Below are 72,089 nucleotides of genomic sequence, written 5' to 3'. Positions count from 1 at the left end.
AGTAATACTGCTCAGTACGAGAGGAACCACAGGTTCAGACATTTGGTGTGTGTGTTTGGCTGAGGGGCCAATAGTGCGAGGCTACCATCTGTGGGATTATGACTGAAAGTCTCTAAGTCAGAATCCCGTCTCGTCGTGATGATACTTCGGTTGGTCTCAGATAGCCGTCCTCGCCAGGTGCGGCTGGAAGTCGGTCGCCCCACTCCCAACTTGGAACTCACTTTCATGGAGGACCTGGTGCTAAATCACTTGCAGACTACCTGATTCTTGGTCAGGGTTTTGTTGGTAGCGGAGCAGCTTCACACTGCGATCTATAGAAAGTATTCCCTCGATCCAAGATTTTGTTTTGTTTTTTGTTTTTTTTTGGGATGCTAAAGTTGTTCAAGATTTTACAAATCCTAAACATAACTACTTCATCATCTGTTTAACTTACTTGGTTCTGCTCACCCAGGGTTCCTCCTTGCAACTGAGGCTGGGCCTCCTTCATACCTGTAACCAACCAAACAAATCCAACCAAATCCATTTGACAATCAATTAACTCAATAACAAATAAATTCCCATAAATAACATAGAAAACAACAACACATGAATTACCCAACCATTCATAATAAACTAATATAAATCAATTCACCTCCAATGTTTTAAAAATCCATAACAAAGAAAAGTTACACAAACACACCTGGAGTGTATTCCAGAAAGGAGGGTTAACAAACTCTGAGTCTATCTATAAACTCTGGGTCAACAAACCCTGTGATGGGAAACTCTGGGTATCTGATTCTATTACAGCTGGAATGAAGTGGGTTAATCAACCCAGAGTATGTAAACCTTGGGTTACTTACGTACACACACACTGTAAAAAGTCATCATCAATGGAACAAAGATTAAACGAGCTGCCATGGCACCCACCCAGAAGAAAGCGATTTATTTCAACCCGATGGGTGAAATAAGGTGGTGTTTGTGGAGTATGAGCCTGTTCTAAAGGTGCGTTTACTTTTAAATCACCTGTGATTAGTCACGCTTTTTGGTCGCTTCATCACTTCATTGCTTCAGTGACGTGACGACCGGGGAATAATATGAATAAAATGTGTCTGTGGAGCAGGGCAGCCGCAGAGGGCTGCTGCAGAGAGATGGCTCATCACTGTAGGTTTACAGCTCTTTTTATAGACAGCTCCACTTGTACTTATGGTTTAAATGCTCAACTTATGGAGTTTCTAAAGGATGAGTTCACTCGAAATATAAATAAAATGTAAAAGGTGTATTCAAAAAGTATTCCACTTTCTTTGGCCCCAGTTAGTTGGGAAAGTGTACAGCCCTCCCGCTACAGTGGCTATAAAGACAGCGACGGTCGCTTGTTTTTTATTAATTTTTAATGTAATGTAGTCGCCAGAGTCATCTCGACGTCCAAAAAAAAAGTCATAAAAAAAGATCAATGAGGCTGGATTCAAACCCCCGACCTAATGATTCCAAGAGTGCCAGATGAACACGCTGTGCCACAGTAGATTTCAGGAAATGATGTCCATACATTGAGCTGTATTACAGTATGAAACAACGTAAAGTCAATGTTGGGCCTTAAATGTGTATTAATTTAGGTATTAAATGTAAAGGGGGAGTCATCTCCCCCTTTACATTTAATACTTAAATTGTACCCAGGGAACTTTACTACAGACGTCAGTAGATGTTTTAATGCAGATCAACCTCTGTGTCTTTCCCTAAATGCTCTGCATCCACAATGTTATAAAGAAAACTACCGTTTGCAAAAAAATAAAAAAAATAAATAAATGTAAAGCAACACATTAGTGATGATGTGAGCACGTCTGTGGTATGTGATGTTACTAATGTGTTTCAGAGAAGAGTGTCAAGGTAACTTAAAGTGTTCCTTGAGGTGGGCGGAGCCAGGTAGAAACCCAGGGTTTCTTAATAAAACCTGCCAGCGAGCAGGTTTAGTTCATCGACAATGTTACCATGGTGACATACTCAGAGAAGAACATACCTCGCCTTCTGGAATGGGATACTCAGAGTTTGAACATAACTTGCTTTATGGAATACCCCTCTGTCCCAACAACAGCAAACACCCCTATTTACATAACTTGGTTCAGTCCCTCTGGTTTCCTGAAACCTGGAAGTGCTGCTGGCAATATGGTGGTGAGTTAGTTGGCTAACAAACAAACAAACACAAATGCTGGTAAGCCTTTCTCTGCTTAGTGGAAGTTGTTTGACCTGTAACATGGTTATTGAAGAGGCTGAAGAAGAATGATGATAACAGAAAGATAAAAGATCAATGGAATGATGGCAGTAGCAACAAGTCAACACAGATGTTATCCTGCCGGCAAAAGCTGACTGTGGTCATTGCCTGTAGTGTGAGCTTCACGGCTCACTCTGTGACAATACCCATATTGTGAATAATGAAATGAAAATCCTCATACTTCATTGACCCACAAATACATCTTTGTATGTTTGTATAAAAACTGACGAATTACAAAACATGACACAAGGCTGGTCAACATCCCTGTGACATATTTTGTAATTTGTCAGTTGTGTTAATCGTTCCATTTCATTACACAATGCACCAACACTGACTCATTGTTCAGACACTCCTTAAATTGTGGAGGGCGGCAACCAGGAGATGAGACACAACCTAGTGATAAAAAGAGGAAGCCTAATCACTCTTTCAGCACATAGTGACAACTAGGGATGTCTCAATACAACTTTTTTACTTCCGATATGATACCGATATTGCAGACTTCCGTATCGGCCGATACCAATATTGACCCGATACAACATCAGCACAAATCAGACATACTTGTATTACATTTTTTGTAGTGTGGAATGTTAGCAAAGGCTTGATCAATTGATGTTATGCAAACAGGGAACAATAGTCAGCAACAGTAGGTTACTTTGTTGGAGTGTGAACCACAGTCACCTATAGATTGAAGTGCTGGAGCGGAACATTTTATCACAGATGATTTTAGATGCAGTCCGATAATATTCTATATTTGTTTTCTAGCTGATATTGGACCAATATCTACTATCAATATCGGATCTTTCTATTGACTTATTGTTGAGAGAACATAGGCCAGTCAGTGTGGATGTATCAAGCCCAAACCCTTTTGACACAGTTGCTTAATATTGTTTAAGTTGTTAATAAAGCAACCTCGACAATAAACTTATCAAAATATGGTCACACATAAATTCTCCCTTTTTTAGTTTCAAACGTGTGTTTTCTTTTTTCTTGGCGACAAACCATTTGTTCACATTTCCAAAAGGGACTAATGTATCAAAAGTAAACGTGCCTTTACCTTTAAGGAATAGAGAATTATCCTTGCAGTGCAGAGAGCCACCCATAGGAAGCGCATTTATTGGACTTGCATTGCTTTTGTAAATTAAAATGTACCATTAATCTCCCTTCAAATTCTGTTGTTGTCCTCATCTTTCATGCTCATGCAAAAGCGATGCATCTAAATGATTTATTGTTGACTGCCTAGAAACAAGATGTTTGCAAGATTATAAATGAAAGAAGAATCTCTTTTCTGCGATACTATATGCTCGGGAAAATTCTTCTTTTTCTCTGCTAATGTGATCCAACATTTTGTTCACGTCCTTGCAATCCCCTTATTCCACTTTTTTGACTTGTCTGATAACATCAAAAAGTGTCATATCTATGATGCAACGTCAAGCAAATCTGCTCATTTGTCTATCGCACAAAATCTCCATAGTACAACTTTTGACATGACTGCCATTAATATTTCATAAAGTAAACCCTTTGGAATTCTCATCTGAACATCTACACTGAGCTCTGGTAAAGCCTGTTAAGGTCAATCATTAACTGGTATCACTGACCTTGTTCCGAAATGAACAAATGCCTCATGCCAGGAAAATGATAATTGTCATTCTTATTGTTTGTCTCACTGTGGGAAAATGGTAGCTGTGACCAGCGTTTCATTTGTTGCACTGACACGACAAGACCTTAACACTGCAATGACTGTTTTTTTTACAGTTAATTTATGCAATGCAGCTGCATGCGGTAGTAGTGCACAGCTTTGTGGTTCTTTACCTGCATGATTAACAATTAAACTGACCACACACACTGAAAAAGTAAAACATTGTTAGAACTTTAAAAATGTAGGTAATCACCAGTGTTTTTACATTGACTCAATATAAAATAACATTTTCATTTAAATCCAATTTTTTTTTAAATCACTCCGAACTGTTTTCTGTCAGTGAGGCAAAGTAAATATTTTGAATAAAAAAAAAAAAAAAACAATGTCTTCACTGGCTCAATGTTATTAATCATTTAAATTTAAGCCAAAATGATTGGTTGCATTTAATGCAAATTAAGGTTAAAGAAAACTAAATAAATTTCCTGAAATTTGTAATACAAATATATAGAAACGGACCTTTAAAAACGCTTCACATATATTTTCAAATAAATATAATAAACATGAAAATAATTTTAGCAAACAAGTTTTATTCCATTTCAACATTTATAAACTGTGAAAGATGCATACACTGGCACATGGGCCAAGTATTTTTCAAATACTGCAATACATAGTGATTTTTTTTTTTTTTATGTATTCCTGACATGTGTTCTTAGCCTCACTTTGATATATTGACCTTGTGCAGCTGCAGTCTCTCTGAATCTCATCATTGAAGTAGACAGTGTGGAACCAATTCTGACAAACCGTTAAGTTGTGAAGTTTGAGGGCAACAGCAGTTTGTTCGCAGATTTCAACTAAGTACTAGAGGGTTCCTTTGCCTGCTTCTCTGGTCTTCCCTTTTATACCTTAAACCAGCCCTCACCTTCCACAACCTAACGGTTTCTAGGAAGTGTATGTACACTGTATTTCAACAATGAGATTGAGAGACAGCAACTGCACAAGGTCAAGATAGTCTAGAGAGGCTAAGAGCACATCAGAAATACCTTGCAGCTTTTCTATTCTATACATTTGTGAATGCTTAACATGGACTAAAAAAAACCCAGGGAACCAAGGATGGTTTCATTAATAATATAACAATCAGTGTTGATAAAAAATAAAATTGATGTTGCAATCTAAAAACCAAATAGTATGTTTCCTTACCTGTTCTCTGCCCCTCGTCCACGAGCTGTAGCTGAAAGACTGCAGCCAGATTATAGTTTCCGAAATGTGTATACGCAGAAGATGTCGAACCTGATATATTCACATTGATCGAATGAAGAGTTTTGTCTTGATGTCTAATTGCCAATTTGCTTTGAAAAGAACTAAAACAAATTAATCTCATCATAAACAGAAACCAAATAGTATAGCTTGATTGGTAAAATTATTAATTTTGATCCCATAGAATGAGATTTAATACATTGAGTGAACACCAGCAATATTTTACGATTTTTACGGTGCAGAATAAAATACAACAAATGCAAATTTGACTTATAACTTACTTGGCTAGTTGTGGCTAAACTAATAATTAAAATTAAAAAAAATAGTCATGATTACACATTATGATGATATTGATCTACCTTTGCTTTGCATCATACTGAATACTTACCTGAGACATCAGGCATGCGATAGCACCCTGTGTTGCTGTACTTTACCAAGAAGGATTGTGTTAATTTGAGTACTTAGTCATTTCTCTCCACATCAGTAGACATTAACCATGCTAATGAGATCTAAATATTCACCCAATGACCTTATGATGCTGCCGCTATGCTGGATTAAGCCTTCTATAATGCCTAATTCATGCTTCGGTGGAAGCTGTCATAGCAATGATCATTAACATTCACATTGGTATATATTATTCATATACTGTACAGCTAGTCAATGTACTCTGTTCAGTCTTTTGTACTCCAGGTAACCCCTTTATCACATACTAAATTGTAGTCTGCTTTAAGATTTGCATACTTGGCTCTCCTCGAGTCAAATGTCATTGCTTATTCTAAATAAAACATAGAATCATGTATGTAATCATTGATTGGTATGTCAGGTGTTATTATGATCTTATCGAGAAGTTTTATTTAAGTCATTGGAGTAAATGCTTTTGTGCCTCGTCATCCGTCTAATATCAAGATTAATTGTCCTTAAACTCATCAGCTGATATAGTTAGTGATTCCAATTCCACTCACAAAAGACACAAAACTGAACAGGCTTGTTTCTGTCACTTGTACAATAGGTAAAATAAATTAAAAATAATCTGTAACAGGAGGACACAGTCACTTCTACAAACTGTTTATCATGTCTTTATTGAAGGCCTTAGCAGGAGTAATAGATGGTGGTCAAAAACGTTCAATGATCAGAAGCCAGATCTTTGTAGGCCAGATAGTAGAATTTCCATGTAGCCAAACAAAGAATGTTGATGTTCAAAGGCAGTGAGCAGTTAACTTTACTGTAGCAGAGACAAGGAGATGTGGCCAGAGGCAGAAAATAATACAGTTTCCAAGGCCAGGATGAGACATGGTCTGAGGCAGTCAGGCAGTTCTGTTTACCTAGACAGAGATGGCAACAAGGTCAGGCAAGAAGTATGGTGGCGAGAGGAAGTGCTTGAGCATCAAGCAGGGTAATACATGCGTGCAGTTGTGAATCACCCTGACAAGGTTATTTCAAAAGCAAAACCCAATCCTACAAATCTGTCAATACCACTGATTTATTTTAGGAAGGTTTAGTAAAAAAAAAAAAAAAACTTTCTACATGTACAGTATGTGTATGGAGTCATTGTGTTGCAATAATGTTCTGATGTTTTCTTTTAAGCCATTTATTTTGTTCTTAATAATCTTTGTTCAGGTCCGTTGACATTTTATATTCCTTTGTTGAAGTGAATTGGATTGACATCCGTGAAATTTGATCAACCTTGGCCAATTATTTGTAATAAGTGAACCCTGGAGTTTAATTCTATAATAATGGCTGTGACCATGTGGAGATGTGAAAGTGGGCCTTTAAGTTTTGTTTATGTTTGTGGAAATAAAAAAAAAAAGAGTGCTTGTTCAAAGTATGTGTTCAGGGCTGGAAGTTTTTTTTTCTGTTAACTAAGCATCTTCAAACTTAACCAGTATCTGTATCTATGACACTTTCTCACCATCTATACATTGCTAGTCTGAGAAATCTCATTTTTCTACAGCATTTGACCATTTGAGGTGAAAGGGATTCAACATTTGAACCAATGGAGAGGAGCTCTACTCAGTATTCTCCCTCAATATATGGATGTATGACGCTCAATATACAAATAACTAAAAATCCTCTCCAGTTGACTGCTTAAGCCACAGCCACTACAATATGGTGCAGCAGCAAACCTTCAATACATTCTTTCTCATTGAGTGCAGCCCTGCAGGAAGCATGCATGTGTAAAGAATGTAAGGAAAACAATTTGAGAGCATTCATGCAGACAAAACGTCCTCCAGGCTCTGTACCCACAATCAGTCAAAAGTTTGGGGCTTCACTGTAGATCTCTAAGGTTGGGTAAGTGCTAAAGTCAAGACCTGCCAGTCAGAATGAAGAGGGGGGCTTTTTACACTGTCTGTGAGGAAAGGACTATCAAAGCAGCAAATGCCAAAGCTCTTGAACAGCGATTCTATCAGAGACACAGGAAAAATTTTATTCTTATAGATGGGTTTGGTAACATTTTATTAAAGGCTCTGATTGTTTCCATACATTTAACACAAATGTCTAAATAAATTAAAACTGTTTTGATTGTTGGAGCAATACAATTTGTACAATTTTTTACAATTAATGTAGTCTTGTTGTGTGTAGTTCTTATATAAAACTGCCTTTGTTTACAAAGAGTTTAAAGCAGAAAAAATGTTGTTCACAAAGACTTAGATTTAAACTGCTTACCGATATGACAAACCCTCTCTACCTTGGTTACTATAGCAACCTTCTCGTTCAGGTCTTCTTTGAATGTGCGCCTCCATGTTTTCTTTGGTCTCCCTCTTTTTCTCTTGACGTCCTTGGGCAGCCAGTCCATTTCCACGCTTGCTGGTCCTTCCAACAGCAGTCACATTATGTGTCCTGCCTTCACCGGAAAACAGTAGCACCCCTGCCCATTGTATTATCATCTTATTTGTGATGTGTCATGAAATAACCATGATTGGTCTGTAGAGCTTGGTAGCTTGATGTCCTAGGCTTTAGACAACCACACGTAGCAGACCTGTTGCGGCATTCCTGTTAGCTTTGAAGAAACTATTCATTTACACTACTAAGGAATTCACAATATACTTGTTAAAAGTCTAATATTTAGTCTAGTTGTCATGTTATTATATTTGCAGGTGTCCCACCAAAATTAGTTCAGAATTTCAGTGGATCTAGTTTTTGAAAATGTAGTTATGAATAAAAGTTATTTCAGTATTGTTTACATTCACAACAAATCTAGGGATTTTGAAACAAAGACAACTTTTTTTCCCTTATCAGAAACACCTTTCGGCCAATCACAGTAAACCATAGACAACAAAGCAGCATGTTGGAACAGGTTTTTTTTCCATCTCTTCTTTTTAAAGTTTGAACTTCGTTTTCACTGGTGCTTAACTTTCTCAGTCTTAATCTCTTACAGTATTTATCTAGATCTACTCTGATAGGAGATAAATAGCATTCATCTTCTCTATTTTCCCTGAATAACCCTTAGGGCCACCATAGGTTTAATATTCTCCTTATTGCATCTGAGTGAGAGTACAATATTTGACAAACGTATCTTCTCTGTAATATTTTTTAACACATTTATAATGTTACCACCTCTTGGAAAATGAACTTTTATTCATACCAGCAATTATGATTGGGAGCGTTTTGTCATGGCCACTGGGGAATGAAACAACCTGAGGAATCACTCTACTAATGACGATCTGTCAAAGATGCAGCTGTCTGGAATAAATCGCCAAGTTCTTCCCTTGTCTCCGCTCCCCCATGCCATCCCTCCCCACCACCCCAAAACAGCTATTCCCTCAACACGGAGATACATGCTGGCAAACACACATTGTCAAAGTTTTTTGTCTTGGCAGCTTTGTACACAACTTCCTTTTCAAGAATTGGACCGAGCTTTGCTTGGCTAATGTATTCTCGCTTGAAGACTTGGCATCATTTCAAGTCGTATTTTTTAACAAATTTGGCCCGCGGCTTGGGTTGACCTACTTACAATAGTAATGTGATTTGTTTTAATCTACAAAACACTTTCCATCTTATCTCAAATCTGAAAAATGATAAAATCACAATGAGTCAGTAACCAGTGCTGTGGGAACCTTGTTAATACGTCTTAATTATAGATACCAAGCAGCCTCTACACTATTATTAACATGGTCATATTGTGTTTTCAAACTGAACATGGTTTCATTTGTTTTATGATTTTATGATCACATACTTTTCCTGCCTGAAGAAACTCTGATGTACGTATGCAAATAAAAACGATAGCCCTTCAATTTAATTTGTAAAGTAACTTTTATTTTTTAATATTAAACATATTAGAAAACTTAAGTTGTACACTCATAGTGTACAACTAAAGGCATTCATGCATATGTGATGTGTCAAAAAAGTAGAGGCAAATCGGCCTCACACAAGCAGAGAAAACAAATAATACAAATGAAGTGAATAACAAAAGCCAGCAGCGCCTCATCTGAAAGCTGGTTAAATTCCAGGTTGACAGGTCCTTGTTAATCATGTTTTATCGTTTTTTATTGAGCTCACCTTTTTTTTATCTCTTGGTTTCAATCTTTAAACATTAAACACAAAAATGTCCTTTCGAGGGTAGTTAGAGTCTGCAGAAAAATAATCAGTATGACTCAGGAACCTAATCAGGATCTGTATAATTAAAGAGTGTGTAACATGGCTAAGTCTGCCGTCTAATTCTAAACTCCAGTAGAATAAGCTACATCTCAGTTTTCTCACTCTGTGACGAGTAGGGATGTAACGATTAATCGTAAGGCAGTTAAAAATCGATTCATAGGTATCACGGTTGATATCGGTTTTCTGAAATATGAATCGCAGTACTTTTTTTAACCAGCAGAGGGCGCTATCCACAAGTGTAGGCGACGGGCGGAGTCTGCTAATACTTTCTTTCTGGCCGCCTTCTACTCTTAAATATGTTAATAAATGATTCATTGCCCCTTTAGCACCGAAAGAATATCTGTAATATTACTTGAATATCTGTAAAAGTCACGTTTTTCTATTAGCTCTGTCTGCTAGCATAGCTTCTCTTCTTCACTGCAAGAATTTCTGCATGCCAACCGACCACTGTGTTACCAGCGCCCTCTGCTGGTCCAAACAAATATGACGTAAATCAGTGTAATCACGTTTTTTTTTTTTTTAAGTCCAATTATTAAGGCACAAAATACATTTTCAGTTGCACTTTTAAAAAGAAAAAGAACTATTATGCAGTTTTGCATTGTTTATTATAGAACCAGATTTTAAATTAATAAGCTTCATTTTCCTTTGTATTATTCCTTTATTTATTTCATTCAAGATTTATTTTTAGTTAAATTGCATTGTTTTGAATAGTTTATCAAGGGATTCTTTTGACAATGAAATATAAAAGGCAAATAATACAGTATTTTCTAGTTTTTTTCCCAAAAAAAAAAATTTGTCTACAGTCCCATTTTGTAAAATAAATCGTGAGAGAATCGTATCGTGAACCCAGTATCGTGAATCGTTACATCCCTAGTGATGAGTGTTATGAATTAATAGATCAGGTTCTTTGCTGGGTTTTTTTTTGTCTCGTTGTTTTGTTACTTTGTGTTTTGAATGCGTCAAATTGCACGGCTACATGTTTTTATGTTGGCATATGTCTGCCGGACTCCACACGAGCTTCAGGCATCCAGCTGTACTCTCCCTCACACACACTTTACTCACACTTTATTTTCAGTGTACGTTAATATTGACTATTGTTTTATTTGAAATGCTTTCTTATACTAGAAAGGTTTTTCCATCTCCACTGTGTTTTGTGTAAACATTTACTGCAGCGGATCTCTGTGTGTGTTTGCACCTGCTTGTCAGTAGTATTATTTTTCTGTGCTAAAACAATCAACGCAAACAGTTCCAGATTTAATGAATTGCATTACGCTCACTGCATTCATTTATTTATATGTCCTCCTCCCATTTTTTTGCTCGCCTTGTGAGCTCCGCCTACTATATATATTCATCAGAGGGAAATACGCTAAATGGATTGCAGCAGCCGCACACCCCTGATTCCTTAGGGTTTGTACGGCGTATTAACTCATGGAGTGATGTTTGCCCACATTTTAATACCCTTAAACCTTTAGTGAATTTGCCGTTAAATCGTCCGTTGGGGACAAATACAGTTTTTGATTGATTGAAAACACACACAAAATGTTATTTTCTGAGAAAATTTTGAATTTTTTTAAATGTCATGCTTTAAACCAGGGGATCTCAACTGGTCTCACCCTGGGACCCATATTTTTCCACAGCCATTAAATCGCGACCCACATTTTTAAAACTAGCTGTTGAAAACACACATTCTTTTTTTTTTAAACATAAATCTTTATATTTTCTGCAACATGCACTTCACAGCATGTCTGTCAAAAGAAGAGTTTCTTTCAAAATAAAAGTCCAACATGAGAGACTTTGTATTTATTTATTTTTGATCAGCTGTTCGCGACCCACTCAATAGAGGTTCGTGACCCACTTTTGGGTCCCAACCCACCAGTTGAGAATGACTGCTTCAAACAACATTATCAGATGTTTGGAAATGGCTTTTTTTTAGTGTTGGGCAGCTTCCCTGTTTCAGAGGTGGGAAGTCTGCTTTTTTTTTTTTGGATATTGTTGGAGGATGAGTTATTATTAATGGGTTATATAACTAAGAATATTAATTATGATTATTAATATTACTTCAAATTTTGCGGGGTGCCACTCCTTTTAACAGGAGAAATATGTCTAAGTTTTTAGACTAGACTCATCAATGTGAAACCAGGGGAAAGTGAATTCTACCAGCAACATCTACACCATAATCACAGCTTTAATGAATCAGAGGAATCAAAGATTACGTTTAACCTTTTATTCAAAAGTCAACAATTAACACAGTCAAAATATCAATTGAAATGGGATAATTAAATCATGATAAAATGCATTTCTAGGCTAATAAAAGTGAAGATTATATGTAATAAAGTGAAATCACTATTCTAGGAGAATGCTAGTCTACTAAATATTGAATAAAAATGCAGGATATATATTCGAATAATAAGATCATAAAATCAAAGAATAAAATCATAAAGAGAGCTCATAACAAAGAGAGGAAGACAGACAGGGGAGACGAACAAACATGGATGAGATGTACTGTGTGTGGAGCATGTTGTGAGTGTGTGTAAGTTTGTAGTTATGAAAGTATGGATGTGATCTATTGTGGATGAAGTTTGCTGATGAAAGTTCATTCAGGTACCTTGAAGATGATGTCAGGGTTGGACCTGGAGGTGCTGTTTGAAGAAATGCAGTAGGACGTGCCACCGTTGGGTTCTGTTGCGGTTCAACAGAGTATAGCCCCTTCAGCCGATCCAGGCGGTTCTGGCCTTCGCAGCTGGCTTAGAGAATGGCTCGTGGCTTACCCCAATGGGTCGCAGGCCGGGCTTCTTTCGGCTGTTACGCACGTCACTAGATGCTGGATTCGTCCGAACCAAGCAGCTGTTCATTCCAAAAATCTAACTGTTTTCAAGAAGGAAACTTCGTTGATTGGTTTAAAGTTGCCAGCATCTCAGCTGGCTGCCATTGGGTGTGTCTGGGGTGTGTGTTTATGTGAGACAAAGACAAACAGGAGGGATGATTCCTAGATTTACACATAAACCATAATAATGAGTTCAGCATATTCAAATAATCTTTTCAACATCATATCTTGAAATATCATGTATTACGAAAGACTTTGATACCAAACACGACTGGAAAATAGCCTAGGATCACTTTAGGAACCGGTTAATGAATTTTACTTGTAATTACTCATAAACATAAATGTCAAAAATCATGTTATGCCTCTTCTTAACTATATGGTTGCAGTAGATACCTTAAACTAACTTTTGTGATGTTTTCTGGTATTTTTAAGCACTTTTTAAATGATGAAACAATTAAAATAGCATTCTGTGGGTATTAAATTATCTGAAAAGAGGACAGACAACATTTGTAATTTCAATTTCTGTAGAAATCATTCCAATAATGTTTTAATTTGTAACTTTTCAAACATAATACAATTTCTTTGTTCTCCCTTCTTCACTGGGACACATACAATAGAATAGTCTTTTATTGTCACGGTACTTGGTGGTACAGTGAAATTTGAGAGATGCTCGCATAGAGCTACAGTACACCACAGAGCATAGAATTAAAAGACAGGAGCAAAAACAACAACAAGGCATTGAATATGTACAAAGATAATAAAAAACCAACGTACGGCATAAAAATTTTAAAACGAAACATCATCGGTGAATAATTTACAGAATAAATAACAGTTTAAAGTGCTGTAGTGTTTAATGCTAAAGTGTGTGTGTATGTGTGTGTGTGTGGGGGGGGGTTATGGGAGATTGTTCCTGAAAGAGTGTGTGTGTGTGTATCCATGGGTCTTTGTAGTCCGTATGGCCCAGGGGAAGAAGCTGTTTGTCAGTCTGCATGTGTGAGATTTTGTTGACCTGTAGCATCTTCCAGAGGGCAGCAGGTCGAACAGGGGGTGAGCAGGGTGTAAGGGGTCTCCTGTGATGGCCTTGGTTCTCCTGAGGCAGCAGGATGTGGCGATGTTTTCCAGGCTGGGCAGAGGGCAGCCGATGATTTTTTGGGCAGTGTTAATGACCCTCTGCACCGCCTTCCTGTCCTTGACTGTTGAGCCTGCGTACCACACACCCAGACAGTATGTCAGCACGCTCTCCACAGAGGAGTGATAAAAGGCCAACAGCAGCTTCGTGTCCAGATGGTTCTTCCTGAGGACACGCAGGAAGTGTAGCCGTTGCTGAGCCTTCTTGACTAGGGCCCTGATGTTGTCAGTCCAGGAGTGGTCAGCAGAGATGTGGGTGCCCAGAAACCTGAAGGTGGTGACAGTCTCCACCTGTTTTCCATTTATGAGGAGGGGGGTGTGGTCCTGTCTGATCTTCCTGAAGTCCATGATCAGTTCTTTTGTTTTCTGGATATTCAGGGTCAGGTTGTTTGCTGAGCACCAGCGTGATAGTACCTCTACCTCGGCCCTGTACGCTGTCTCATCCTCGTCTCGGATGAGTCCCACCACAGTTGTGTCGTCCGCATATTTAATAATGCGGTTGGATCTCAGAGAAGGGGCCTGGAAAGTGTCCTTCTGTGACATTTCACCACAGGGGGTCAAAGGGTCATTGGGACAGTTCTTTGATCTTACAGCATCCCAAAAGTATCTGTTTGTAAAGGAGGGAGAAGAGGGATGTTCTTCCCCCGTGGGGAGTCGTAAAAAGAGTTCGTACTGAATATTTCAAAGAGTTGGGCCAGTCTTTTCGGCTACGGTATTGGGTTCAAAGGCCACATAGTGGGGTTAGCTATGCACCTCAAAGTTGCGGGGGCAGTTATTGTGTAAACAGTTCGTGATAAAGAAACAGGCTCCTTGGTTAATTCCTGCTAGGAAGAGGGTCTTTACGCTTGATGTGGTTTGGTTTCCTACAATATCCACGTGTTTTTGTTCTTGGTTTCGGCCAGTAAACAACACATTAAATTAAAATACATAGCTACTTTATAAAAGCATCTATTTTGTTTCAGGAAGTGTATGTGTTTTTATCATAGCTGCAGCAGTGTAACTTGTAACTACAGTCAATCAATCAATCAATCAATCTTTTATTTGTATAGCGCCAAATCATAGCCAATAGTATCTCAAGACACTTTACAGTAGAGCAGTCTTAAGGACGGACTCTTCATTTTATGGATACACACATATGCATATATACGTATATACACATACATATGTATCCCACACCCAACATGAATTCATCATGGCGGCAAGGAAAACCTTCTGTTAAGCAGCAGGAACCTTGTGTGGATCCCATTCCTATGATGAACGGCCATCCACGTTATGCTGTGTTGGGTGTGTGCAGAGGAGAGGGTGGAGACAGAGTTGTTGAGACTCTGTATCTCCACACTGAGGATCCCACGGACCTGCAAGACAAAAGCCAGAAGGAGTACAGGAGCAAACACACAAGTCAGCTGTTTTAAATACTTAGGGAGTTGCTGGCTGTTGACACACCAGTCACTTTCTTCCCCTTCCCATTTTTTTCTGACCACAGAAATACTGCATTTAAGACATTCATAGACCCATTTCATGTGACGTATGCATACTAAATTAGGTGCATGCACGCGCAAGCTTGGTGCAAAACAACCAGAGAACTGCATTGTACTAGCATTGGCACGCAATTGAAACACTTTTCTTTTCAGATAAAAACAACACAATGCCATTGTGTTGCGTCGTTGATTGCACAAATAGGAGTACCAACAATCCAGGACTTAAATTTTACAACATACTGGCTGGTGGGCACCCTTTACAGAATAATAGACGAGACTCATGGCTGACATGCTGACGTACTGACACACACACACACACACACACACGGAGAGAGAGAGAGTGCTGAAACATTCCGGATAAAGTGAAAATCAAACGGTTTATGATAGAAATAAACAGCATAAATTTGACAAATAACCACTTTATGTTTTTTCAGAAGCAATCGTGTCAACGTAATCACTGCTGACGCGATGGTGCACGGGAAGCGGAGGGAGCGGTATATCAGTCGGATTCGGTAAAAAGTGACCGTAAAAAACTGTAAATGGACTGATATGCAGACGTGGAACAGTGAGGAGGAGACTTAATGTAGATGTGGAAACCCATCCGTTGAAACTGATCAAAATCCGCAGAAATACACAGAAACCTTCGGTAACAGGAGTACAGCAGTCCGCCTACCTGCCCGTTCATAACAAGTAGTTATAAACATCTAGAGGCTTGATGTTTTTAGGTTTTCTTTCATTTATACACTGGGTTTTTCTATCAGATATGTGTAAATGTCTGGTCATTCAACATTGGACCAGGAGCGTACAACGATTGACGACTCGTTTTCGGGAATGTTACAGGGGTCCCGCAATCGTTCACCTGTACTTAAAGTGAGTTTCCTTACATAAGTGACCAGTTTCCTTAAATAAGTGACAGCTTGTCATCCTCAGATGACAAGCTGTCTACAAACTTCAAACTATTCTCGAGCCTTAACAGCGATTTATTCTTTTTCAATTTTTCAAACGTCACATATGTAAACAACATGGATTCTACAGTATACGCGCACATGTCAGTCTGTCAATTATTTCCCTACCCATAAACAAGACAAGCACAGAGCTCCTCCTATAGTGAAAGTTAAAGCCCTGGTGGGTAGGGATGAGTACCGATTCCGGTACTTTGTACTACCAGGTACCAATTTCTCTAAAATTAAACGGTACCATGTTTCTGTACCTAAATGCATCCTTGTGACTGTGAGGGAGTGGAAGAGTAGTCGTTTTGTTATGCCGCAGCAACATGGGAGAAGAAAATTTTAAGGCTCTGTATGCAGAATAAATAACTAAAACCAGTGAATTGTTTTAATTATCTCACGTCTTCTTCAACATTTCTGCATTCATAAATACATTTCTTTCTCTTCATCTATTATGCTGACGGGGACATTATGTACTCAAGAGGTTAAATTGAAGCCTGATCATAGTTTGAAGAGAAACAGAGTGGCATTTAGTACTTTTATTTAAATGAAGGAAAACAATATTTGCAGATTAGTTTTTTTTTTTGCCACATTATACATAGTTTAGTGTGTTTCTCTGCTGTTTGTCATTGATAATAATTTATTCTGCAATCTACTGATGGTGGATTTTAGAAATCAGTCTGTGGCCATCTGTAACCGGGTCAGGCACCCGCATCCCAAAAACTTGGGAGAAACACTTTCTCTCAGAGTTTTTCTTATATAACAAATAATTTTTGGTAGTGACTGCTGGGAAAGAGCAGTGTACATATAAAATAAACTCATTTGTGAATAGAGCAAGTAGCTGTCCTGTCAGATGAAAACATTTTACAGTTATATGAATATAAGATGAGAAGGCAGCGGCTTGTATTTGAGAGGAGAGAAAAACATATTTGCTTTGGAAATGCAGGCAAGTGGTGCGCCTTGAAATCTCTACACCACGCCTAATTTTTAGGGACAAGCCTGCATTAGCACAGGGAGCAAAACATTTAATTTAAGCATGAACGTTCGGTAAGGAAAGCGCGATGTGTGTTTGCTGCTGGATTGACGTTTACTTTCACTCCTCCTGTTCATAGTTTTTGGCTTGTGCCCGCATTCCTAGTATCTGACTGTGCTGCCATTGTGAGTACTTCATGTATGGATTTCATGGACTCAGACAAAATTTGGAGTTTTCATTTTCAGCACCCTTCCTGGCTCCTCATCCTCTTACTCTTGGGTCCTACTCGATTTCAACACTTCTCATCGCTGCAATTTCTGAGCAAAACATCAAAAATGTTCACATAACAAACATGTTTATAACTGAAAGATGAAAACAAACTCAGGAGAGTACTCATAAAACATGCAAACTTACCTCGGTCACAAAATAATCCATTCAACTTGATGTCTGCAGTAGGCTGATAATAGAGAATGGCTCTGGGTAATTCTTGTGAACTTGGCAGTGACTGAAGGTTGGCATGAAAGGTGTGAACCAGCACCAAAAAATAAACATTTATAAATGTATTTTTACTTGTATTTAACCATATAAAGTCATTGAGAAAAAGTTATCATTTGCAATTTTCAAATTATCCATTGTATTTACTTTTATCATAGTTTGTCAAGCTGAAACTGACTGAATCGCAAACCAGGAGTGGCAAAAAAAAAAAAAACCTATGTTCTCCATGATACTGGGCGGCTCCCCTACGACCACATCTCACATACAAATATTGCGACTTGACATCACATCAGGCCGAACATGGCTGGTCCACGTGGAATGTATTTAAAAAATAATTACAGAAAAAGTATTTCAAATATATATGCATACGTTCTGTTTATTAGTAATACATTAAACACAAAGACATAACTACATTATACACAATATATTTATTTTTTATCTTCATTAATATTGTCACTGCTTGTGGTCGTATGAATTGCAAGAAAAGGAATACATTTCAAATCTACTAATAATTGGAGGTAAAAAATAAAGTTCTATCTATTATTGTATTTCATTAGGGAGAACACCTTTTTTTATAGTTTGTATTGGTTGGAACATGTGTTCTCACCATCTGCTCTTACTGGAAAGTCAAGTTAGACACGAAGCAGCTTGTGTCAACAGATTTATTTTTATTTTTTTCTATTTTGCTCTTCAGAAAAAGTTGAGGCTAAATCTTTTAAGATCCATTGCTAATAGTGTTTGTAACATTTGTTTGCTTCCTTTTGGTAGCCTAAAGCGTCATGCAAATCGATTTTGCAGGTAAACCAAACACAGCAATCAGACAGCAGGTGATTACTGTAATATCAACAATTAAAAACAGCCTGGAGATTAATCTTGGAAAAGCCGCATCCTGGGGTGACAGATAAGAGGGCAAGTTCATTAAAAAGTTTGGCTAATCCAAACAAAATCAATAAATCATCTTTTCCTCATTCAATCTTGGAAATATTGTAATAAATCTCAGAGGATGCACTTCATTTTTAGTCCTCAACAATCTCATGTCGACTCTGATGCCATTTACGCACATCAAATTTGTTTTGTGATTGCTAACCAAGACCATCAATCTCCCCTTCGTCTCAGCAGCCTTATTAGTCCTTAATTCAGAAAATTGGAAATGTTTAATATCCCAAGATGGATCATAATGTAGATTGGTCACATTCAATTTCCCTGATCATATTTACCCTTCAGCCCACAACTTATTCACAGGTTTTAGGACAGCATTATCAATTGTTCGACCTACTTTCAGAGAACGCACAATGAAGGTGCTAATCATTTTTGTCCGCTCTCGTGGATTGACCTGAATATTCTCATTTGCTTTGATTCATGGTAAGGACTGTGTCTGTTTTCCACATACTTCAAAGAACTCTTGACATTTTCTAGCACTTTTGTAATGACACCATGTACCGTAGTTGTGGAATTATGAGTGGACAATAGCAAGACCTCGGCATTCATCAGCCTTCATCATTCACTGTAATTTCTGGCCTACTTGACTTCCCTAAATTGTGCCAAAAATGCCTGCTAGAAATGTATTTTTAACTCTTGCTGATACTTTTATTCGGATCTGTTTTAAATATGGGAACAGTAAAGCCATGCATTGGTGTGTGGGACTATAATAGGACAGTATACATTATTCAAACCTTGTGTATGTTAGTGCATGTGTGTGCAAAGATGTTATTTTATTCATAATTTAGTTACATTTTTTTAGTCTCCATTTATGTATAATTTCTAAATATTTATCTGTTACTCACCATAGCCTTGAATGACTAACCTTATTTGCTTCGTGTTTTGACCTTTGAAATGGTCTTCAGTGATATCCAACCTGACAAACAGCAATTCACACTTTGGCTGCAAAATCTACAAAACAGCAAATGGTTATCATCTTAATATGACATACAGTATGTATAATGTTGAAATGTAAAGATGCTAAGGGTAAAACATATTTCTTTAAGGGATTGCCAGTCCATCTATTATGAACATGTTTTTATTAAAACATCCATAATGCCTGTAAATGAAATTGCCACTTTTGAAGACCTGATATTTTTTGTTTGATTTTTGTTGTTTCCTGTGAACTAATAAATTTATATAAATGTGTTAACAATACAGTGTGTGGAACGCTGAAAAAGCATGGCTAGCCAATGAAACAACACAAGATTTGTAGAAAGTCATACACAAGGTTAGAGAAAGAGGTAATGGAGCATCAACAGGCAATTGATCAGAGCTGCAATGTACAACTCAAGAGCTAATAATGATCATTATAAATTAGTTCTTTGACAGTAAATACTTTGTATAGTTAATCAACTACTGACAAGACACTGATACTACTGCAGTAAAGAAAAAAAAAAACAAAGTTACTGCCTGCGACAGACTATCATTTTAGCATCAGGTTTATTCCATTAAAAACTTTGTAAATCAGATCATCATCAGCTTTAACGGTCCAGACTATGATGCCAACACCGACTGAATCACAGCCAAAGGGTGATGGGCTTCTAAAAGCTTGCTTGAAGACCTGTCAAAACATCCTTAATCTAGACTATTCATTCCTCAACTATGAATAATTTGGGCCTGTACTTTTAAAGGTACCGTAATACAAACTTGTTTCACAGCTTTTCAAACTAAAACAAAGGGAGGATTTATCAAACCAAAAAGTTGGAGCTGGAACTATTGTAAAGAGGGAAGCCTTCCATGCAGATTGAAGTGCTAAAATGGACGTGTGAGTGCATAACTGGAACAGTGGGCAGGTACAGAAGACTGTGTTTCTCTGTTATCAGTATGTATGGCTCATCCTGCTGGTTGTGCTGCAAGCTGCATCCAATTAAACATCTGTGAGGGGAGGTTCCTACTTTATAACCCCAAAGGCACCCGCTGTTCCAGCTCCTACTCCGTTATTCTCCTCCTATTCAAGCTGCATTTTGTTTATGTAAAAGTTCTGGAATTGGTTTTACACTGTTTTCACTAAATCTGATCCACCTGAGTTTTTCCGATGGCCTCAGGGTTCTGCTAACAAGAAAAATCCTGTCAAAGACATTCATGGTTTCTCTGCTGCCCTTTGCGTTCATAGCATACATACAAAAAATTGTGTCAAAAATTAGCTGTGGTGTAAAGATTTCATTGTGCAGTGCTGTTTAGAGGACATATAATGTAGCATGCGTTACCATCTATTATATTATTATTATTATTATTATTGTTCTGCCCTCGGAGTTTCCCCGTGTGTTCCTAGGCAGGCAGTTAACCAGTGTAATGACCACGCTGGCTGTTTCTTTGATGCATTTTATTCATCAGAAGAGCAGCATGACTCATGTGTGTGTGAGTGGTAAAAAGGCTGTGATGACTTAGGACACAGTGCAGCAGTCTGAACAATATTTCTCCGGACTTTTCGGCAAACCGGAAGTAGTATAGCCGCCACTTCCGGTTTTACCAAATAAAACGTAAGTGTAAACAAACTCTTAAAAATAATGTAGGAAGCCCTATAAATACATTCACAGCATAAAATAAACTCTGGATGGCTCATAAGGAGCCAGAACACTCCCCGCCTGACATCAGTAAGATGTCACACCTTAAACCCTTGAACGAAATCTTTTAGATAGCATCAGATAAAAGAACAACAACATCTGTGACTGGTCTCAGGTAAACCCTACTAGTACCGTCTTTGACCACCTTAACTTCCACCTTTCTAACAAGTCCATCATTGCTGGGATGAACCTTCATTATCACTCCCATCGGCCATTGATTTCGCTTTGCAAAGGGATCCTTCAGGACAACCACATCCCCCTGCTGTAGGTTCGGTCTTGTGGTATGCCACTTGTGGCGGTACTGCAGTGTCGACAGGTATTCCTTCCTCCAGCGATCCCAGAAGGAGTTGGCGAGGCTCTGGACTCTTCGCCACTGCAGCCGGAGGAGATCCTTCTCATTAAAGTTGCCTTGAGGTGCTGGGGATACTCCGACCTTCTGAGTTAAGAGTGTAGCTGGGGTGAGGATGAATGGTGACTCTGGATCGCTTGACACCGGAACAAGTGGCCTTGCGTTAATGATGGCAGCCACTTCTGCCATGAAGGTGGTCAGCACGTCGTGGGTGAGGTGCTGAGAACCAAGCTGGGAAAACTGAGAATCTAAGATCTTGCGAGCTACCCCTATCATCCTCTCCCAACTACCCCCCATGTGTGAGGAGTGTGGGGGATTAAAAACCCAAGTGCAACCACTGTCATTAAGGAAAGACTTGATTTTGGAGTCAGCGGGAATCTTGTCATCAAAGCTCAGCTCTCTACGAGCCCCTATGAAATTAGTCCCACAATCTGATCTTAACTGTTTTGCTGGGCCCCTAATCGAAATGAACCTGCGAAGGGCATTGATGAAGCTGGAAGTGTCCAATCCCTCTATGACCTCTAAATGAACTGCTCTAGTGCTCATACAGGTGAACATCACCGCCCAACGTTTGCTAGTTGCAAGCCCACCCCGGGTACGTCGAGAGGTAACTGACCATGGCCCAAACACATCCATGCCTACATAGGAGAATGGGGGATCAGTACTTAGACGCTCCGTTGGCAATTCTGCCATTTTCTGAGACTGTGTCACTCCCCTTAACTTTCGACAAACTACGCATGAGTAAACGAGACTGCTGACCTGGCGTTTACCTCCTAGCACCCAGTAACCTCCAGACCTCAACGCACCTTCCGTAAGGTGTCGCCCCTGGTGTCTGGTCTTTTCGTGGTAGTGGCGAATTAACAGACTGGTCGCATGGTGTTTGCGTGGCATGATCATGGGACGTTTCTCTGCATTTTCGAGGTCAGAATGAAGAAGGCGTCCGCCAACCCTAAGGAGGCCTACCTCGTCAAGGTAGGGAGCAAGCTTTAAGAGAGGGCTTGTTTTTGGAATGGTTTTGCCTGTCTTTATGAGTTTGACCTCCTCTGAGAAGCTTTCTTGTTGGACTGCTTTAATGAGCACCTGTTTTGCTTTTTCAAAGTCTGAGGTAGTGAGCTCATGACACATGTGCCACCCTTTACACTGTCCATCTGGATTCCTTTCTTTGAACATGCGGGCAATATGGACCAACCGGGCAAAGGCTTTGTTAAGTGAATGCCAGCTGGAGAAGGACTGTAAACTTGTAGTCTTTAAAGAAGATTGTGGAATTTGCGAGGTGTTGGTGAGCAAGGGACGGACCTCAATGTCTGTGTCAGGATGTTGCAACTGAAACGAATCATGTTGGCTGCATTCAATGGGCTTTAAGAGGAAGTCTGGTCCTGTCAACCATGTGCTGGATGGCAGTTTTTCAGCTGATAGAGATCTGGACCCGTGGTCAGCCGGATTGTGCTCCGATGGGACGTAGCTCCACTGAAACGGACTTGTCACTCGTCGGATGAGTTGCACACGATTGTTTACAAAGACATGAAATCTCCTTGACTCATTGTAAATATAGCCAAGAACAACTCTGCTGTCTGAGAAGAAACGCATTGCGGCAACCCGAATGTCCATTTCATCTCTGATTAGCTCAGCCACTTCTACTGCCAACACTGCGGCACATAACTCAAGTCTGGGGATGGTAAGTTCAGGTTTGGGAGCAAGTTTGGCTTTTCCGAATACAAATGCGAGCTCTGTTTTACCATCTTTGTTAGTCGCCCTCAAGTAAGCCACTGCTGCGATTGCCTTGGTTGATGCGTCACAGAAGATGCAGACTTCCTTGCATTCTGTATTCGCAAAAGCAAAGGAGCAGTAAGGTCTTGTGATGTGAGTTTTCTCAAGCTGATTGAGGGCATTTTTCCACTCTAGCCACTCTTTGAACATGGCCTCTGGAAGAGTCTCGTCCCACCCAGAAGTCTTTTTGGTCAGTTCCCGTAACAGTGCCCTCCCCTGGATGCTCACTGGCACTGCAAAACCCAGTGGGTCAAAGAGACTGTTGATTGTGGACAGAACCCCTCTTTTTGTGTAGGGCTTTTCAACTTGAGAGACCTTAAATGTGAAAGTATCTTTGTCAATGTCCCAAGATACTCCTAAACTTCTCTGCATTGGCAGAAACTCTGTATTGAAGTCTATGTCTTTGAGCCCGCTTGCTAAATCTTCACTGGGAAATGCTTTCATGACATTTGGGCTGTTCGAGGCTATTTTGTGGAGCCTTAAGTTGGAAGCAGCAAGCAGTCCCTGAGTGTCTTTGAGAAGCTTGACTGCTTCAGACTCAGTGGGAAGAGATTTTAATCCATCATCAACGTAGAAATGTCTTTGAACAAACTCTCTGGCCTCTGGGGGGTACTCTGTGTCTGGCTGTTGTGCTGCATTTCTCAGACCGAATATTGCCACTGCTGGGGATGGGCTATTGCCGAACACGTGCACCTTCATCCTGTACTCAATGATGGGCTCGGTTGGATTGTTGTTGCGATACCAGAGGAACCGGAGGAAGTTTCTGTGGTCTTCTCGCACGTAAAAACAGTGAAACATTTGTTGTATGTCCGCAGTCACCGCTACTGCTTCTTCTCTGAAGCGGACAAGCACCCCGACAAGGCTGTTATTCATGTTCGGCCCCGTAAGCAGCACATCATTTAAAGAGACCCCATGAAATTTAGCACTGGAGTCAAACACAACCCTGATATTGCCAGGTTTTTGTGGGTGATAGACACCAAAGAAAGGCAGATACCAGCATTCTTCTTCTTCCCCAAGAGCTGGAGCTGGTTCGGCATGATCTTTGTCGAACAACCCCTGCATGAAGTCCATGAAGTGTTTCTGCATTTCAGGACGCTTCTTTAATGTGCGGCAAAGTGACTCGAAGCGACTGAGAGCTAGAGTTCTGTTGTTCGGGAGGTAGGGCCTCGGTGTGCGAAAAGGCAATGGTGCCACCCAGCTGTTTGTGTTGTCTTGATAGAAGTCTTTTTCCATAATCTGGAGAAAGGCTCGGTCCTCAAGAGAAGGTGCTAGCTTTTCATCTTTCTCACTTTGTTGAAATATTTGATCCCCTATTTGGCATGAGCTTCGAGAGTCCCAGGGCTCAGTGAGTGAATGAAGTTGCTCTTTAACGTGAAACATGTTCTGGCAGGGTGGCATGAAACTTGGACGCCCGTTTTCAAGGACGCTAGTTTTGAATGAGCCCACAACAGTTGGCTTATGAGCTCCCCCCAAACATACATCCCCCACAATAACCCACCCAAGAGCAAGCCTCTGGGCAAATGGAGCGTTGATTGGGCCATTAACACGTTCATACACTTTGTGTACTTGTATTACATCTCGGCCTAACAGCAGCATTATTTGGGCTTCGTGGTCAAGGGGTTGGATTTTACTTGCCAGGTGTTTGAGGTGAGGATGAGCCATCGCAACCTCTGGTGTTGGGATTTCTGACTTGTTATCTGGTAGAAAGTCGCACTCAAGCAGGGAAGGCAGAGGAGTGGAGAACTGACCATCGACAGACTGAATGATGAGGTTTTCGGCTATGCGGCCATTTGTCATGGAAACCCCAGTACATGTCTTAAGTGTATATGGTGCTATGTTGCCCATAGAAATGCCAAAGGTGTCAAAAAGTGCTGATTTGGCTAATGACCTATTGCTCTGGTCATCTATGATTGCGTAAACCTTGACTTTCTTTTCTGAATGCCTCTCTGGGTAGACATACACCTGACATATTTTTGAGCAGGAGCGGCCCCCACTTAAGTTCCCACATATACGAGTGCATGTTGAGGTAGTTTCTAAACTGCCTGAATTACTCCTCACACCATGTTCCTCCCTTTGCTCCCCGCCGTGGTCTGGAGTGGCATTTTGAGTTTGGCTGTGTGGTGCAATCCACGGTGCTGGACCTGCATGCAGTGCAGAAAGGTGTTTGTTGCTGTTACACTCAGAGCATGTGATTTCAACTTTACAGTCTTTAGCTTGGTGAGTAGAGGAGTCACAGCAGCGAAAGCAAATATTGTGTTCCCGGAGATATGCCTTGCGCTCGTCTAGTGTCTTTTCTCTAAAGCCCCTACACTTCTTGAGTGAGTGTGGTTTCTGATGGATGGGACACTGTTTTGTGGTGAATTCTCGGACTAAGCTTGTTTTGTTGGATTTATTTACCTCTGTTTTGTGAACCGTGACAGGAGCTCTGAACTTAACAGCTCTTGCGTAGTGGTTGTCGTGTGTCGCTGAAGTGGACATGGAAGCTGGTGTGGCTGCCTTAAAACTTGGGTCGTTTCTCATTCTTGCTTCACCTTGTAAGAAACGACAGAAGAATGAAAAAGGAGGGAAGCTTACGTTGTATTTTTGCTTGTATCTTGTCCCTTCTGACATCCACTTGTCTTGGAGATTGTGTGGTAACTTTTCAACAACTGGAGCGATGCCGCGTGAGGTGTCTAAATAGACTAAGCCAGGTAAAGAGCCATCAGATTTTGCTGCGTCTACCTCAGATAGTAGGTCCCCAAGTTCTCTGAGTTTTTGTGGGTCTTTATTATTGACTCTGGGAAAATTCTCCAATCGGTCTAAGAGAGACTTTTCTATTGCCTCTGGTGTCCCATAACAGTCTTGTAGTCGTAACCAGACTTGGCGAAGGCCCTCTGCTGGATTATTGAGATGGACAGAACGTATGCGTTTGGCATGCTTGGAAGACTCCTCTCCGAGCCACCGGGAGAGTAAATCTAACTCTTCACTAGGCTTTAAGCTTAGCCCCTCTATAGTGTTATAAAAGGAAGCCCTCCATGCCCAGTAGTCTTCAGCCCTGTCTGTGAACTTTGTTAGACCATCTGTGACTAAACCTCTCTTAGCAAGAAATTTAGCAAGATTAATAGAGTCATAGTCCCCAGTGTTTTGATGATTTGGCTGGAAAGACGAACTGTTAGGGGAAAAGGAGTACATAGGTTGAGGTGTGATACTCGGATGCCTGTACTGTGCGAGAGGGGATTCTGGTGGCAGAAGATTATCAAACTCATTTTTAATGTCCTGTTTATTTGTTTTGGGGCCATATTCAAATGAGGCAGCTAGATCTGGGACTGGGCTTAAGATGCATCTCTGAACTGGTGTAAAACTTTTAGTGTCTGGTACATCTTCACGACGATGATCTGATGAGTATTTGAAGACGGTTTGTAGCTTATAGCTGTCTGAATGTATTGTGGTTGGAAGTTGGTTAAGCATTTGAGGGGTCAATTTAGCTTGAGTGTAGACTTGAGTTAATTTTGAGTCCTCATCTTGTTTTCCTGATGAATGTGCTGACTGCGTTTCAAGATTCATGGCTTCTTCAGCCACAGCTGCTTCAAACACACTGGCTTCAGCGAGTGCAGCCTCTGCTTCCTTTTCTTCTTTAAGGGCATCTAATGTGGCACTTAACTCTGCTTGTTTCATTTTAATTTCAATTTCTTTACGTGCAAACTCTGCTCTGGCGCGAGCAGCTTCAGCTTTAGCACGTGCTTCCACTGCTGCTTTAGTGAGTGAGTTGTAGGATCTAGAGCTAGATCTAGATGAGCAGGTAGACCGTACCTCAAAGTTCTCATCCTCAGATGGCTGCATGGCTGGATCTGTCTCTGAAGTCTGATAGACTGTGCACTGATCCTCCTGCTGAAGTCGTTTCCGCAGCCTTTTTACTGTTCTGCCCTCGGAGTTTCCCCGTGTGTTCCTAGGCAGGCAGTTAACCAGTGTAATGACCACGCTGGCTGTTTCTTTGATGCATTTTATTCATCAGAAGAGCAGCATGACTCATGTGTGTGTGAGTGGTAAAAAGGCTGTGATGACTTAGGACACAGTGCAGCAGTCTGAACAATATTTCTCCGGACTTTTCGGCAAACCGGAAGTAGTATAGCCGCCACTTCCGGTTTTACCAAATAAAACGTAAGTGTAAACAAACTCTTAAAAATAATGTAGGAAGCCCTATAAATACATTCACAGCATAAAATAAACTCTGGATGGCTCATAAGGAGCCAGAACAATTATTATTATTATTATTATTATTATTATTATTATTATTATTATTATTATTATTATTATTATTATTATTATTATTATTATTATTATTATTATTATTATCATACACACTGTTGTAACACACTGCTGAAGTTACAACAAATTTTTTGTTTCATTCTGAATACAGGTGCCACTAGGAAGTAGTGGTGCCTTCATCCCAGTTATGCACTCTGGGTGGAGCAGCCCTGAAATTATAGTATTCTCGCTTTTCATCCTACACGCTTCTGAGGCAGGAATAAGTCCAGCACCACGCAAAGATGAAACTTTATATTTACACCTATATTTACACCACAGGCCTACATCAAAAAGCAGGTGCTTTCAAACTAACCAAATGTATTACCACAGAACCCATAAACAAGCAAGAACAAATGTAGTATGTACAATGGAGTGAGTGAGTGTGTGTCAGGGTTATTATACTTTTGAAATGTAATTTGTTTTTATTTTATTTAATTTTTTCAGATTTTCAGATGTTTATTTACTTACTATTTTTCTAGTTAGTTTAAAAAGTAATTAAATCAAAAAAATTGGTGACAAAAGAAGTGATAATTGAACATATATAATTCAAAACCTGACAGAATATAATTTAAAGGAGCATAGGGCAGGATTTGAGAAAAAAAATTACATTAATTTTAAGTTTTTTCCTACTGCTAACGGGTGATGAAGCGTTCTAAACCAAAGAGAATCTAGTCCACACACATTTCTACCTTTTGCCTTGAAAAGATCGTGTGATAAATTTTGTACTGCTGTTCTTGGCGTAAATTTCCCGCAGCGTCAAATGACTCTAGTGCACATTCTCGACAGCTTGGAAATAAACCAGAAAAAAAGAAGAATGAGAAGAAGACGGCTTGGAGACAACAAACAAGCACGGTAGACTAAACTGCTGATGCACAGGTCTTGCAGTAAACAGTCACATGAACGGCAAGTAAATAAATAACCGCATCACAGTTGGAGGGCGGATCGGGCTGCATTTACTTGTGCGAGTCCGACTCCACAGTGAAAACCTAATTTTTTGTCCTCAAAGAAATTACATCTACATTTGTTTTAGTGGTAAGCATCGATTTTATTAACAAACAACTGTTAATATCAACATCGGATCAGTGCACGGGTAACAAGCAAAAGTGAAACACAAACAGGGGCGCAATGCACGCAAGAGACCCACTGGATCTATTTACATAATCTATTTATCAAAAATAAGGATAAGCCATGTTATTGTGCGGGAAAATGAATGTTTCAATGGTGTATTCCTTTATAATTGTCCTCTGCTCCTTTGTCCTTGCCCTGCGGATCACTGCTCTCACTGTTATACAGTCAGTGTTGGGAAGGTTACTTTCAAAATGTAACCAGTTACAGATTACATGCCCAAAAAATGTATTTGTAACGTAATCCCTTACATTCCTCAATCTAAGTACTGTAATCTCATTACTTGGATTACTTCCACATTAAATTTAATTTCTTAATTGCTGATGGTCATATTACACTTCACAGTAATAACACATACTCAAAATACTCATCTGTAGAACTGCAACTAACAATTATTTTCATAATCGATTAATAAAGGTTTGCGTAGGTCAAAGCATTGTCCTTTAAAATATTGTATGTATTTAATATTTATCTGAAAACATCCTCTGTATAACTAGTTACTAGTTTAAATACTAGTGAGATGTTCACACTGTGAGAGACGAGCAGCTGACCTCTGCTGAACATCAAAGCATCTCAGCATGAATCAAAGGAAGCAAATCAAACAGAAAACAAACCTATAAGCCCTGGAATCAATCTGTGGCATTTCAAGCGTTTATTTAGTTTAAAGCGTACAAATACAAACAGGCAGAAGAAAAAAACCAACAATGAATAAATCAGTTATCAGAATTACTGTTCAGCTCTCAATAATAACATGTTTAGGCAACACATTTTAATTGAACAGTGAAATGTAGCATTAGAGAAGTGTGTGATATTGCCATGAGAGGGCGTGCCACATTGCCACGCCCTCTCGCTCACTCAGATCATCCTCTTCCATCCACCTCAGTGTCGCCCCTGCATGCCTCATCGCCATGGGAAGCAGAGCATTCTGTCGTTTTGCTCCCCAGCTCTGAAACTCACTACCTCCTGACCTCTGAAATGCAGATTCACTCACCACTTTCAAATCCCAACTCAAAACCCATTTGTTTAAACTTGTCTTCTCCCTCTGATCGACAGTTTTCCACTGAACTTCCATTATTGTCCACCTTATTTTTTCTTTGTTTTCTACTGTTTTAACCTGTTTTCTGTACGGTAACCTTGGATTCCTTGAAAGGTGCCTTATAATTAAAATGTATCATATATATTATTATTATATGTTAATAAATACAAAATAAACCTTTAATTGCGTTATCATACAAACGGAGCAGCCATGGAAACAATAGCAGGTAAAACATCAAGTTAAAATCACCAGCAAATATATACACCTTTTCACCCGTGCACAGGGCAGACACACACAGCGTCTGCACGCACATGCACATGCACAAACAACAACAACACACACACACTGCCATCTCTTTAGTTAGCTGGGTTATCTCCACCATAGATAAATTGTTCTCTGCTCTGACATCATAACATCATTACCCAACATAATAGAGAAACTAACGTTAGCATGCCAGCTGTGATCAGCTGTTTGCTGACAGTTACCAGGTGGAAATATCAGCAAACTTTGTGAAACTTTGTCACTCTTCAGCGGAAAGTATGTACAGACTGAGGAAGATTTTATAGAGCCATCATCTCACAGCATCCATACCTGTTCTGTGCAACTTATGATTGACAAATAGGTTTTGTCATAAATACATTGGGGCTTCTGGGAGAAGCATTGCATTGCCATGTTGGGAGTTTGTGTAATTCATTGATTTTAACAATGTACCAACCATTTAAACTGTAACTGTAAAGGATGACAGTTACTATTTTGTAGTATTTTGTAATCTGATAACGTAACTTTACATGTAATCTGTTTCTCCCCAACACTGTATACAGTTTAAGCTGCACTCTGCAGCAGCTGTAGCAGGAAAAGGAGAACGCTGTGCGCAAACAAAACAATGTGACCAAACCCGACCACTGGTTCTAAATATCTGTACGAACCCGACTCGTCCGGTGCCGTCGGGGTTCGGTCGGGTATCTATCCTCTAGTATCAGCTGTAAACAGTTGATGCGTGCCCCTGCGGCTGCTTGGCTGATGGCTGCAGTTACCCTAACCACCATGGTGTCACTATAGAGTCTGATTTCTAGATCCTGCCCTACGCTCCTTTACTGTAAGACCTAGTTTAAAAAAATATGGGGGAAGCGAGAACAGCATTATCTGTATCTGTTTACCATATAAATGATCTGCATCTGTACTTCGAGTGGGCGGGGTAAAGTAAGTAAAATGTAATGAACAAGTGTTTTCATACTCAACATAACTGTCATTTTTTAACTTATTATTTTTTTAATGATCAGTGTGATTTATTTATTTTTTGTTCTTTTTTATTTTTTATTTTCACACCAGTTGTGTGGAAGTAAGAGAGAGAGAGACAGTGACAGAGTGCACGCACGTGTGTGTGTGTGTGCGTGTGGCTTAATTTTTATATCACTACACATTATTTTTTTATGAAATACAACAAGAAACAGACACTCAGTGCTTGAACTAAAAAAACTGAAGGTAAGAAAAAAACTCTGACGACCGGCAGAGAGGAGAGGGCGTGTGTGTGTGTGCGTGTGTGTGTAGCTTATTTATACCACTACTACGTTTATTTTTTTATGAAATACATCGAGAAAGTGTCAGAAAAGGTAAAAAAAGAAAAAGGAAATAAAAATATTCGACAGGCAACGCGAGTCACATTCTACCAAGCACCACGTCTGAACGAACCCATGTTTACCAGAACTCTGAAGTAAAAACAAACCTGAAGCTGAAGAAACCCTAGATGTTAACGGAAAAGATAGTGCAGCGACAGAGCTGCGTGTGTGTGTGTGTGTGTGTGTGTGTGTGTGTGTGTGTGTGTGTGTGTGTGTGTGTGTGTGTGTGTGTGTGTGTGTGTGTGTATGTGTGTGTGTGTGTGTGTGTGTGTGTGTGTGTGTGTGTGTGTGTGTGTGTGTGTGTGTGTGTGTGTGTTTGTCAGTGAGCAGCAGAGCATGTGTGTGTAGGGGAGGGGCGCTCTGATTAGAATGCAGAACGTAGACACAACCAGCGCCAATGAGGATTTTCATTTAATCCGAGCACAGATATTGACTCGTTTTATGGCACGTTCACACCAAACGTGTGAAAAGCGTCAGGTGTACATACACAATATATGGTGGACATGCTTCTAGGAGTGTCGAGAGGTTCCGCTACGCGTCCCGTGCCTCCTGTGCGGCGCGTTTTGAAGCTTTTGAAATTTCAAGCTTTTGATGTGCATCCGGCACCTCCACCGAGGCGGATGCTAGAGTTGAGATTGTTGAAATTTTGGGGCGTGTGCGGCACGTTCACCAATCAGGAGCTTTCTTCAACCGTGACAAATTCAGAATAATGAAAAAAAAAAAACACACTAACAAAGACAGATGCACAGACGCTCTTCTGCTGGAATAGAGGGCCTATAGCTGGTGTCCTGGTAGGAGATGCGAGTGCCAATGGGGGTCAGCAGGTCGGCAAACTGAGCACGGGAGAGATGGAAGTAGCGCTGAAAGAAACTCTCGTCTGAGCGCAGCTCTGGTGAATCCAGAAACAGCGCCAAGGTGCCCGTCAACGATGTTGTCTGGCTTTATTTATCAAATAAAGCCAAGCTTTCCCTAGCACCTTCTGTTGGCCGTGTCAGATGTGCGTGGACTCTATCCCAACTCAAATGTGCATGCGGTGATTTGTAGCGTTTTGTTGATGTGATTTAATTAAGGTAGAGTGATGCAGGTGTTGAAACCAAATGTTCTACAGATCAGTATCCGTGGTTGTCCTTACAAAATGGCTGAAAAGCTCTTCTCTTCGAGAGAGAAAAGTTCTTTCAGTCTTAGTGTGGACCACCACCGCCTCCCTTTCCAGCACAGGCAGATTTATCTTACCAAACCAATCCCTTAATATGGTATTTGATTCAGCTGAATGAAGTGGACACAACTGTGAACGCCTCCCTTTAGAAAGGGCACACCTTGAATAACTAATACACTCTGTGCTTTATAGAGGCTGTTAACCATAAGAATTCTAAAATGTTTTGTTAGCAGAAATGTTTTTAATCTGAGATACAGTACACTGTGTTTTCCGCCCTGTATAAAGTGCTTTTGCTAAATTACCTGATGTTTCTTTGTTCCTGAGGCACAAATAAATGTTTTTTTTTTACTAATGTATGGATAAAGACACAGAGTATTCATGGGTGTTTATCTGATTTTCCATAATTATATAACTCTTTCTTTATCTAATAACTGATATCAGAGAATGGTGTTTCCACGATCACTTGTATAATCTGATAAGTGCAGAAATCAGATAAGTATGGGAGTTTTTGTGTGCATCTAAAGAGGCTCATTGTAGTGGGATGGCTGATTAGGTACTGATTCAACCTCTTTGTTTCCAATCACTTCAGATTCACTTAATAGGCTTGAGTGATCTCTATTTTGCTGATTGTATCACTAAGAGCTTCACATGCTTGAATCTGTATTTAAAAAAGTTGTTCACTCAAAAACAGAGATGGGTAATATTATCGGCCCATCAATATTATTGACTGATTATTGCCATAAAATTCAATATATTTTAACATCTGTTGTGCTGTTGTTGTTTGAGAGAATATGTTAAAAAAAAAATAAATAAATAAAATAAACTGAACTGATATTATTGGTTAGGACAGTGATTCACATACTTTCTCTGCTGTGACTCCCTTTCAAGAATGAGAAATTATTAGGGGCCCCCATCGTGGCAAAGTATGAAAAAAAGAAAATAAGGTAAATAAGTGTAACCTTTTTTGAAAAAATAACATAAAATGGCGATCACATATCTTAGAACAGTAATAATAAAGCTTTTTATCAACAAAGTGCAGAGATTGTGTTTAACATTTTCTATTTTTCGTGCTCAAAGTTCAGTAAAGCCATTCTTTAATTGCAGGTTGTAAAATCAATAATTTAATTAGTGAACCAGGACTCCCCTGCATGCAGATATGTCAGTATTATGTAATCTGCTAATTTTTATACTCAATAATTGTTAATTGTGTTTATTGAGTTTCAAGCTCAGTAATTTGAGTCATGATTCTAAGCTTCAGTTTAAAGCTTAAGTAGAGGCTTTCAACCTGTGGTTTTGCATAAATTGCTAATGTTACCATTCCTGCAAACAACACATAAAGTGCATCGGAAGTATGAAACTATGTCACTTGCTGTGTCAAGGTACTGTAGAAAGCTGCAGTTAACAGGGTTAACAGGGTCTGAGGGGCTTGCTATAAGTAGAGTCATAGGTTAAGCCTTTGCAGGGCTTAAAGAAACCTATTTCTCTTATCTTCGCTGGTCACGAACCATGAGCAATAACATTATCAAGGGCTCTGTTGTTACAGGATTGGGTTAGAGAGGAGGAGAATTACAGCTAGTGAGGAGATTTTAAACACTACACATCTCGGAAATAGGGCTTATCGTAGCTGCAATCTGCACAATATGTTTGCCTTATCAGGCGTCAGAGCTTTGAATAGAACAAAGAATAGTATCACCCCTTCCATAAATCATAACTTCAACTGATGTCGTAGGTTATCGTCTCTGGGTATTACAATAGCCAGCACAATGTACAAGCTGTTTGTTGTTTTCATTGTATTACTTTACAGACTAATGAAACGGGTCAAACATGACCTGATTACAGCTTTGTTGGAGGTGATGGTTTGAGTTCTTAAGGAGGTGTTTTTCTGTTGATTTGCTCTTACGGTGCAGCACTGTTTGAGTAACTGTGCACTACCTTAGTCCTTATCGCTTAGTTTGAATCAATCACAACCATTAAAATGTGTTTTTTTCATCAGTTGTGTAAATGAATAGTGACTCTACTTATTCAGAGTAGAATTGCTTCATATAACAGCCTTATCCTACAATAAGGCCCCGACCACAGAGACAGGTTGTAGTCTAAACAGTCATGTTTTTAAACGTTCATGCCTTCTGTCCACTCGACAATGACGATTTGGAAGCCGAATACAATAACTTCTGAAAACAGGTCCCAGTGTGAGAAAGTCTGTCAACGCCACCCATTGGGGCACCGTGCAGACGGCGTATACGCATATTCTGCGAACGATGACGCCTTAGCCCCACCTCTCTCTTGACCCACATGTGTGACCCCCCACAACAACAACAGTAACCATGGCAACAAAGCAGAAGCTCTACCTTGTCATCGGTCCACATGCAAATTTTCTTTCATGTCTTTGTCTCCATCTCTTTCCTCTTTTCTTTTGTATGTCCTGTTTTTCTTTTCTTCTGTATTGATGGCAGAGTGGACGCCACAAGGCAGTATTACTGCCCTCCACTGATCTTTATTGTAACGACTAGATCCTCCCATACATTCCAGTGTCATGCTGAAACTGCAGCACAGCCTTAAAAATAATCTGGTGATTCTCATTGTGACCAAATAAAGAAACAAGTGAAAAAACCACCACTCCTAGTCCAGACATGCTTCAAATAGATGCTGCCTTTCTCTCGATGTCTTCTTCCCTGTTTCTGTGTATTTCTGTAGCAGCGTTACAGCGCCACAGAGGCCCCTAATGTTTACTACAGTATTTTCCGCCTTTTCGTGTGGACGCACTCATAATTAACCATCTTAGGGGAAAGTGTTTTCGTTTTTTTTTTCCGTGTGGTTAGGTAAGTCTCTCAATGTTTTTCACTTTGATAGGCATTGTGTGATTAGTTACCAGACTCACACTTCATCATGACACCCCTCCTGAAGATGGTTTTCCACAACAGCACCTTGCCCATTGATGCAGTGTTCACTTTGAGAATGAAATCATGAACCATTAAATGACAAAATGTCATCTATTTATGTTTTAAGCTTTCACCTCTATAATTATACAATAGAATGACGCCTGTATGGCTGTCAATGTATTCCTTATGTTCCTGTTTTTTCATGTTGTTTTTTTGCATATCTGAATAAAAATACCGGTAGGTTGTTGATGGGAGATTTAAATATAACTTAGTCACCTTTTGTATCTTCTACGTATAATTATAATAATCACAAAGCAAAAATGGTGTGCTGTCTGCCAGAATTGTAATTTGTAGTCGCTTTGTTTGTTGGCCATTTGTTTTTAATCTATTGTTATTGGAGTTTTTTTAACCATTTATTAGGGAACTCATGAATGTCAGAATTTTAATGTGTGAATGGATATGTGCTGTGTTTTATTGGTGCTGTGTTTTATTGTTGCTGCACTGGCGCTCTCTCTGTAAATGAAGTTCCTAACAAATTAATAAAGTGTTTTTGATTTGATTCCATAGTAGAACTTGTTATAGAGAATATTCAAATGAAACAGTATATGCTAAGCCTACATGTATGTTAAAGCCAAAATAAAGAGAAAAGTAGCAAAAAAAAATATAGCCGTTTTCCTAAGTATATAGTTTTTAGTTCATATTTGTAGTATGTATATTTGTGTATGTAGTTTGGTGTTGAATATCCCTGCTCTGAAAATAAGTGAGGTTTGAATTGTCTCTGAAGTACAAATGTCATGTCTGCCTGTATTAGATTGATAGCTAATTACTTATATATTTAATGTTGAAGACAATCAAAAATATTTTCAGTGGAATTTAAAAATGTCCCTTATGCAATCCCATCATGTTTTAAATGTCCTTTAGGATGAATCTCATATCTTATCTTAATTGCCTACTCTGATGGTGCAAGTTAGGGTAGGCATACACTGTGTGATTTTTGGCACATTTTGAGCCACTCGTGCATCTAATTTTGGGATCGGGCCGAGTCTCTGCTAAATTGTGTGTCGTGCATCATGTAGTATACATGGGATCACGAGAAGCTATTAATACCTCATGACCAGCTCCCGATCAGCAATCGTATGGTTGCAAGAAAATCAAACCTGTTTGAAATCCTGGTTGCTTTTTGTGAGGGTATCTTACTGTTGATGCAGTTCCACAGACCAGCTTACCTCAAACTCTCACGCTGCGTTTGCGCGAACACTATAGGACCGTTGTGAAATTGACGGAACGTACTGCCCACGTCTGTCCAGTCAGTTCCTTGTTCATCACATCGCCGCCTTTTCTTTTTTGAAGCTCTTTATGCTGAGATTCGCGAGTGTCTATCCACTTCCGGGTTCTTCTTCTGTTTTTATTGCGATGCTTCTGAGTTCTTCTAATTTATTGTGGCAATTCCGGAAACAAGACCCCGACGTTTTGTGTATGGACGTACAGTGTGAGCAGTCAGGTCATGTCAGAATGTCAGTCCATAGTGTGAGAACATGAATCCTGAGCTGTGAACATTCAGATTGTAATTGAGTTGCGCAATTTAAGCTGGAGCTGAGTACAACGATTGAAAAAAACGCAGTGTCTGCCCGCCTTTAGGGTAATAGTGAATTGCATAATTTTGCTTCCTAATTATTTGGGTAACTATTCTCATTATATAACTTAACTGTCCCTGTAAGTAAACAATAAACTTAACCATTATATATGTTAAAAAAAATGCGACCAAAAACAGTGTGAACTCGTGTATGCGAGGGGTCGAGTATGAGCAAGGAGACAGGGAGACGTGATTGGCTAAAAAAAAGGGTTAGGTTTTTTCATTGGTCGAAGTTACTACAGATTTACAGCTGCTACAGATGACATATTGTCTTTGTTCCTTTTTCAGAGCACATAAGATCTTCATTTCAGTCAGGACATAAAGACAATTTCAACCAAAAACTTAAAAAGTGTAGAAAATCGCCTACCCTAGCTTTATTGGGGAGATAATCGAATCGAGTCAAATTGAAGTGGAAAAATGAATCATTAGATTAATTGATGCATCAAAAAAATAATCGCTAGATTAATCGTTTAAAAAAGAATTGTTTATCCCAGCTCTATCTGCTAAGGAGGAAACAATAAACCAAGGGCTGTGTGAGAAAACAAACCAGATATATTTAGGACACTAAAGTTTCCAGATACTTCAGTAAATATTGAGAAGTTTCCTTCCAGCATGTATTAGGTGATTACAGCACTAACTCCTTTGTGAAATATCCATCAGCCCAACTTCTTGACTGGCATGTGAGCATCCAGTGAGAAATCTTGGTTTTGTGTTGCTGAGAATAGTCAAGGTGATAAAATCGCTATTCCTGTCAGGTATGCACCAGTGAATTGTTCATCAGTTCACCACCTATTTTCCTCAGAGGTTTCTTTTTTCCCCGTTTTCCTTCTTTACTCAAAGCCTGGTTTGAAAGGAGAAGCTTTGGTGTAAGCAGAGAGGCCAACAGGGAGCAAATCCCAGTGGACTCTCAGAAAAAGAACTGCTTCAAAAGGGCCTCCAATACCTTGGTGAATTATGTAAGGGGGGAAATGCAATGATTAAATGTGAAATGTTTGTTTGAAGATAATGTTATTTTGGAAAAAAAATCTCTTAAGAGGATTTCAAACAAGACAAAGGAATTGAACAAATGTGGGAGCAACATTTAAAAGCTTTTCCCACAGTAACGTGTTCAAAATAAGGTAGTTCGAGCAGTGTTGCTCCTAATCTAAATTATATCCATTATTTCAAACTCAGTTTTAAGAACAGTTAAAGAGAATGCATCACTGACTTTGATAACAATAGGTCTGAGGAGACGGCACTGAGTAAAGGCAGCTGATGTGAAAAAACAAAGTATAGACACACGACTAATCTATTCATCCTGGGGTGTCATGGCGTTTATAAATGTTTCAATGTGTTCATTAGGAAGATAAAGGCCTTTATTCTCATTGTTTAGAAATGTGACAGTAATGTCCCTGTGCATTTTAAAATTAAAAAAGAGTCTTTACTACATATGCTCATCCTTGCCCATCGGATGAGCTTCTTGAGCCCTTGGCGAATGCACCTGCTGCCTTGTTTGTCACATCCTATGAAGGCTCGGGTTGGGGGAGGGCACACAACAGACTTTGACAACAGTCCTCTGCAGTACACCTCTATTAATTTGACAATCATATTCATAGAAAGTGAGGATAGGATGACTGGAATGGTGGAGGCTGTTATAATTCCCTCCTCATGCCTCCGTCGGTCTGATGTTATTGACCCAGAGGTGAATCTCATCTTAAAAAGGGCTTTAATAACCCAGGATGAAGCTGATGATTTCACCATGGAAACAAAGTGCCACTTCCAACAGCTTGTGAAGTATGGAGCCGTAAGCATTAGCCAGATCTATTCAAATGACTCTCCCCTCTTTTGCCTCTCTTTGGAGCTCTGTAACTGCCCTAATATCTATTATGCTAGTAATACTGATTTTATTTCTAACCCCTTTTATAATAAATAGCTGTTAGACATATAAAGCCTAATGTGTGTATAATGGATGAAAGGCACCATTCAGTAACTCCTCTGTCAGAAAATCAAACCTGTACAATTTCAACTTGATCGTAACAGATAATTGTTGAACTCACTCCCACCTTACTTTAAAGCGTGTCGATTGTGCTGTATGTCATACAATGGTAAATTGATAACTAAATATCATACAAATAAATTAATTATCTTATTTTTCCAAACAGGGAATGTTTGGAAACAGCTTAAACAACACTACTCTGGTAGCCTAAAATTACCAGCCCTGAATAGAGAAAAATAGAGTAGTTCTGATAGATAAACATCAATCTACTGAACAAGAGCTGAAGGAGCATCACTAATGTGGTGGCAAACATTGAGATCACAACTTCCTGTTACTTGAAATGACACAAATCGCCAGGAAATGTTCCCTGTTCCAATTTGTCTTTGGTTTTCAGAGTGGTCCTCTTGGCTCCCCTTTGAATTCCTTTAACAGCATGACTTTGCATAAGTGACACCTAATTGAATATTAATGACTTCTGATGGTATTTGATTATCAGTTTTTTCATTCGGAAAGATTATACAAATGAGCCTCATTTGCATGTCAGCATCCAAGAAGTGAAATGAAGTGTGTCTGCTAGATTATTACTTCTTCTCCTAGCATCACTAAGCACAACGTATTTAATCTCAAGACTACAGGATTAGTTTCACATTCAGGCATGATGCTCCATTTCAGAGTGTGCAAAGAGGTCATACACAGAGAAGGGAAAGCTTTTGTTTTGCTTTGGTAAAAAAAAAAAAATGGATGCAGTAAAGTTTCAGCTTTGTTATTACTTCTTGAAGCTTGACCGAGACTGAGCTTTGGCATCCATCCTTGCGTCGTGGCAGGTAATGCCGACAACGGAGGGATGATGAAGAGTTTAGTTCCATTCAGTTGGTATGAAGTAAATGGAAGCAATGAAAAGCCCATAATAGGAGTACAGTTGAGAATCATGTCCTGTCTGGCTTCCAGGCAACAGCTTTATCTTCCCAACGATTTACAGTAATCCAAGGAGGCTGTGAGGGTCTACCTAGGGCCACTATGAGCAGCAGCAAAATGACATGCGAGTGTACTAAGTAGCAAAAAAACATCTGGAACATGGCCTAATCATCACTTTAAGTCAAATATTGTTAGTCTCTTAGACAGAGACTATCACTCAAGTGAAGGGCACTGCTCTACTACAGCCACTGTACATATGTCAAATATAATAGCCTAACTGCAACATAGAGTGGAAAGATAAAAACCAAAGGACATTTTATTTAGAAAGGAATGATTTAGGGTTGCCTGCTCCGGAGAGCATAGGCTAGTAACATTCCATCTCAGCCGGTAGGTTGTTGGAGGGAAAATGTGTCTTTGATTGTGTTGTCTAAAGTGCTGACAAAAGGCTCAAAAGCACTGTTTCCAGTCTGATTTACATTTTGGTAAGATGTGGTTTAATCCTGCTGTGTTCCTCTGACAGGTAAATAAATTAGGGGAAACATTACATTGTTTTATTTTTCAAATGTGTGCTTTAGGATCATTTGTTTCATGCAAGGCACCAATAGGAAGCAAATGATTTCACTCAGAACAGTGAAGAATGCAGTTTTCCCAGTGACGTGCCGTGACCACTAGGGTTGGGTAGGCACGTTGCAAATCGAGACCACCAATGACAATTTCATATGTTTCTGCTGGCAAGTGTTAATTCAATTCAAATCAATTTTATTTGTATGAAGCAATTTCTAACAAAGTCATCTCAATGCACTTATCAAAATATAAAATTCAGAATAAGAAAGAAAAAACCCAACAAGATCCACATGAACAAGTATTTAGCCATTTAACAAAATCAACATTGTAGAACACCATTAAAGAAACATAAACAATTATTTAATATAGCCTCGGCACGGCTGCACATTTGTTGTTTGTGTTGGAAACACAGAAACACGGAGAAAAAGTCAACAACAACAACTCGGAACAACCTCAGTGAGGCACATCCACAAAGCCAATCCTTCCTTTGTACCATTCACTGTGGAAAGTATGAAACATTTTCTGTTACCTTTGCTGAATATCTGAAAACTCAGGTGTTGGTCTCCCATCTTTTAAAAGCTGTTGTTTTTCCTCAAAAAAAAGTTACTCTATCGTCTCTGGTGCTGTCATCCTGACTGTAGTGTTATCCCGCCCACTAGCAAGAGAACATAGCAGCATGACATCAATTCACTTATACACTTGTGAACTTAGTATACCATTTAGCATAGCGCGGTTACGTCCAAAGGCAGTTCTCTATGCTGCCTTTGGACATAAATGGTAGTCATCTCGGGGACCTAAAGATGACACGCAATGGGAACGGAGGCAGAGGAGCAAAGTCCCTTTGGGAGGGGGTGTGGCCTCCCTCTGCCTTACATCGGAGTGAGACTGTGCAGCTGTTCCAGGAAATAGCGCTGTTTAGTAATTTGGGCTATGAAATGCACAAAATGGACTTTCAAACTTATAGGTGCTGTAGGCTATTGGAAATGGAAAAATAAATAATTCATAATTATATTGTATTTAAAACAAATATTTAAAATATCAATTCACCCTTGGGTAGGCACTGCCTACCTTGCCTACCCTGACTGCACGTCACTGAGTATTCCCTTGTGCAAAAAAATTAGAGATAATACATAATGGCATACCATGTACTTATTTTTGCCTTAACAGTGCTATTGTGCTGCAAACAGTTCAATCAGTTGGAAGTGAATCTACTTTTACTGCTTGAACAGTCAGAAAGTGAGAGAATATACAAGAGCAGCATTAACCTTATTCAAATCCTCATTCAAATAACTGCTCTTCCTTTAGCTGTTTTTAATGCAACTGATAAAATTTGACAGTTGACTAGCTGTCCACTTGTGGCCTGGCACACAGTGTGATAAAATAATTATTTTATAAAAGCTGTGCCTTTAAACCATCTCTCAGCAGGTCTTAAATTTGTTGTGCAGGTGTCAAACCAGCACTGTGCCAAAGAGGTCACTTTACTGTGGTATGGGCACGTGTTCATAGGAGGAGACAATCGGGATGAGGTGATTCCGGCAGGGATTCTGTGGATGATCAATCACAGGTGTAAGTCACTTCTGGGATCTGTACAATCGCGCTAAAGTTGCTTCTTGCATGGACTTTTCTTCTGAAAACAACAAACTTCCACAAGAACACATACCTCGGTGCCAGTTTATGTCCTCATAACAAGTAATCAGACACAGAAGATGGACTGGTACTGATCGTTGTCTTTAGTTTGCTCTTTCACACTGGTTCACACACGCACACAAACGCAGCTGATGACGTCACATGTAACAATGGGGACGGCGTCTCTAAAGGTTCATTTATAGAAATGTAAACAAAGGATAAACTAAAGCTTTACCGTTTACATACATAGCAATAAGTGCAGCTGTACTTTTGGTTAATATGTTCTTTTTTACAGAAAAAATCTTTGTTTTATGTCTGAATTAGTTTTGGATCAAGTTGTTCAAGTTCAAAAGGAGCACAGTAAATATTCTCAAATGCTTGCAGCCAAAATGTGTCATATATTGTAATAATAATAATAATGATAATAATTCATCAATTTTATGTAGTGCTTTTGTATATATTATTATCCAGTGAAAACAATCTATAGCTGGTGGATTAAAAGAGAGCTGATATATCTGCCGGAAATCAAAGAGACAAAGATAGTATAATCAAGAGTTAAAGCAAACAAATATATTTGTAATATTTAATTCCCTCACCCAATGAGAACCGGTAAGGAATCGAATCAAGAAGCAGTATAATCACTCTTTTACATTTACTCAGAGTAAAAATCTGTTTACATATGTATATATACTTTATTTTATTCATCATCATCATTTTATTTTTTCTCATACATAAGCATTGAACCCTTTTGTTATTCAGTTTACCTCTCATGCTTTTCTTTCTGCTTGGGTGTGTGTTATTATTATTATTATTATTATTATTATTATTATTATTATTATTATTATTATTATTATTATTATTATTATTATTATTATTATTATTACCAGTGTTGTTTTCTTTTCTATTATTAAGCCACTCGTTGCCTTTCTAATTGCTCTACGGGGATGATTAAAGCTCTTTTCTGATTTTTATAAAGTTTAGCTTGGTTTTTGCAACAAAGTGTTTACACTGTGGAAAAGCTGACAGCAAACTATAACCCCTCACTGAGCCTTACAATTGGTCGACAACCTTTCCCATGTGCTTTAAGCATTGAGCTGGGTTGTCATGAAAACCGGGAACCGAAGATGAATAGATTTTTGAAGAATCTGAAAGTGCAACTCAGGACTAAGACAACTGCTGAGACTGAATCTCTGTCACAAGAATTTTAAGTATGGACTGATGGATTGCATAATGTTATCTGAGTATTGACCTTCATCCTTGACAAGGACCCAATGTGTCAATGTGACTGTTCATCTCTCATGCCAGTAAATCAATTCAAAGTGAGGCAGCGCTGAAGTAGCTCTTGGTTTCATTGAATTTAGAGTAATAATACTTCCTTTTGATCAATTTCCCAATTGTTGTATTAGATGGATGATTGAGCTAAAAAAAAAAAAAAAAAAAAAAAAAATGAGCAACGTTGGCAGTTAGGAGTTTTACCATCACATGTCACTGTGAATGTCCATTAAAGTTTATTGGTGCATTATAGGGGAGAACGCATAAAGACACGTTCCCACTGATCGGAGCACATTTGGCAGGGTTTTGACAGAATGGCAAACCTACACACTACATAATTTGAAAGACTAACTTAACCTGGGAACGTAGATGAACTTGAAACTAATCACTGTTTGTCCCAAATTATTTAATGAAATCCTTTTTGTTCTTCCTTGTCCCTCTTCTTCCTTTCTCCCACTCAGCAAGCACTCAGAGGATCTATTTCTTATTAGAATTCAACCCAGAAATCATGTTGAGCCAGCATGGTCCTGCTGCCCCAGACACTATTAAATGCCTCATTCTATTTCATACCATAGTTTTATTTGACCATGAGGACTAGAAAGCTGAGGAATTATTAGGAAATAAAAAGAAAAAGAAAAAAATACTCATAAGTTATATATTTTCGGTAAAAACGTCTTTCTCCAGACTGCCTTCCTAAGTGTCACCCTGAAAATCCATCCACATTTGGTCATAAACAGATTGATTTAAAACTTACAAAAATCAATCTTGAGAAATATATTATTAATGTATATAACTGGTCTAAACAGCCATAATCGGGTTTGAAGCGTATGCAGTAAATTGGTCACTGTGGTCACATGTGCCACAAAATCGAAACTGCTATTTCTGCTCATTTGTATTTAAACAAGTGTTTGTATTTTTTCCCTTATTGTTTCTTTAGAATGTGATAAGCACCAGCTTTGGGGGCTTTTTTTTTGTCAGTTTCAGGGTTCTCCATATTCTCTTTATTATCATGTTTTTTTTTATAATTGCAAACATTGTGGTTGACTTAAACGATTTACAAAAATGCATTGTAGTCAGAATATTCTTGTTTCTTTTAATGGCCTTTGGTTACAAAGAGTAATAGGCTTTATTTAGTTTGTGTTCAGGTGCAAATTTGAACCCGTATCTGGAGCTTAGCCTATCTTTCCCTGAAGAAAAGGGTGGCTTAACAAACACAGTGTGTTCTGCAAACAGCAAACCTAAAGGCATTGGAAGGCCATATTTCTCTTCCACCACCAAACATAGCATGACTTCCACAAGGTGATAAATCTTGCCTATGAACCTTTACAGGAGATGAAAATGTTGCATAATCTATTGTACTTTCTCTCCTAAATTTCTACTAGTACTTCAGGACACTTAAAGATGGGTAGTTTTTAAAAAAAAAAAAAAGGAGAAGAAGGAGCAACTCACTGTACTAGTTATTCTTGAAAATATCCCTCCAGTCATTGCGATGTGGGCAGGGGCCCAGTTTGCAATGTATGCGGGGATGCAACAAACACCTAAATGGTAAATGGTAAATGGACTTGATTGTATATAGCGCTTTATCACCACACTGAAGCAGTCCCGAAGCGCTTTACATATCAGCTCATTCACCCAATCACTCTCACATTCACACACCAATGGGACAGGACTGCCATGCAAGGTGCTAGTCAACTACTGGGAGCAACTTAGGGTTTAGTGTCTTGCCCAAGGACACTTTGACACATAGTCAGGTACTGGGATCGAACCCCCAACCTCTCGATCAGAAGATGACCCACTACCACCTTTGCCATGGTCTCCCTAGTATAATACTTCTTCATTTTGTCAACCCACTTTATTCCGGACTGTAAGCACGCTCCTATTTTTCCATGAGCAACTAAAGCATGATACACACATGTATTTTCTGAATCTGAAGAGATGTTTTATCTGTTACAGACCCCACACATTAAAGGTATTGTGGATGATGTTATTTTGGCTTCCAACATCTACTGGTCCTGCTAATTGTCAATCATTCTGATGTAAGGCCGTTGTACATCCTCGACCCCAGCAAGTTTTTGCTTGCTGAGCATGCGCACTAAAGGTGTGTTCATACCAAAAGCGACTGGAGTGACTGAAGCGACGAGATTACATTCAAATCAACATAAATGACACAACCTCAAGTTATCTCCCCGCAAGCAACGTGACTTGTGTGATTGGAGCGATTACTGAAAAGCGACCTAGTCTCTCAAAGTTGAAAAATTTGAACTTTTTAAGCGACTTCAAGCAACAACGTCACTGTCTGCAGAGCCGAGGCAGCAGCCCCTCCCTCCCACTGCAGAGGAGGTCTGCAGCCTGGACCTCTTGAATTTACCGTGGGGCAAAATTAAAGCGGTTAACTTCTTGAATAAGCATACATTCTGTGTGAACTCATCCTTTAGAAAGTTGATCATTTAAACTGTAAAAGCAGCGCTGTCTATGATACGGCCGGAGAAGAAGTGATCAACCTTCTCTCTCCCCTGTTAGTGGCAGACACACACACACACACACTGTTCATCACGTCACTGGAGCGATGAAGTGGTGGAGTGACCAAATAGCGCCACTATGTTCAAGCGACTCATCACGAGCAATTGAACTGTTTATGTGTCTCGTGAGCTACGGTTTCAGCCATTTATTGAAGCTCGCCGTTGTGCATGAGGAAAACTGGGCTTGTGCATGCTCCCTCTCACTCGTTTAATAGGCGTTCCCTCTTGGGAGCAGGTAGAGTGTAGCGCATGTGCATTTTTTCAAAAAGTGGAGTGGGCGTTTCTTTTCTAAACTTTGGGAAAATCCTCCGCTATACCTTTAAGATAAAAACATCAGGCATAGAACTGTTTTGATCGTACTGCGTATGATGTGGTCCGATTATGTAAACACAGCACACCACACATGATTTTGTCCCACCACCACCAATCCTTCCTCCAAGCCAGAAATCTCGAGTGATCAAACAAGGTCTAACCTCATCTAATGCTGCATTCCAAGCAACTCGGTTGAACTTGGAGATCAGCATTTTCAACTCTGAAATGCAAAGTTCTGAGGGGTCTGGAATTCAGCGTTACGTGTTTCTCAGTCAGCTTGCTTCTTGATTGGCTACAATCCATCCCACATCACAAATCACGAGGTTGTGAGCCCGGACTCCTAGGCTTTCCCCACACAGGAGTTTCAGTCTTAAATATTGAACAGGTTTCATATTTACGACCCATCTCAGAGCCAATCATCAAATTTTCTTTAAAAAAAACCTCAGACCACAGGATAATCTTTTAGGACATTCTTATAAGAAATACAATAATACTGTATGTATTTTGATATTCTTGGTTTAGAGGGTAAAGATCAGGGCAAATACAGCCTGATTATCTTTAAGTGTGTACCCCGCTTTAGAAAACGGGCAAGAAGGAGGGGAATGGTGATAGACCCCTTGGATCCCAGGCCACACAACACAAATTAATTCCAAATATAATGCACTTCCCCACCCAGCATTGCCTACCTTGCGTCTTTGTCATATTAGTGACTTTTAAAACATTCATAATGAGTTTATTTTCAAAAAGCTAAAATTTGCTAAACCAATTAGTTCTTCAGGTGTCCAGGTTCTCACCGTACAACCCGTGTCCAGTCCTGTGCACCTTAACCAACCATCATATAAAGGCTACCTCTGTCTTTTCAAAGCCTCTTTTTTTCATTGCCTCCCAGTATATACATGTATGAGGTCCTTCCACAATGTCAAAGGAGGTATATTTGTGCAATTTATGTTACTGTATTCCATATATTCATTATTTTATATATTTTACTCCTTCAGCACTTCTCTCTACCCAGGACAGCCTCTGCCTCCACTCAATATTTCATTGTAAATTTTCAGTTTATACTAAATGCTGAACACCATAAAAATGATTTTGATTCATACTACATTCATCTCCATGCTTACTTGTCTACTAGGCCACTTGCAGAATCCTTCTTCACAGCATGATATCTAAAACTGCTGTGTTTGACCGTAGGCTTGGTAATAATGAGTTTAGGCTGTGAGGCTGGTGTCTTGTACACAAGCTGATGGGAATTGAAGCCAAATAGTTCAATCATGGTGTCATCAGATCTGAAGATTACACTTTTAATGGTAGGAGAGTCATTCAGCTGGCCATTGGCAAAGTCCCTAAGGTGTGCCTTTAAGAAGTGATGTGCTTTTTAGTGAGAAATGGTTTCTCTGTGACCACTCAACCATATCGCTTCTATGTTTGAGTGCTGCACTGATGGTTGTTAGTCCTCAAGAGTCACAATGAATCATATTTACAATGACTTTTGGATTGTTATTTGCCTGTTCTTCTCATTTTCTAATTGGATAAGTTTAACTTTTAGAGCACCCAAACTCATTTTGTATGAACCCTGCCTAAGGCCACTTTTGATGATAACAAAATCACTGTTCTCTCTTTATACAGATTTGTGGCTGTAAGTACTCTTTATACATTCAACTATTTCTTTCTCTCCTGTTCATCAGGAAATCATTTGGTTTGTACTTTGATTAGTCGGACTTCAGTCAAGATATGGATACAGTCAGTTGAAAACCTGAGTGATGAAGTGTAAAAACTTTATATTTTTGATATAACTGATTACAAACCCGTATTGATATGTAGGTCTCTACCAGGGCTGGAAAGTATCAAATTACATTTACTCTCGTTACTTTAATTGAGTAGCTTTTTTGTGTAATTCTACTTTTTTGAGTACTTTCTAAAATCTGTTATTTTACTTTTACTTAAGTCAATTTTGTTTCAAGTAACAGTACTTTGCTACTTTAAAAGTAAATTTTGTTGCAGCGTAAAATAAATCCTGCACGCTCGTCCCACGCCTGTTTCCGTTACATAAATTGCAATATTTAATTTCAAGTAAAACCATATTTTGTATCAGTGTTTACTGGTGAGTGCAGGCCAGGGGCTGAGGTATTACGTCTATCTCCCCTCAAGCAACGTGACTTGTGTGATTCGAGCAATTACTGAAACGCGACCTAGTCTCTCAAAGTTGAAAAATGTGAACTTTTTAAGAGACTTCAAGCAACAATTCCCCCGGCCGTCACTGTCTGCAGAGCCGAGGCAGCAGCTCCTCCCTCAATAGACGTATTACGTCTATTGAGAAAAACACACAACAAACCTTTTACTTTCAGCTACAACGTAGAACACCACATAAGAAGTGTTTTCGCTTTTATTTTGATAATAGGTTTGAAGCAGTGGCTCAACAATAACATACTGTTTCATTTTGGTCAGCTGAGCAGGAGAAGATACATAGGAGCTAATTACCAGTAAATAAAGCCCAGTAAAACTCCCGGAAAAACAATAACAGGAATAAATATTTGCTCCCTTGTAGAGATAGTTATATTAGCTCTAACAACCGGTACAATGATAAACCTGGTGATATTACAGCCTGTGCATTCAGTACAGGGCCACATTTACTCCGTCTCCGGGTTTTAGTATCACCCGTTCGATGAAGCCTGTTTCGTTTGATGATGTCCGTGTGTGTCTAATAAGTCAATGTGAATGTCGGCACGTTTATACTTCCATCCATCCACTCTTTCCATTTTATACATGGCTTCTAAGGCTCAAGTCGTCATCATGTGTCATCGCGACTGGCCGAGCATGCGCAGAACGACCAGAATTACCTTAAAGCGGAATTAAGCTTTTACAAGATCCAGGAATTATTTAATGTGGAAATAAAATCTAAATAAACCAGCCACCTAATAAGGATTTAAGTTTCATTCAGAATTGCATTTGCATTTGGAATTATGTTTACAAAAATGTTTACAAAGTCAATTTAAAGAGGATTTACCTTTTTTTCTGAATTAAAGGGGACATTAAGACTCTCATGTAAAATTGGCCATTGTCTCTGATTCCATGAGAATTAGGAAGAAATGACACCAGTTACCTACGTCTGCTTTGAGGTCATGTAACGTTTAGATACAAATATACCATGGAGTGAGATTTTAAATATATTTATATAAAAGAACAACTATTCTTTTGTTGCTGCCAAAGTATTGTTTCTAACATGAATTGAGAACGAGAGAAACAAAACAGGAAATTCTGGATTTTTGGTGAGGATCAAAAAAAGACCTTCCAGTTGCCCTGCAGAAGTCAGCCAACCATCCTAAATGTTTAAATCAGCTTATTTCTTTATACTGTACCTATCATTGTATAACTGTTACACCAGAAAGCTCTGCTGCCAGCCCACTTACTCAAACTTGAGGTCAAGGATTTCAACAACGCAAATAGGTGAGCATATACACCAGAGCTGACTTTAAAAAAAAAAATCAATGGTGTAATACACATCAAAAAAATTCCAAGTCTCTAGAAATGCTGTCTAGACTTAGCAGTTAAACTTCACAAACACAATTTCATACAAACCCTGTTGAATTCATATTATGGGAATTGTGAGGACCAGTTGGTGTGAAACCACTTATTTGATGAAGTCTTTAATTATTAAAGTGATTAAAAATATAATTGTGCAATCTGGATATTTGAGTGCATTGTTTGGTCTGGATGTTGCTGCAATATGTTTCTTAGAATTTGGGATTTATTATGTGTATGTGCGGTATACAGGGTAAATTCTGCATGGCAAATTGCAGCTGTTCTCTTAGTATAATAATCCACTTCTAGGAGGTGACTGCTAACATTTTAGGCATATTTGTAATGTACACTTCATCTCACAAGTTATTACAACATTATGAACAAACCTTGTAACGGTACAGCGTTTCCATAAGACTTTGTTAATCATACACTAAGCACTTTTATGCACTGATGATGTTTTGACAGTCATGAAGTAAACAGTACATTGTTTACTTCATGAAATTGTTAAAGATTGTTATTTGCAGAGAAAATACTTTCAACTTTATTTATTTACACTTTTATACTGAAAGTACAGCAGAGAACCTCTGAAAACACCCACTGGAAGTAAACATCAGTGAGCACAACTCTAATGTGTATTAACACTGACAAGAAGTAACGCTAGAGGAGCCCCTCTGAACTCAGCCCCCCTGCCACATTATAATTAAAACAAATCCAAACAGCCAGCTACAGAGGATCATTGTAGAGATTTAACAGGCACACTTTCCTCGTCTGTTCTTCCACCACAGAGCATTTACTGCACAAAAGGAACAACAAGGTGGCATGCAGTATGGTGTCCCTTGTTGTCGCCTCTGCAAAGCCTGCAGACAGCTTGAAGCTTTTCTTCATCTTCTTTCTGTAATCTCTGTCAGTGGGGACTCTCATCTGGTGCAGTGCGCTGAGCAAGAGGGTGCAACTCAAACAGGCACTGGAAATGACATTTCTCTATTCATCTTTTGCTAGCGAAGACAAAATGCTTCACCGTAGCAGCAGATAAGCAACTTGAATGATGCCAGCCCATGATATTAGTCATTTATAGATTGCAAGTTTTAATTACAAGGAAGAAAGTGAACGTAAAACAACACAGAAAATGCTAGCCTCAGGCCTTGTACACACGTAGCTGGGTATTTTTATAAGTATATTGATCCACCCTCCTCTGTTTAAAAAAAGAAAGTTACGTCCATACATTATCGTTTTTAAAAAAAAATCCATCCACACAAAACCGCATTATTGTGCTGATGTCACTTTCTGTTGTTGGCAGCTTTATGTATTGGTGTCCCACGTGCACCGTTATAGCTTTGCACACCTGCCTAACAATGTTTGAGACCCGGTTCATGTAGAAGGCCTGTCTGGTGTGAGCCCGACCCGTCCATACAGTGGGCCACCAAAAAGGGTAGATGGCGCAGACGGCATGTGCCGAGCAGCACGATCGGAAACCCACCCAGAACCACACCGGCCCCACGAAGCACAGCAGCACCCCCCATTCCCCAGGCACAGTGGGGCACCAGCCACACCCCCCAGTGGTCCAGGGGGCAACCCCTGCCGTATGCCGGCCCCGAGCGACCCGCCCCAACTCAACAGGAAGCGACCGTACAGCAGAGAAACCAGCACCTACACCAGGACCAGCACAGGCCTGCACAGTCCCACGATACAATACCGTCGACAGGGAGGTGGCCTCGGCTCCCCCAACAAGAGAGGATGCCATCGCCCGCCCAAGCAAGGCTACCCCGCCAGCCACACACCGACAAGCAGGCAAATCCAAGCACTCCTAACCGGGCACTGCTACTCCTCACCAATGCAGCCAGCACACTCCCCGTGACGTTTGAAAACTTAAAACTCTGGTTTTTAGTGTCTACACTCCAAAAATAAAAGAGTTTTCCCAAATCTTCACTTTGGTCGGAGTTTTCCGTTTTTTAAGACCTTATCATGCGTTTTCGTGTGGATGACAGGCTAAATTGTAGAAAAACACTCACATGATATCAAAGAAAAAGTCAGCATGACAACCTCTTTCATTGACCAATTGTCTGGTATTACTGCTTCAATGCTGAATGATGTATAAACAAAGGGAAAATGGATTTTAAAGTATTTTAAACAAACCAACCACTAACACCCTGGAAACTTGGGGTGGGACAAAAAAATATGTAGCCATAATTATCCTCCTTCCACATATGTTACAATAATCTATATTCTTGAGCTAAATATTAATAATATGAATTATATACTGTATTTTTTGGAAATTCTGGAAATTGTTGTGAATTGATAACTCCGAATTAGGGGTGTAAGGATTTGTTTTAAAAATACTCACTTCGAATCATGATTCATTGTTGCCGATTCGATTCATGGATGATATTGGTTAATTTAAAATGATTCAACTCAAAATGATTCAGTAACTTTTTCGCCAAAATCAGAATTCAACCTGTATGACAGTAGAAATAAATACATGAATACTGGACAGTGCAGTGAGCTTTCCTAAATTTCTGTTAATTAATATTGACCATAAACAAACACGTAAACAACATTTAATGGAAAATACATTTAAATTTTATCTGAATAAAGTCCAATCAACACTTCAGTTTAAAATAACAGGATGTTAAGATTTTCTACTATCATTTATAATAATAATACAATATTGATTTAAAAAATGAAATGCAACCAATATATGTTCAGGTTAAATGAGCAGTGGTTTAACCTGCTAGCTGCTACTTTTCATTTTAATATGATAGCAAAGCATTTGTAGTGCTAACGCTACTTGTGCTGCTGCTGCTGCAGTGAACGCTCCCAAAAGGGCCTGGTGGTCAAAGGTGGACAAAGCAAGAGACTCCTTTAGAATATCTCCGATTGTGCAAAATCCCAAATGTGGATCGATCATTTCTCTTGTTTTCTGCTGGCACATGACGTCAGTGTTGGCTGTAACGTTTTTAATATTAAAAGAGCTTTAAAAAACATACATATAATGTCTGCAATGCTTAAGTCCAATGCAAAATTTCCTTGTATCGATACAATCGATTGATTACCTTTTTAAAATGTTTTTTAGATTAATATGTGTCATTATGAAGGCCAACTTGCCGAGCAGAGTTCAATGTAGTTTGATTGTAGGAATATAAATCATTTCATAGATTTAATGGATGAATTGTTACACCCTTACTCTGAACTGTTATCCATCATGGATAACCCCATGTTCTCTGACTTCTTTAGGGACAGTGGAGCTCCTTCCCCAACAAGCTGCTGTAGCTCCATTGTCATAAGGCGTGTTATGAACTCCTTTCTCCCCTTAACCATCAGACAGTTTAACAAAGCACTGACACATGTGGGTACACTGCAGAGTCCTACCTCTCATGTACTTAATACTGTTCATTTGCACTATCCCTGGGTGTGTTTTGGTTAATCTACGTATCCATATATCAGTACTAGCATGAATTATTAAGTAATGGGTAATACAACAGTGACAAATCTAGTTTGGCAATTTTAAAGACTGAATATATGGGGTGCCAAGTGTAAAAATTTAGTATAAAAGTTCTAGCTAACACATTTTCATTATTTATCTCACTTATTCTCATATTTAGCACATTTTCCTACATTTAACCAGTGACGTGCCGTCAGGGTTGGCAAGGTAGGCAGTGCCTACCCAAGGGTGAATTGATATTTTGATTATTTAATTATAATTTAAATTTTATTTTATTTTTTTTAAATTATAAATTATTCATTTGTCCATTTCCATTAGCCTACAGTACCTATAAGTTTGAAAGTGACCGCATTTTGTGCGTTTCATAGCCCAAATTACTAAACAGCGCTGTTTCCTGGAACAGTCTTTTTTTTTTTTTTTTTTCGCTCCACTGTAAGGCAGAGGGAGGCCACGCTCCCTCCAAAAGGCACGTCGCTCTTCTGCCTCCATTCTCATTGCGTGATTTTACGTGTTTGCGCATGCGCAGTCAGGTCCCCAATATGACATCCATTTACGCGTAAAGGCAGCGTAGAGAGCTGCCTTTGCACGTAACTGCGCTATGCTAAATGCTATACGTAAGTTCACAGCACATTAGTGAATAGATGACACGTGACTGCTGCTGCTACGTTCTCTAGCTAGTGGGCGGGATAACACTACAGTCAGGATGACAGCGCTAGAGGTGATAGAGAAACTTTGTTTTGAGGAAAAACAACAGCTTTTGAAAGATGGAGACCAACACCTGAGTTACCAGAGCTTCAGCAAAGGCAAGGTCAGAACACGTTTCATACTTTTCACAGTGAATGGTACAAAAGGAAGGATTGACTTTGTGGATGCTCCTCACTGAGGATGTTCTAAGTTGTCATTTTCTCTATGTTTCTGTGTTTCCAACACAAACAACAGATGTGCTGTCATGTCATGAGATATATCTTGTTGGAGAGTATGGAGGCTATATTAAATAATTGTTTATGTTTCTTTAATGGTGTTTATGATGTTGATTTTGTTAGATGGCTAAACACTTGTTCATGTGGATCTTATTGGGTTTTTTTTTCTTATTATGAATTTCATATTTTGATAAGCGCATTGAGATGACTTTGTTGGAAATTGCTTTATACAAATAAAAATGATTTGAATTGAATTAACACTTGACAGCAGAAACATATGAAATTGTCATTTGTGGTCTCAATTTGCAATGTGCCTACCCAGCCCTAGTGGCCACGGCACGTCACTGCATTTAACACAACATTTAACCACATATATATAGGTTTAAAAAAAAGCATTAAATCTGAATATTTAAGTCTAAATCTAAATGGTATATGTTATATCTAAATGCTAAATCTATATCTAAATGTTTAAAATTTTGATATAGATTTTTATCGGGTGTTGAAAAACCTGAACTGCAAAAAAAGGAAGGCTGCTGACAACACAGGGTAAAATGAAGATGAAAGAGGATCTGAAAAGAAGAAGAAATTGAGGAGTTTTATTACTAAATGGATGTCAGGTCGTGAGTGGCTGATATTCCACCATTTGTTTACCTTTAAAATGTGCACTATACAATTTGTGGGAGTGGGATTTGTTTACATTTGAAGAGCATGCATGTTAGTAAAACATTTTCTCTCTATAGTACATTTAATTCTTAGTACTGATTACTAACTTCACACAGTGTTCCAGGGATTCAATTTACATCTGAGTTAAGTTTTTTTTTTAAGTTATGGTAATATACTTTATACAAGGTTCACTTCTCCGATACACCCAAAGATTCATTTTACACCTTTTAGGCATTGTTACAACATTGTTTTTAAAATGGATAAAAGTGGTCTTCAAAGATCGTAATAGCCACGTCAGTATAGTGTTAGTTTCAACCAGTTTTAAGGTTGATGAAAGGCATTCACTTTGATAAGAGGTCAGAGCAATCTCAGAGAGTTTATAGGCTGAAAACTCCCTCCCTATATGCTCTCTGCATTTTCTTAAGTACAATACATTTATTATACAATCCAAGGTTAGATAAATGGTAATAATAGCAATATTTTCTAAAGTGGCCAAAAGAGGTTTTCTCTTAGGGCGGGGAGACTAACTTGTCTAAGGCTTGATTTAGCTTGGTTTGTGTTCTCAATGCACTTTTGGAATTGCTCCAAACTGAAAAGAAAATCCTGTCAGCTGGAAGCAACTTTTGTTACTGCAACCAATTTGTAACTTAAATTGTAGTGTATGATTTTCTATGGCCGTTGTCTACCTTAAAGGTGCAGTCTGCAACCCTTATAAAAAAAGATGTTTTGTCATATTTGCTAAAGCTGTCACTATGTAAGGACAGCTTTACATGAAACTCTTTGAGCCCTCCCTGCTGCTCCTGCAGCCTTTGGCAGATTGCCAGAATGCCCGGAGACCGAGCAAAAAGAACCAATCAGAGTCAGGATTGTGTGTGATGTACAGTCTGACAGCTGTTGCTCACAGGCCCCGCCCCTTTGCTGGAGCACGAGCTCAGTCTTTTTTACAGTGTATGGACTGGAGGAGTAGAAGATGGAATTGGTGACTTTTCTGCTCGAAAGGTAATAACTGCTACTTGATTTACATTATGTTTGATTTGTTATTGTTACACTAAAACTTTGTTGTGCATGTGTTGCTCATGTGCGTGCAGCAGCCTCCGTGTGGCTGCTGTAAGTGACACTGTGTTGTTGCTGCTGCTGCTGAGGTGTGTGCACATAGAGAGAGAGAAGCCCTGCAGTAATATGCTTTTAACAGACCATGTTATATTACTGTGATGTTGCTGTCGGACTAACGTTAGCTTGTTAGATCCTCTGAGGGAGGGACTTTGGAAAGTTTGGAGGCAGGGCAAGAGGGCAGAGGGGAGGGAGGGGGAGAGAGGGATCTGAGAGTTGCGGACTGCACCTTAAATCACGCTTAATACTCACAGTGACTCACCTGTACCTGGGCATTAATCAAGCTGAGTTTGATTGCAACTGTACCAAAACTTTCCTTTGAAAGCAAACCAGATTCTGCCGTTAAAGTTAAAGCAGGATTACACCTCTGCTGCTTTGTAACATGTACGCTTTAATTTTTTTACTCCTATACAATGTTTTTAGGTCAGGCTACTGGACTCAAAACGTCTCTCACTTTGTTGTTATTGTGTACACTAGTTAAAATAATCCTCTGTTATTCGTGAACGGATCAGGCTGAAATTTAGCAAGTATAATTTATGGTTGTATACGCATCGACGCTTGGAGCCCGAATTTCAATTTGGGGCCCCAAAAGAAAAAAAAAAAATAAAGTCGATTTTTCATTTATTTGCGAGTCAAATATGACGATGACGTTGGTGGTACCGAATCATTAGCATATACCAATATATAAATGGGGCCCATTACCCCTCACGGGGGCGCCATTTTTCAAATGACTACTCCTCCGTTAGTTGTTGTTAGATGAAAATGCAGTTTGGTATGCATACTCGGAACCCTTTTTTTTCAAAATGGGACCCACGGGCCCACCCCCCATTTCTGGTACTTTCCAAATGTAATTTCCAAACATAGTCATGTGATATATCGTTTCAAAGGTAATTCGGCGTAGATTACAATTATGCCTCGCACAATTCACTCCCCTTTTTTCTGAAAGACCTTGTGTTTCTCAATGGAACCAAGTGATTTGACTTAATTTTCTGGAACACGGTACGTGCTTTTCGGCACGGAGACGTTCCGCGGGCCCAGCCATAGTTCATCCAAACTTGTTTCCACAACTTTTTTGTACTAGTACCAGTGTGAACACTTGAGCTTGATTACATGGATGGAAAACCAAAAACTGGTACAGTAAATGCCCATTGGCTGATGGCAGAATATGTGACAGCAGCAGTTTATGTTTCTTGGATACCGTACTTATCTTTATTTTGCTTTGGGCCTTTTCACAGCAATCATCATCAATAGCTACACTGTAAAAGATTAGGTCGACAAATATTAATTCTAACCAAACCTTTTTTTCCTGGCATTATTTTCTTCTTTATTTCAAAAAAGAAAAACCCTGTCCATATAAACAGATCCGACTGTTTTTGGCATCATTAAAATCTATTTTTTATACATCTTTTACACAAAATTTTTGTTTTGCATAATTAATTCCATCCCTATACCCATCTGTTGTGCATTGCTCTGGTCTGATTCAAAAGCAGCAGTAGAAGAATGACAGTGGGTGTCAAATGGTTTTCATCACAGGAGCCAAACTTGTTGTTTCCACACTATTTGGTGCTAAAAACTACCGTCATTACTGACCTGTTAATCATCTGTCATATTCGCACAATCTTGTCTAATTCAAATTCCTCATTAAATATCAGCTCTGTTTTTTTCTACCCGCTGCACACTGATGCTGTTCATCTTAGACACATTTTATATTATTTTCTTTGGGTGTAATTAGACATAAAAAATTATTATAATATATATACCCACAAGACAGAATGGAAATGTCGAGATTGCCACTACTCATTAGCAGTGTTCTTTGGGGAAACAAGCTTTGATTAGATTGTTTTTTCTTCAAGGCAAATCTAGTTGAACAAAGGCTTTCTGCTTCTTGTAAGAAACTGATTTTTACACCAACGTTTTCCACATTATAACATACCAATGAACGCTCACTGCTTATTTGATGCAAATCAAGATTGTTCCTACAATAAGGTTTCATAACTTTAAATGTCATATTACAGCTCTGCTTGAATGGTTGTTTAAGCAAAGAGACAGGAAGACTGGATTTGATTTTCATGATAGGCTTTCAATATTCACAACCTCACGTAATACAAACCGAGTGGATTGGTGTTGCATTATATGACACATATGCATACCTGTCAAGTTTTGGATTTGAAAATAAGGGAAATTTTCTGGCGCCCGCTACGAGCCATCCCATGTGATTAGAATCTGGTAGGTCGACCTTTATTAACATTAAAATGCTGTGAACATTCCTACTAGGGCTGGGCAATATGGACCAAAACTCAAAATGGTGATAGACGATAAAAAATCTCAATAATTTTATTGAATAAAGTCTGACCAGAAAGACAATTCTGGGTTAAGTTTGCTGATGCTAAATGCCACACAGGAACATTTATTAACAAACATCCATCTAACTGAGCTTTACATGTTGTTCTGAGAAGTAAAAGCAGCAACTCCTAAAACTAGTATTTTGTTTCATATGATATATGAATGGATATATATATATATATATATATATATATATATATATATATATATATATATATATATATATATATTTTTTTTTTTTTTTTTTTTTACTTGTCTGCACATGCTGTCAAAGGTCAACACTACAAGAAGTGCAATCTTTTTTTAGACAGCAATGCATTATATTTATTTATTTTTTGTTATTGCAATTAAATAAATTGCATTATTTTATTGCATAATTGTGACCATCACCAGCCTTCCCTAAGGAAAGATAAGAAACACTTTATTAAAGGGAGGACATAAAAAAAGAGGGCAGTGTTACACCAAGGAAGAGAAATGGAAGGGTGGGGAAGAGTTGATTACTGTAAAGTGAGATGTGAAGTTGTAGGTGTGAGGCTTAACTATAATGGTGGTGGCTGTGGACAGAGGGAAGGAGTGAGTGGTAATACCTGAAACAGGTGTTTGGGATCAACGTGTCTAAAGTTAAGCCCACTACAAGTTTTATCCCACAGTCCAAGGCATGCTTGTGCATTGTAGACCGATGTATGTGCAAGAAACTGCCACTGTAAACCCAAGCGCTGCCCCGGACTCGAGGACGCAGCCAGAATAGCAGAAAGAGCAGGGGCCAGCGAGCCCAGGCAACCCCCCGGCCGAGCAGCCCCCCAGATGCCCCCAAGACACCAAGCTGAGAGGCAGCCACCGCCCCCCCACATACACACCCGAGAAAGCACCTAGAAGCAGAGGAGCCAGCGCACTCCGCCACTGCCCCCAACCCCCAACCCCAAGGCCCCCCACAAACATCCACCCCACCACCCCCACCCCCACCCCCGCACCCAATCCCCCGAGGGGAGGGCCCACAGAGCACCCCGCCCGAAATCCCAGCAGAGGGGCCAAGGCCCACTCCCAGCAGACGGCCAGAGTCGCGACAAATGGGCAACCGGCGGGCTCCCGCCAGTGTGCCCAGAGCCAGCAGGGACCGGACCCCAGGCCAGAAGGACCCGGAATCGAAGCAGCACCGGGAACAGCACGCCCGAGGACAACGACCACACCCCCGGCTGCCCTGGGCATCGAAGGGACGCTGTACTCCGGCACCGCCAGCCCCCAGGCTCACCGACCCAGCCCCCCAGAGCGCCCCAGGTCACCATCTTTTGACACCGCCAGCGTGATGCGTCTCAGTATTGCTAAAGTCCCCCCGCCACCCCACCCACCCCCAGGGGCCCAGCCAGACCGCCAAACTGGCATGCGGCGTGCGCAAACCAGAGGCGGTACTTTGGGGACCGCCCAAGCAGCGGCCACCCCACGCCGCACCCACTGGTATGCAAGAGCACAGCCCGCACCACCCACCCCGGAAGACCCCCGCCAGGACCCCAAGAGCACCCCCCCGGGACCGGGAACCCCCAAGGGCGAGACCCCGGGCAAAGACCCCCGGGGAGCACTCCCCCCCAACCCAGCCACAGTCAAGCAGGACCGCACAGCCCCAGACGGCACAAGGACAGTAGCCCAGGCCCCGCTGCCCACCGGACAGCGCAAGCCACAAGGCAATGCCACCCATCATCGCGCGAGCGACCGGTGGCCACCACCGCAAGAAGGAGGCACCCCAAACGGCACCCACCCAGTGCGGAACAGCAATCCCCAACTAAGGGCCCCGCGGACCCACCCACCGATCTGCAGATAGCAGGACAGACCTACCAGGCAGCCGACGGCAACCACAACCACCGGAACAGCTAGCGCCGCCTCCCAGCAAACAGCATCATCTCAAAGCACCAAGCAACCCCGCCCCAACCCCGATACAGACGCCAGCAACCCCCAGCACGCCCACCCCCCACACCGGCGAGAAAGGCCGCCCCGGGCCCACACACACCGAGGACAGCCCCCAAGGCGACCAGGAGACGAGACATGGACCAAGCCACACCAATAGGGAAGAGGCACCCCCACTCCCCGCCGGGCCGACACTGCCCGGAGAGACAGCGCGAAAAGAGCCCCCGGCCGCACCCCCCACGCCCCCCGAGACCCAGTGCTCCACCATGCCCGACTGCACCATCTTGATGTATTTGCATTCTACACGGTGGCCCAGCCATCAACAGAAGGACCAGGCCCCCACCTGACAGGGCCAAATATGTGGTCCTACCCACCTTCCTGTTATGGTGCCTCTCCATTCCCCAATGGAGAGGCACTTCCCTATCCCCTGTGTGAATGTGTGTGTTTAGTGAATGTATGAGGTGCAACCTTTGTGTATATAAGTGTATGTGGTGCAAATAGACCCGGAGGGTGGAAATGGTAGTCGCACCCTCCGGGGGGTGGTGTGTTGAGGTGCGATTAAAACTGGAGGGATTGGTAGGGCAATTTGAGGTGGGAATGCCGCCCCCGTGCCACTACTAAGTAGCACAGGCGGCGGCACCCTCCACCCTCAACCCCACCAGCCAGCCCCCCAAGGGTTGGGTATGGGTGTGTGGTGCACCAAGTGAGTGAGTCAGATCAGCTGGAAGTGAAGTGAGGTGTTCATTTTAGGAGGCCTGTCTGGTGCGAGCCCGGCCCGTCCACATGGCGGGCCACCGGAGAGGGTTGATGGCGCAGACGGGCACGCGGCACAGCTGAACCCAGGGACGCGCCGAGCAGCACGGCCAGAGACCCACCCCGCGGCACCCCCCAGACCACGCCTGCCCCATGGTGCATGGCGGCACCCCCACCCCCCAGACGCGGCCAGGCACCAGCCACACTCCCCAGCAGTCCAGGGGGCGACCCCCGCCGCACGCCAGCCCGAAGCGGCCTCCCCGCTGCAACAGGGAGCGGCCGGGCAGGAGAGAAGCCAGCGCCCGCACCAGGGCCAGCACAGGCCCGCAGGGCACCACGATTCAACGCCCTCTACAGGGAGGCAGCCCCGCCCCCCCCGACAAGAGAGGACGCCATCAGCCGCCCAAGCAGGGCCATCCCGCCACCCACCAACCAACAAGCGGGCGAACCTAAGCACTCCCAACCAGGTCCCGCCAACCCACACCAAGTGGCACCAGTAGAGCCCCCCTCCCCACAGAGGCCACCCCCTGGCCACACACGCGCTGACACGAGACATCCCCCCGACGCCAGCACAGCCCGGAGGACGGCAGGCCCCAGGCCACCCGCCCCACCCCGCCAAAGGCAGTGCAGCGCCACACCACCAGCGTGATGTGTCTCAGTTATTGCTAAAGTCCCCCCGCCACCCACCCCCAGGGGCCCAGCCAGACCGCCAAACCGGCATGCGGCGCACGCAAACCAGAGGCGGTACTTTGGGGACCGCCCAAGCAGCGGCCACGCCATGCCGCACCCACTGGTATGCAAGAGCATGGCCCGCACCACCCACCCCGGAAGACCCCCGCCAGGACCCCAAGAGCACCCCCCGGGACCGGGAACCCCGGTCCTGACGCCAGCACAGCCTGGAGGACGGCGGGCCCCAGGCCACCCGCCCCACCCCGCCAAAGGCAGTGCAGCGCCATACCGAACGGCAGCCAGTTCCCGGGCGGACGGCAGGAGAACGCGCCCCAAGACGCCCCAACCAAAGACCCATCCCCGGGGAACCCCCGCCCCGGTACAGCGCCCACGGGGCCCGGCGCACCCAACCAGCAGACCAACCACCCCCGACGCGGATATATGAAATATTATAGTTTTCTATATCGCCAAAATAGAAAACTCGATACATCTTAAATCTCAATATATCGCCCAGCCCTAATTCCTAAATTATAAAACAGCCAAAATAAAAACAGAAATGTGTATATGAAGCACATGTGTTTATTTAATATACTTAAAGTTTATATACAAGTCAACACGTTGCATATTTAGTGTTAATTTCACATTGTTTGTCTTTAAGTTAAAAATTAACATTCTATTTTCATTATATATTTTCTTATAATTTATAAATTCTCACTCGTGGTTCTCTGGTATTCACTAATGACTTATTAGACACATTTGTTGCAGACTTCACATTCTTTAACACTTTTTTAAAGCGCAGCATATTTGTGGTGCTTGTGATTGGCTGATTTTTCATGGTGACTTACATCTTTCCTTCCGCTGCGGTAGACACTAAAATCTCAGTTACTAATCTTACAAAATGTGTAACTGTGTCCCATCCTGCTGCTCTTTAGGAAGATAAACTCTACAACGTATTTACACAAGTTCTTTGTTTTTTTTTTCTTCGCTGGAACGTCTTCATTCATTCATCTACTTTCTGAGTTGTTTCCGGGTTTGTTGCCGCTATCGGCACTATTCTTGCGAGGACTGACACTCAGGCCATTTCAGGAGGCAGTTCTCGCTAGGCTCGTGACAGCGTTTAGTTTAGTAAGGCATCTTTTAATTATTATTACATTAAAATACGGGATAATGACGGGACAATACTAATACGGGAAGATGGCGGGAAAGAGGGGTAAAATACGGGATACTTGACAGGTATGCATATGGCCAGTGATCATTCTATCAACTTAAAAATATGTTTTTGTAATCAAAACTTTTTGAAATGAAAACGTGTCCAAGATTAAAAAAACATGAAACATTAATTAAACATCACTGTTGATTTACAAATGTCATCAAAAAATTAAAAAAAGTATCAACATGTTTAAATGAATTCATTCATTCATTCATTTCTTCACTGAGTTCTTACTCTTTAACAGACAGTGAGTGCTAGTAAAGCGTACTAGTACCGCAAGCTTCTTACTAGTAAAACAAATTAATCAATTTTGTTTCAAATTAGCTTTGAATTTTTACTAGTAACATGTTATAAGTCTACTAGTACTATTAATAACACAAAATTGTCAACTTGTAGATGATTTTGCTTTACTGGTAAAGTGTACTCATGCACTAGTGTACCAAAAACCTTGACTAATTAAACATTTTTTTGTTCACTAGCATGACTGGTACACTTAAAATATTACCTTACTAGTAGTACAAGTAAAATATTTGTGTTTAGAGTAGTACTAGTTAAGTGAAAAGAAACTCTAGTTATACAGACCTAATGCAAATGAAGTACGACTGATTACAACAAAATCCAGGATCAACAATGTTTACTCGTGGCAGTTTTTGCATCACTTGTAGTACTAGTGACTCTTTTTATGTCACTTTTGTTTTTACTTCACTAGGAAACCAAAATTGAGTGCATGCACTCCAAAATTGAGCTAATATCACTGATATCAGATATATGCTTAAATGGTAATTGGCTTCATTTATATAGCATTTTATTCCTACACTGAAGTAGTCCCTTAGCACTTTACATATCAGCTCCTTCACCTATTCACACACCAATGGGACAGAGCTGCAATGCAAGGCACTCATCGACCTCTGGGAGCAACTTAGGGTTCAGTGTCTTACCCAATGACACATAGACAGGTATAGCACTGGGATCAAACCCCCAACCTCCCGATCAGAGCTCCCTCTCGCACCTGACTTGCCATATAAACTCTCACCCAAACAGACTGACAAGACAGGGTATGAAGACATTAACAGCAATCCACTACCAACAGACAGAGAAAAAAGCTAAGATTTCTCCTTACACACACACACACACACACATCTCTCTCTGTCTGTGTGCTTGTGATGTAGGCAGCAATATAAAATGTGAGAATAATTGAATGCTGGATTTTAACTCACAAAGTTAATTTCTGATGAAATATCGAAGCAGCCTGAAAACGTTCAAAACTGACATTTATGTCATATTTTGATTTGATTTTTATTGTCATATAAACATCAATGACCCCCTATATTAATACAAATTCCAAGCAACTGGGGATATGTGATTGGCTGAAGCCTTTCTGACCATCAATTAATTCCAAGTAACTGGAAATATGTTGCTTGTGTATTTTTCACTGAAGCCAAACCAGGTGTATTTTTATCTCCAATAAAACTCTCAATATTTTTTTCTTGGTGCCGCTGTCTGAAGCATCCTAGTAACAAATCACAACAAGCCACTTGAGAGTAAACCCATTGACTTTTTTAGATGTCTTGTTGATATAACCTTGACTTTAATGGGCAGGTTTTTTCCATTCTCAGTTCTTTGGGGACCTAACCATAATCTGTTATAGCGCTGCTGAGCTCCCTCCTGGGCTGTCTCTAAAGTTTGAACCCGAGCAATAACCTTGTCTGAATAGGTTATTCCACTCACTGTCCTCTTCATGTTTACCAAACCCTTTCCGCCCTCACAGGGCCCACATTCACCCACCCTCCAGCAACCCACACACACCAGTTACTCCGTGTGTATCTTGATTGAAGAAAAAATACTTTTAAATGTCTTTTCTTTTGCAATTATGTTGAAGCTGTAACGTTTAATTAAGTGGCTGCCATTTTTTCATTCTCTTTATTGTTTGAGTGGATGAAAGTAATTACTGACACCTTGCTAAGTGTGAGAAGTAATTAATCTTTTTTAATTTTACAAAATCCTTTTTTTTTGTCATTAGTTGGCCTTTTAATCCTCTCAAGATTATGAACCAGTTAATTAGTGGAAATAGCACCTCCTTTCCATGAGTAGCATCAACTCTGGGTTTATGTTACATTTTCTCATCAAATAATGAAACATTTCCAAAGCAGATGGTTTGGGGTGGTGCTCTACATTTTATAGATCTATAATATTTTTGCAGTGTTTTGGTAGTAATGTTATGTCGATTATACAAGGAAAACTATTTTTCTCCACCCATTCCACCAGACTTCGGGACTACACCAATTTCAAAGCAGCCTAAGACACTGTACCCACTAAAAGTCACTTCACATAAACAAATGTGCTTTTACTTGCTCGGTCACAATATGATAAATATTGAATGATTTGCCCAAGGACTGATTTTGATTTTGTTTTACCAAAAAAAGAACATTAAGAAAATGAAATTAATGCAGCATGCATAAAGGCATTTATCTGTCAAATACAAGTGGGTTGTGGAACTATGTTCTCCATTGTGCAGAGCCATAAAGGACATTGAATGTTGGGAGTTCCCGTCACAACCTAGGGGTTATGCGTGGCTGTTTTGCAGAGGTACCAATGCACATCAAACCATTTATATTGTATAGATTTATGCATGTCTGAATGGAAAGAGAAATCCATCCTTATACATGACACTTCTATAAATCACTAGCTTAGCTGGTTATTTACCCAAAAGATTTTGAAAAACACAAAAATGTCAGCAAGCCAATCTTAATAATTCCATAAAAAGAAAGAAAAAAAAAAAATAGCCATTTTAAAGGTCCAGTATTTTGCTATTTTTCACCCATCTCCATTTGTTCTAAGAACCCAAACAACATAGTATTTGAGGTTTATTTTCCCAAACTCACCTGTTTTCCAGAATGTTCGCCCTCTGAAAAGTCACTATAAAGCTGATATCTGGAGTTCCTGAGAAACGTCTTGATCTCCCACCCTAAACAGCTTCAGTTCCTCCCACTGCCAATCTACCAGAAACCACGCCTTTATTTTTCTGCACGCACATCACGGAACATAACAAGGTCGCATTGATATAGATATATGGGTCAGGTAAGAGCCAAAATCATATTTACCTGTTTGCTGTTGTGACGCGCTGCCTAGTTTTTGTGTACAGCTCCGCATTCATTTTGATTGACAGACTCTGCTACAGGAAGACGAAGCCTATTGGCTGGGCGATCACGGCATTAAGTTGTCAAATCACCACGTTGGATTTGTTCAGAAGCGATCGGGTCCGTATACTGACTCGCTGTGATCGCTCCGTGGTAATACACGGTAAGAAGAGCGGACAAAGCGGTGTATCAGTCTGGTTCCAGTAAAAAGTGACCATAAAAAGCTGTAAATAAACTGATGTGGGGCAGTGAGGAGGTAAAGGAAACTTATCAGTTGAAACACGGACATTTCTGTGCAACCAAACTTGAGTAGAGCAGCCCGCCTACCTTGTCTGAAGGGCACCCTCGTCAGCCAATAGATTGCAACCTATGTTAGGCTGCAGCATTTGTGTGAATCTTTTTTAGAAAATTGCTAAATTATTGTAATGCGGCCAGTAAAACACTGCGCTTTATTGCCCGGAAATTACGGTAGTTAGGTATTTTTTTTGAATTTCAAAAGAGATAGATTTCACAGAGACTCCAGTTATCAGCTTTAAGGATGCCCTCACTCAACAAGGAAGAGGGGGTAATGCGAACATGTCTGCTGCTGCTGAGTTGAGGACACTTCGAGAGATAATCCCAAAGGGAACAACTACAGCACTTAAAACACTTTGTTACATCAAAGGAATTGAAAGAACGTTCCCAAACTGAGATTACGCTCAGGATCCTATTGACTTCGGGTGAGCGAAGCTTTTCAAGCTGAAACCGATTAAAAACTATTTGTGCATCTCCATGACACAGGACAGATTGTGCAGGCTTGCCCTGCTTTCCATTGACATCCACTTCTGCACAATTTATGCATGGTGAGTCCATCTCATTTTTTTGAGTTGCAGTAAATATGTTGTGTATAGTTGTAATGAAAAAATAACGTATCTTATGAATGAAAAGTGTCCTAACATACTTGTTTAAAATGTCAAGATGTCAAAATGAATGTCTTTGAGCTGAGTTAATATGAAGCCACTGTTGCCGAAAAAATGCACATTACAGTAAAACACATAGCTATTTAAGCGGTTATTGTGATTGTAAGTCCGACAAATGCAGCTCACCAGAGCTGCTACTTTGCTTTCTTGTCATCCACACCTATTCTGACCACAGGAATAGTCCATTTAAGGTGATAATCATTTTTTTTTTTTGTCCTAATGCTGCATTGCATTGGGTCACAAACACGTCAGATCATGTCAAATACAAGGCGATATAACTGCTACTAAAAATGGAACTGATTGTTGGCGCTCACACTGCGCTTAAGATTATCTATATACTGGATAATCTATATACTGAATGTAAAAATATTATATGTGGATATGGGGACTAGGGGTCAGGGAGTAAGCTTGTAATTGAATGTAGCTGTACATATATGACATTAAAGTATAATGTTTATTCTATATTAAACCACAGTGTTTGTTTTACCTGTGAGCAGGTTTGGGAAGTAATGGATTAAGGGTAAAGTAAAGTAAAGTAAAGGGGCCTTTTGTAGAATTTGCAAGCAATTTCTGCCATCATCAGGTGGCAGATTACTTGTGACAGGTTTTTTGTTTTGTTTTTTTAAATAGGATAAAATCGATTTTTTTATTGTAAGTTTGCCTTTATTATTATTATCATTAAAAATATAAAGAAACGATAGTGTTTGTATGTGGTCCTTATTTTATTGATGTAAATCTAAATAGTAAAAACAGGAAGTGACGTCAGTTTATTTAGCAAGTATATATTGCACCAGACAGACTACTACAAGCCGAATATATGGACTTGTACACAGCTAGTGAACATTACATCAAACTGTATACAGACACCGCGCACAGAAAAAAGCTTTGACACCAGAGATGGCCTAGTTCAAGAATGGTTCTGCTGTAATAAGCTACTCACCCAACCAGTACAAAAAAGGTACTACAGGTTGGCCAGGCCGGCAATATTTATGAATGCATATATAATTATGTAATCTAATAACAACACATATATCATGACAGCAAAGGACCTGTTTCTTAATACTCAAATTGTGATTTTAAGTATTTCAGACATATTAAAAGTTGAAAATTCACAATAATTCTACATATGGCCCCTTTAAAAGCAAGCAGAATATATATCAGTGCATCGGACACACAGTGCTGGACAGACACACACTTCACGGCAGTTTCCCACATCAAATGAACATGTTAAACAAGCTGTAACAATGTTGTGATGAGCAAACAGTGCGGCCTGTTTGAATTAAATAACATGTTTAATTTGACTCTCTTCTAGCAGCTCAGTCAGTTATAAGTCTATACATTATTATTGAATGTATGAGTGGCTTAGGTTAAACATTTTATTAATTAATTTTATGTTGTGCATTATTGGAATGTCATTGCTAAATAAATATTTTCATATTTTTAATTGATTTATTCTTTGAAGCATTAATATTTATTTATATAACTGCACTGTTTTAATTTTAGTGGTTAGTACACATTCAGAGCCATAAATGCAATGGGACTAATAATTTGCATAATAATTTATTTCGGCGTATCGGTTTTTGGTTTAGGCCAATAATTTTCATTTCAATGCATCCCTAACGGAAACTCCAGTGTCAAGTTTTATTTAAATCCAAAAAAGAAAACTACATCACAGTACAATGTGAATTCTATCTGCACGCTGTTAAAATGTTGTCGTCATCCATGGATTTTTGTTCATACTCATGTATTATTTTATCTGCACTGTGCTGTAAGTTAGCGGGTCAGAGAGTGGATCGATGGATGTGTTGTAAGTTATAACCAGTCTTTTAAAAGCTCTTCTTAGAGAAGATTAAAGACAAAAACAAGTCATGTATTAGGGAAATATAAATATTTCTGTCAGAAGGCTGCAGAATGCAGGCTAACTGCATTTGTTAGTAAAGGAAATCATTTTCAGCAAATAATATTTGGCACAGGCTGACAACAGTGTAGGGAAATGACTTATAATTTACTTTGGTGCATGTTAATACCTAAAACATCTACTTTAGGTGGCGCTTTCTTCTAATAGAAATGACAATTGTTAGTAACTATGTTGTGTATGTAACCTTTGTAACTATGACTATAGAACTCTGTTCAGACCTGACATACTGTACCACTTTCAGGTGGTGTTTTTTTTTGTTTTACATATATTACAAAACTGTAACAATAACAAACAATATATTATATACAATACAATAATCATTATTGTATGGTCTGTGGTCTAGGTCAAGGATTCAACTGAATTGTTCATAATTAATAAGTACATTGATTGATTGGAGTTACAGAGACTCAACAACTCTGTCTCCACCCTTTCCTCTGCACACACCCAACACAGCATAACGTGGATGGCTGTTCATCATAGGAATGGGATCCACACAAGGTTCCTGCTGCTTAACAGAAGGTTTTCCTTGCCGCCATGATGAATTCATGTTGGGTGTGGGATACATATGTATGTGTATATACGTATATATGCATATGTGTGTATCCATAAAATGAAGAGTCCGTCCTTAAGACTGCTCTACTGTAAAGTGCCTTGAGATACCATTGGTTATGATTTGGCGCTATACAAATAAAAGATTGATTGATTGATAATCTTTCGACACCTTATTTATTTAAACTACTGAGAGTTCCCTCAGTCTGTTTTAAACTAAAACATTTCCTTCGATACAGTGTGACTGTAAAAGGTGATTTTATGTTTGTCTAAAATAATACAGTGAGCAGGTTACACGTATTCTATCCTTTTGTGTCTTTATTTGCATGTTTGGTGTTGAAGTAATCCAAAAGTAATCAGTTACATTACTTTAATCTAGTGATACATTGAGAAAAGTTACTGATTCCATTTTTTAACAGGTAAATTGTAATTGTACCAGATCACTTTAAAAAAGTTACCCTCCCAACCCTGCCTGTGAGGTAGTTTGAGAGAGAGAAGCTCACTTTCTTAAAGAGTAGGAGGAGCCAGGATTGTCAGGAGGAGGAGTTTCCACGTTGTGATGTCACAACGCAAGAAAAATCCAACTCTCCTGTTTGGAGCTGACTTTTTACCAAATGTGGAATAACAAGAGAGGGAGGAAACAAAACTGAATTAACCTAAATGGATGTGCATCACTGTAGTAAAACCATTATAAAGTGATTTTTTCATAATACTGCCCCTTTAAACAACTTTTTACTCAAACACAAAAAGAGTTAAAAAAAAAACAAAGACCAAACATTAGCTGCAACATATTTTGCAGTCTTTAGTAATTGCCAAGGTCACCTTTTATTAAGGTGATCTGTTTCCCACTTTATTGGAACTGGCAGTACTTCCACACGATCATGAACATACTCATTGACAGCTACTTTCTCCTCCAAAACAAAAACGGGTGAATAAATAAAAAGCATCAGATGAAGGGAGAAGAAAACAGAGGGGGAAAGTTGCACTGCCTCTGATCACGGCCAGAGCTGGTATGCCTACTGCAGGCACTGTCTAATGTTTCCTAATTATTCTTCCTTTGTGCTATTCAGATTGTGGGTGGAGATGTTTCTAGGCAGTCCATTCATATGTTGCTCTACAATGTAATCGCCAAACAGTTCCAGTGAATGCATGCTGTGTGGGAGCTCTTTTCAAGTACATGTAAAAATACCCAGCATGCAACAAACATTCAGAATCCTCACAGGCCTGTTGGTTTATTAAATGTCCACCTTCTCAGTTATATATTTTTAGAAACACAAAGCTCTCATCAAACTCATTGAGAATCTTTTCCCATGTTCGTGACAACCATATAATGACGCATGTAAAGTCTCACTGATGATGCTGATGAAAGGCATCAATAATCACAGACGTGTTTGTGCTTGAACAACATTTGGAGTGTGTCTGTGGGTTGATGCACCGACATGACACAGGCCATCCACATTTTATGAGGATGCTAGTTTATATGATTGTTCTTTCATTGCAGCATCTGTTGCTACGTGGGGTTCAGTAGGGTGAAGGTTTGAGATAGCTTCACAACTGACAGTGACAGTTTGGTAACTGTGAGTGCAGAGCCTGTTAGCTGAACCAATAGTCCTCTGATAGCTCTTTGATACACCATTAACAAGCGTTGATCTGTCACTGACATGATGTGTCATATTTGTTCTCTACTGCCCATGCATACTTGTGACTGTGATGTTTCTTCAAGGCATCTGATCAAAGGGAGCTATTGGCGCAATTATGTCAAGTTTCATTCTGTTTCTTAAGTTTAACATTCTTTGGAAAGCTTACATTTCTTAAGAAACTCACAAAATTTGAATCAGTGTCTCACAATATTACAGCTATTGTCACTGAGTGAATGAGACAGCATTAAATTGAGCTGCAAATCATTTGGTAAATAGACTTGGATCATATAGCACTATAATCACCAAAGTAGTCCCAAAGATCTTTACATTATCAGCTATTCACACACCAATGAGACAGCGCTGTCATACAAGGCACTAATCTACCATTAGGAGCAATTTAGGGTTAAATGTTTGCAGAGGGACACTTTGACACATGGGCACGTTTAGCCCTAGGATTGAACCCCAAACCTCTTAATCTCAAAACAACCTCTTTGAGCCACGATTACCCAATTTGCTCACATTGATGTTCAGTCACCCTTGTTGCCTTTGTAAAATCATTGGGTTTGGATTTGGACATAATACATGGCAAGACTTTAAGTTTGCTTGAGGTGCCTTTAATATTAAATATTATTAGTGAAATAATGTTAAGGTAGACAAATAACTGCCAATCATTTTTAAAAAAAAAGCTAAATTAGATTTTTATAAAGAGTAAAGCATGTTTTCTATTTATGCTAATGATGGTATCTGCATATTTACTAAATATATTTCTGGTATGTTTTTATTGACATTTTTAAGTGATTAAAGAGTAACTAAAACCCTGCTTTCTGCTGACCTGCCACTAGGAAGGAAATTCCAAAAATGCCTTGATTATTGGCGTTACTGCTGTAGCAGTAAGACACGCCCACTCTGGTTGCCAAGTGCTGTGCGCAGACACAATGATGTCTGTACACACACACACACGCACACATAGCGAGTTCACAGCTGAGATACAACCACGCTGATCTACTGCAGGTGGTCAGGCGTCCTCTGAGTAACAGACACTTACGTCTGAACATTTTAAGTCAGCCATCATTAGCTGCCACACACACACACACATAAGCATACACTCCATACTTATTACCGCAACCGATCGGTGCGGTGTGTGCGGACGCACGCGTGTGTTTGTGTCAAGGGGGGCTCGTATCAGGCAGAGGACGGAGGCGGTGGGGTTGGTGATTG

Source organism: Gouania willdenowi, chromosome 3, assembly GCF_900634775.1.
Source record: "Gouania willdenowi chromosome 3, fGouWil2.1, whole genome shotgun sequence".
NCBI classification, from domain to species: Eukaryota; Metazoa; Chordata; class Actinopteri; order Blenniiformes; family Gobiesocidae; genus Gouania; species Gouania willdenowi.
Note: the sequence above shows the minus strand (reverse complement) of the source record.